The sequence below is a fragment of the Schistocerca cancellata genome, chromosome 8 (genome assembly GCF_023864275.1).
Source record: "Schistocerca cancellata isolate TAMUIC-IGC-003103 chromosome 8, iqSchCanc2.1, whole genome shotgun sequence".
Lineage (NCBI taxonomy): Eukaryota > Metazoa > Arthropoda > Insecta > Orthoptera > Acrididae > Schistocerca > Schistocerca cancellata.
Window position 1 is genome coordinate 87,462,143 of NC_064633.1, and position 72,089 is coordinate 87,534,231.

At 39.6% G+C, this 72,089-nt stretch overlaps 1 protein-coding gene and 1 non-coding gene across 3 annotated transcripts; both read right to left on the reverse strand.

The window, feature by feature from the left end:
• Positions 1 to 23,053: 23,053 nt before the first annotated feature.
• LOC126094610 (nuclear transcription factor Y subunit alpha) lies at positions 23,054 to 50,370 on the reverse strand. Of its 2 annotated transcripts, none has more exons than XM_049909086.1 (8): positions 50,223 to 50,370; positions 49,603 to 49,717; positions 49,357 to 49,515; positions 48,334 to 48,466; positions 43,863 to 44,047; positions 35,220 to 35,396; positions 31,162 to 31,253; positions 23,054 to 28,466 (listed from the first exon to the last, which is right to left on the reverse strand). In XM_049909086.1, the coding sequence occupies exons 2-8, from the start codon at positions 49,678 to 49,680 to the stop codon at positions 28,286 to 28,288; spliced, it is 1,005 nt and encodes a 334-aa protein (XP_049765043.1). In that variant the 5' UTR covers positions 49,681 to 49,717; positions 50,223 to 50,370; the 3' UTR covers positions 23,054 to 28,285. The 2 variants fall into 2 exon arrangements, with proteins under 2 accessions (XP_049765043.1, XP_049765044.1); XM_049909087.1 differs by lacking the exon at positions 50,223 to 50,370 and adding an exon at positions 49,840 to 50,200.
• Trnas-cga (transfer RNA serine (anticodon CGA)) lies at positions 36,113 to 36,186 on the reverse strand. Its single transcript has one exon. It is a non-coding gene; the product is annotated as a tRNA-Ser (tRNA).
• Positions 50,371 to 72,089: the final 21,719 nt, after the last annotated feature.

The window sequence follows — 72,089 nt, forward strand, 5'->3', positions numbered from 1 at the left end:
ATAGTGGGTGAATATGGATTGCGGGAGAGAAATGAAAGAGGAAGCCGTCTGGTAGAATTTTGCACAGAGCATAACTTTATCATAGCTAACACTTGGTTCAAGAATCACAAAAGAAGGTTGTATACATGGAAGAATCCTGGAGATACTAGAAGGTATCAGATAGATTATATAATGGTAAAACAGAGATTTAGGAACCAGGTTTTAAATTGTAAGACATTTCCAGGGACAGATGTGGACTCTGACCACAATCTATTGGTTATGAACTGTAGATTAAAAATGAAGAAACTGCAAAAAGGTGGGAATTTAAGGAGATGGGACATGGATAAACTGACTAAACCAGAGGTTGTACAGAGTTTCAGCGAGAGCATAAGGGAACAATTGACAGGAATGGGGGAAAGAAATACAGTAGAAGAAGAATGGTTAGCTTTGAGGGATGAAGTAGTGAAGGCGGCAGAGAATCAAGTAGGTAAAAAGACAAGGACTAGTAGAAATACTTGGGTAACAGAAGAAATATTGAATTTAATTGATGAAAGGAGATAATATAAAAACGCAGTAAATGAAGCAGGCAAAAAGGAATACAAACGTCTCAAAAATGATATTGACAGGAAGTGCAAAATGGCTAAGCATGGATGGCTAGAGGACAAATGTAAGGATGCAGAGGCTTATCTCACCAGGGGTAAGATAGATACTGCCTACAGGAAAATTAAAGAGACCTTTGGAGAAAAGAGAACCACTTGTATGAATATCAAGAGCTCAGATGGAAACCCAGTTCTAAGCAAAGAAGGGAAAGCAGAAAGGTGGAAGGAGTATATAGAGGGTCTATAAAAGGGCGATGTACTTGAGGACAATATTATGGAAATGGAGGAGGATGTAGATGAAGATGAAATGGGAGATACGATACTGCGTGAAGAGTTTGACAGAGCACTAAAAGACTTGAGTCGAAACAAGGCCCCGGGAGTAGACAACATTCCATTAGAACTACTGATGGCCTTGGGAGAGCCAGTCCTGACACAACTCTACCATCTGGTGAGCAAGATGTATGAGACAGGTGAAATACCCTCAGACTTCAAGAAGAATATAATAATTCCAATCCCAAAGAAATCAGATGTTGATAGATGTGAAAATTACCGAACTATCAGTTTAATAAGTGACGGCTGCAAAATACTAATGGGAATTCTTTACAGACGAATGGAAAAACTGGTAGAAGCCGAGCTCGGGGAAGGTTTGGATTCCGTAGAAATATTGGAACACGTGAGGCAATACTGGCTTATCTTAGAAGCTAGATTAAGGAAAGGCAAACCTACATTTCTAGCATTTGTAGACCTAGAGAAAGCTTTTGACAATGTTGACTGGAATACTCTCTTTCAAAGTTTGAAGGTGGCAGGGGTAAAATATAGGGAGCGAAAGGCTATTTACAATTTGTATAGAAACCAGATGGCAGTTATAAGAGTGGAGGGGCATTAAAGGGAAGCAGCAGTTGGGAAGGGAGTGAGACAGGGTTGTAGCCTGTCCCCGATGTTATTCAATCTGTATATTGAGCAAGCAGTAAAGGAAACAAAAGAAAAATTCGGAGTAGGTATTAAAATCCATGGAGAAGAAATAAAAATGTTGAGGTTTGCTGATGACATTGTAATTCTGTCAGAGACAGCAAAGGGCTTGGAAGAGCAATTGAACGGAATGGACAGTGTCTTGAAAGGAGGATATAAGATGAACATCAACAAAAGCAAAATGAGGATAATGGAATGCAGTCGAATTAAGTCAGGTGATGCTGAGGGAATCAGATTAGAAAATGAGACACTTAAAGTAGTAAAGGAGTTTTGCTATTTGGGGAGCAAAATAACTGATGATGGTCGAAGTAGAGAGGATATAAAATGTAGACTGGCAATGGCAAGGAAAGCGTTCTGAAGAAGAGAAATTTGTTAACATCGAGTATAGATTTAAATGTCAGGAAGTAATTTCTGAAAGTATTTGTTTGGAGTGTAGCCATGTATGGAAGTGAAACATGGACGATAAATAGTTTGGATAAGAAGAGAATAGAAGCTTTCGAAATGTGGTGCTACAGAAGAATGCTGAAGATTAGATGGCTAGATCACATAACTAATGAGGAAGTATTGAATAGAATTGGGGAGAAGAGAAGTTTGTGGCACAACTTGACAAGAAGAAGGGATTGGTTGGTAGAACATGTTCTGAGGCATCAAGGGATCACAAGTTTAGCATTGGAGGGCAGCGTGGAGGGTAAAAATCGTAGAGGGAGACCAAGAGATGAATACACGAAGCAGGTTGAGAAGGATGTAGGTTGCAATAGGTTCTGGGAGATGAAGCAGCTTGCACAGGATAGAGTAGCATGGAGAGCTGCATCAAACCAGTCTCAGGACTGAAGACAACAACAACAACAATATTTTACATGGTATAAACATTTTAAAAAATCTGCAACTGTCATTTGAATGCCAACCTGACATGCATTTTCTGTGATAAAAACCACATCCACACTCTTAATTGTATGAGGACATTTTTGACCTAAACTGAACATTAGTAATAGGATGTCTCAAATTTGTAACACGAGTCACAATATAAATTACATTCTTGTTCTTTAATTTGAATGGTCTTCCTTGTTTAAAAATTAATTCCAGATCTTTACCTGAATAACAAAATATATAATGATGGTCTACCAAAGGAAATATAGGTTTATGGATTGATAAAAGGTCAACATAATAAAACACAGATTTCAAAATGTAACATGAGTCACCATGGAATCTCCCAGTAAGTATGCAAGAGCCTTCATGTTATTTCTCTCGTCTACAGACACTGTTGGCTAATTCGTAATCTTCGATTTTATCAAGAATTTTAATATTTTCAGATGTAAGGCAATGTTCATTGTGGCGAATAACTTTGATATTTCTACATTCAGACAGAGTATTTTTTGTTTGAAAAGTCAGCACTTAAGACCATTTACATCCAAGTGCATTATGTAGGGACATTCTTTCTTATTTATGGTCTCAAGCTCACTCTTTCTTGGGTACCGTTTCAGTATTGCCATTTTCGTTACCAAACGCTGTTTCTCATACCCATCATTTCTTATAAGTTTGCCCTACTTTTTATAATTTTACATGTGTCAGCGAACATTTTACTAAGAATTTCATACCGGTATCCTATCCTATTTAAATGAAGACCATCTTTACCAAAAATTTACTGCTTAGGAATTTATTCGGATTTATGAAAACAACTCCTAATTTTCGTTTAAATCACGGTTTATTCTCTTCTCTCGATATATCGATCACTGACTGATCTGTAGACAATACCACTCACCACTATTCTAGATGTATTGTAGATGTTACTGGCAGATCGAATTAAATATCTTGTTTCACCTACAATTTCCTCTTTACTGCTGCTTCTAAGAGAATTTGTAATTCTTCCGAGATGCCTCTTCACCTGGTGGCGTCTTGATTTCTGGACTAACGTATATTGTGGAATTTGGCACTAACACATTTTTCAGCAGAGAATCGCCTATGATAAAGAATTCAATTTTTTCGCTCTGTTTTTCATCACTGAGACGTTTGGAATTCTTTTTACTATGTTAAACTCGTCAACTTGTATTTATTTTGTATTATTGATAGCTGCAGGAATTTTTTTCCGTAGGTGCAACTGCCTCGTTGTATCATTCCGCCCGTTTTTGTTGTTTTCGTCTGTTGTCTCTGCTGTTTCGCAAAAACATTTTTTCCTGTGTTTCAGGTCATAATTTTCTTGCTTCTGCAGTGACAATTCTGCTTTTTAAGTGCCAATGTCGCTATAAAGCGCTTTAATAATTTCTTCCTGCAAACTTAACTGTGGAAACCAGTTTTTGTTTTCGCCCTGCTAAGTGCAAACAGTCGAGGCATGGCCAGTGAATATCGTCGCTAATAAATTTTAGGCATATTCTCGCGCATCTTTCATGCAGCCACATGTTGCATTTCACACTCAGAATTCCTTTTACAATGCGTTTCTGGCACTTTTTACACGTGCACTATTTAACTTTTGCCTATTGACGAGCGTTGTGCCATTGAAGTTTCCAGTGGCCGCCATTTTGCCACCGTCTTCGTAGTATAGCACGAAGAAACCCAACAGGGGCATAATTCATAGCTACAGTTAAATTTTACTGCATTTCTTGAAGGCCAAATCTATTTTCTGAACTGGGAGAGGTCCTTTCATTATTTCAGAAGCTCATTTTAATGACTATTGGTGTCACATTGCTGCCATTTCTTCATGAAAAATAATTGAAGATGGAAGGAGATAATGACCTGTCAGTGTCAGAAACTTGTTGATATAAGTATTTATACTCCTACTGCTGGCGCAATCACACATAATGTTACGGTATCCTTTGTATCCATGTGATAAAGTTGACAGACACTGTTTTAATGCACTGTTGTTTAATTTTTTTTTTCATAAGTAGGCCTATAGGTATTTTTTTAGTTTCATTTGGGGCGAGGAAGCAGTAGTTTGTCTGCTGTGTATTGTAGACTGGCCACTGTTGCACCTGCAAGGGCTGGTTGGATGACATTTCCCCTCAAAAACTACTTACCATTTGGCACCTTCCCTCTTTTTCACTCATACACATTCACCCATGCCAGTTTTCGCACTTGGGCACCCCTAATAGCTTGGCATTTCAACAGGCCACTACAAGTTGTGATACATCCTGTATAGATATGTTACGGCTGTGGCGTCTGGAGCCCCTCTCAAAATGGTACCTCGTTGCAGTGTATGCCTAAACTGGCTCTGCTGCCTCCCGCACACACCAAAGATGTTGAATGGGTGACCTCCATATTACTGTGTAGATGGTATCCTTTTTATTAACAATAATCGTTGTTGTTAATTGTGTTTTCTTGTTTCATTGCAAGAAGTTTGTAAGAAAGTAAGATACCCATGTTGTTTAGCTCTACTGAGTTGTATGTAACATAGGTCAAGAAAATACATTAAAAAAAAAATGGAGTATGAGGGAGGTCTGAAAAATTCTTGACCCAACAGAGAAAATGATTTAAATAACGTTTATTTTTCAACATAATCTACTTTAATATTAATACATTTCATCCAGCAGTGTTCCAACACCATTACCCCCTTTTTGTATTGTTCCTCCAGAAGTGGTGCAAAGTAAGTATCTAGGGCTGCTGTAGTTTCTTGACTGGACAAAAAGTGCTGACCAGCGAAAAATTTCTCGAGTTTTGAGAATAGTTGGAAGTCTGAGGGAGCCAAATCTGGGGAATAGGGTGGATGTTCCAGTACTTCATAACACAAATCCCTTAATTTCCCCAGTACCAAGACACTTTTGTGTGTAGGTTCATTGTTCTGATAGAAGATGTTTTTTCTTTCTTTAAGTGGGGCCCATTTTCACGAGTGCTTGCATCCAGCTGCATTAGAAATATAAGTAGTACCTTCCAGTTATGCTTTTGCCCTTTCCAGGACAGTCAATCAACAAAATTCCTTTCACATCCTAAAACACCAATGTCACAACCTTTCCACCGATGCCAACATCCTTGCCTTCTTTGCAGCTGAAGAACCATTTTCTATCCACTGCATAGACTGCTGTTTTGGATTTATGTGTGTAGTGGTGAATCCATGTTTCATCTACAGTTACATATCAAAACAAAAAGTCACATCTGTTTTTTCTAAAAATGCACCGAGCACTTTTTGGGAAATACGAATGCATTTGTCATTCACAGTGAGTGCATGCACAATGTCCAATTCCTGGTGCAAGATGTGACCAATACATCCCTTTGATATACCTAAAGCATTAGCAACTTGACACACCTTTATATGCCAATCTTCCAAAATTGTACCGTGCTCCCTGTCGATAACTTCCGAAGTGTTTGCACTTGTTGTTCATCCTTCAGGTGGATCATTGTTGAGCTTTCACGGCCATGTTTAAACTCGGTTGCCCATTTCTTCATGGTGGAAACTGAAAGTGAAGAGCTGCCGTACACATTTACAAAGCCACAAATGAATTTCAATCAGTGTTGAATCTTGTTTTATTAAGAATTTAAATCACTGCACAATACTCGATTTTTTTTCATTTTCAACACCACACACACTCCAACCAACTATCTACAGTCAACTGCTGCCTGGAACAACTTCCAAACTTAAACACTCAATTCTCTAGACCTGGCTATTTTACGAAACAGTCATCTTAGGAACTGCAGGTGTTAAACTGTCAAAGGTGAAAAAGCTAATGTTACAGTCGTAGTTAGAACTGAAAACTGAAAAAGTAATAGTCCTTTCAAAAATCAGGAGGAAATTTTGTATAGTGCCACTCATTGCAGTTGTTGGTGTTATGGACTTTGTGAATCATGCAGTTATTTTGATGGAAACAATTTTACATTTGAATATCGGTTAAATGGAGTATACATAGAATCAGATAATCCCTTTATTCACTTTGCTGCAACTTAATTTTTCTAATAAAGCATTGATTTTCTGTTTTGATATAACATTAACCATCATGAGAGATACAGTAAAAATATTTTTAAGAGTTAGAATATTTTTCTTGGTGTATTTGTGTGTAATACATGTAGCAGGATCAGTACTTTCTGAAATATTGAAGCTGACATTCAACGTTGGTTTTGGTTTCAGATATATTTGTCTCATCTAGTTAAACAGGCTGTGGTACACAGAGACATAGTCTTCCAAAATTAATCACTTGATTTATTAAAGCTCATGATGAACTCCTGGTAGACCCTGTGTTATAGCACTACAAATATTTTTAAAAACTCAGCTTTGTAGCAACTTAAAAAACAACAGGTGGTAGCAGTGGAGCGCTCTCTCTCTCTCTCTCTCTCTCTCTCTCTCTCTCTCTCTCTCTCTCTCTCTCTCTCTCTCTCTCTCTCTCTCTGAAACAACCATATTATTGTACACAATGATTATGAAACTTGCCATTCCCTATACAACTATCTGGACAGTGTTAAGACGATGTTTAGTGTAAAAGTCGTATCAACTACAATTAGTGCAAGCTCTTTGTATTGGTGATAAAAGATAAACGGAAATGTGTTGACACCAATAATACTCTACTGGAGGCTGCAGAAGGGTATAACTACTAGACTGTGAAGGAAGGAAGTTGGAGACTGCTAAACATGCTTCGAATGAAAGTCTTTCCTATGATATTAAATGTGATGTTCGTCATAGAGCACAGAAAGTCAGGAAACTGACATTACTTGAAATTATGGCTATTAGGAAATACCGATCACAGAATCCTAACTTAACTCTTAACAATTAAATACAGTCCCATAATTAACCCTTGCTGAAGTCACTGCAGCCAGTTAATATTTTCTATATGATAATATGCTTGTTGTAAATATTATAACTGTTCCCCACCCACATGCCATTGACTCCTTCCTTTCCTCCATTCCACTCCCCTAAATTTCTAGTTCACCACAGAATCAGAATCACACTCCCAGCAATTTAATCCAAATGACATGGTAGTCACTTCTGTACTGTCTTGGCCTTTAGATCCTTACATTTTAATCTCTGGATATAATGTAATGTTTGCTTGTTGATGACTTTCCTGTCTATTTCATAATGCTTTTGTTTTTTGATATAACTATATTAGCTAAAAGTTTTTGTTAATGTATGGACTTTTAGTTTAGTCAAAGTTGTCTGAGTACGGCCTAAAAAGCTGAAAGCTTGTTCACAACAAACTATAAAATAAATATTATTGTGAAACATCAATATTAGTGTATTCCAGTTTTTAATGTATTTATATTCCTCCAAGTACCTATGAAATATTACTTAAAAAACAATGAATTTCATTTTCCTTTCAGAGTTTGTTCATTTCATGACAACCAGTGTTCCAATTGCTATTACTTTGTTCACAAATGTTTTTTTTTTTTTTTTTTGGGGGGGGGGGGGAGCAGTCTTTTTTATTACATATTACATTTTGTATTCTGCAATATTGCTTGCAGTGCATGTTTGACTCTTGATTGTAGCTACTCCTCTGCATTAAAGTTCTCTCTTCCTAGCAGAAGGCATATTGATCCCAGAGATTAGCCACCCTTTCTCTTCACATCTACAGTCATTGTTCGTGACCCACTGTAAAGAACAATATGAATCATAGTGCTATAAGAATAGTTTTGAACACGATAACATTTATCACTTTTGTGTCCTTGGTAAACTTCCTCCCACTGTTCATCCTGTAAATTCTGTTTAAATAGTGTAATCAAATAGTACTTTTTTCCCATCTTACCTAAACCTCATTGATGTATTTGCTTCCTTGCTGCCATTTCATCATTATAATCTATATGAGATGAAATCAGTAATAGTACTGAAATGACAGACAACCAATTTCCAGCCATTTCTGCTAAGTGTTGTCAGTACCCTTTGTATTTTCTTTATGAAATACAGCACTCAGAGAGCTGTTCAAAGCAGTACTCACTCAGGTCTATGATCTGAAACTTTATTCCATTTATTTTTTATATAGGCACTCCCCCTTTCCTTTTAAAAGGCTTGAACTTACAAATTTTTACAAACATTAACTAAATTGTGCTAACAATGGTAGCTTAGAAACTGGCTGAATAGTTTGCTAAATGGGAGCATTTAAGGAAGCAATGTTGTGCAAAAATGGTAATTTCATATTAAGTTAATGGATATTTTTGTGTTTTTCATAAGGTCCTAACTCAACAACAATGCATCAGACTAATTTATTTGAGTTTAGGTACAAAATCACCTTCAGAAAATCTGTTTGAAATTGGTCTGCAAGATTTTTTTGTGATCATGATTTTACCAATTTCATGATGGTTGGTCAAAAGAAGTAGTCTATAGCTACATCCATGCTCTGCAAAACTTTGAGAAGAGAACAGCAGGGGCTACTTAGCAGGATACAACAACTGTGAATGGAGTGTGGGCAGAATGTCTGGTTGGATGGCCCTGAGCATGCTGCTATTAGTCTAATTTTGTCTTCATGGTCCCTGCAGATGTGATATGTAGCTTCTTCACATAATATTGGTTCTCACACCCAAACATCCAAATGTCGCACTGAGATCTGTACCAAACGTATGTTGATGGGGAATAAACCAAACTCCGATTCCGTTTGTATTATGTGTTGCCATCCAGCAGAATGGGCATAAATGTTAGTTAAAAGTAGCTCCAGAACTACCAGAACCCAGGAAGGGCATGTATATGAGCAAATCATATGTATAGCTTCCTTGGGTGAGTTGGTAGAGCATTAGGCTGTGTTCACAGTGGCACTGACAACAGTTGTCACACTCCATCACCAGATGTCACCCGATATCAGCCAAATGCTTGGTCATAGTGTGTCTGATTTCCCTCGCCAGTCTTTGGCAGGATTAAGGAGGTGATGTTATATTAGGTTAGAATCTATTCTATATATAAAGTAGATTTTTACCTCTTAGGATGGATACCGTGATGCTTCTGAGCTTGGATATGAGTGCTGCACAGCGGCTTCGGCCATTAACAAGATGCCGAATGTGAATGAGGTTTACTGTCTTGTAAACGACATGGTGAATACTATACACTCTACCCTCAATTATCAGAATAACCAGAGAAGTTTTACGAATATATAAGATGACTGGAGAAATGTTATGTTACATACTCAAGATAACTCGTGGTGACCTTGAAAAGCAAGTTATAAATACTCTGTTTCACCGTATTTATTTAAAGCAGTGCAAACGTACAGCAATTAACCTTCAATGACTGTCATTTAGCACATGAGTGAAAGACAAGCATAAAATGTAGCATAAGATACTCTGATAACCTAAAGCACATAAAAGTGGAAATACATACCATACACCACATTTGTGAAACCCCTCTGTGGGCCATGGGGGATGTCCTTCCCACTAAATGAATTTCTTTACAGTGTTTAAGGAAATATGTGTTACCAATTCTATATGCTCCTGGCACCAGTGGCAGTCTGCTGCACCAGCCGTAGTTTTGTTTGTTGTGAAGTAGAGACTTCAGGACTGTGGGTAGTACATATCCCCTCCCACCAAACAACAACATTTTAGTGGTTCTTGGGAAGTATGGTTACCATCAAAGTAGTTACTGGAAGGGTCTTGGGAAATATACTTGCCACAAAATTAATCTGTCATTTGTGGTTCTTGGGGAGCATATGTACCACCAACTTAGGGATATCCCAAACTTAAGGAAATACATTTTCACACCTCTGCCTATACTTGACATCTTGTGGCAGTACACTCCACCTCGTGTATGAAAACTGCTTTTTGTTGTGGGGTCACTGCTGTTGTCGGAACACGTTGCTTCATTTCTGCAATATGCATCATAGTGACCTTTATCGGCTCATACCTTATTGTGTTATAAAGTTTCTAGGATTGTTTTCACATTGTGGTAAGTAAACATATAACAAACATTTTTAAATAAAGTAAAACAGAAAACACTTTTCATTATTTTTTACAAATAATGGAAACACATAACAGCTCATGAAAGGGAAGTGGGAAATACATTTACCATTATAGGTTTAACACTTTGGTGTCCGCACATCTCATACAAATGTATTCGATTGGTGCTGGCAGCGCTAATTCGGGTTATTGGCTTGTTGCCAGCCATTCTTGACATTATCGGGGGATTATAAATTGTTAAGTTTTACTGATCTCATCATTAATTCTCATAAGTTCTCAACCCTGTTCCCCTACATCCATGAAATTTCGAAGATATACATATGTAAATAAATACAAAATGTGTTTGTTTCATACATTTGTTTATTTGCATTGTTTTTGGTACTTACTATTACTCTTTCATATGATATGCAGCAAAACAGTCTCCAAGATGTAACACAACTCCACAAAACTTGCACATTAAGTTTGTTGTTCTTTTTATGTTTTTGGAACATACATGGCAGTTTCTTCATTTTTGTTTATTTGTTTTGGAAGTAAGTATTAATTGGTGTTGCTTTTATGTGACTGGAAAGTCTGTCAACCAGATCATTATGAGACGTACACGTAGTGGCAACCTCCAAGTTTTGCTCAGAAGCAGGTACATGGTCTTTTATCCATGAATCGGATACTTTCAATAAAAAATCATGAAATCGGAGACTCTTGTGTTCTGTATTGAAATATTGACATGTACGGAATGTATTAAATAATGCGCAATTAAAGAGGTACATGCAAACCTTTTTTTTACTATTTTATAGTTTCTCTCTATATGTAGGGTAATAACTCAAATATTGGTCTGCCCAATCCATTCCTTTCATGTATTTCTACATCTACATCTACATATATACTCCACTAGCCACCAAGCAGTGGTTGGTGCAGGGCACTATTTGCGCCAAAGTAATATTTCCTCCCCTCTGTTCCACTCGCGTATCGCACGAGGGAAAAATGACTGTCTAAACAGCTCAGTACGAGCCCAAATTTCCCTTATCTTTGAATGGTGATTGTTGCGCAATATGAAAGTTGGTGGTAATAATATATGCTCTACATCCTCGGCGAAGATCGGATTTTGGAATTTAGTGAGCAGCCCCTTACATTTAGCATGTCTATCTGCGAGTGTGTCCCACTTCAGACTTTCTATGAGATTTGTAATACTTTCACGATGACTAAATGTACCAGTCACGAATCTTGCCACTCTTCTTTGGACCTTCTCAATCTCTTGAATCAGACCCAACTGGTAAGGGGTCCATAGAGATGAACAATACTCTAAGACTGGATGAACTAAAGTATTGTAAGCAATTTCCATTGTTGAAGGACTGCATCACTTCAGGATTCTACCAATAAACCGCAATATAGAGTTCGCCTTACCCATTACTTGTGTAATCTGATCATTCCATTTGAGATCATTTCGAATAGTCACACCCAGATACTTGACGGATGTTACCGCTTCTAAAGACTGGGCATTTATTTCGTATTTGTACATTAATGGGGATTTTCGCTTTGTTATACACTTACTAATATTGAGAGATAACTGCCAGTCATTACACCACACATTTATTTTCTGCAAATCCTCATTGATGTGTTCACAACTTTCATATGATACTACTTTCCTGTAGACTACAGCATCATCAACAAACAGTCTAATGCCGCTGTCAATACCATCAAACCAGATTCTTTATGTAAATCTTAAAAAGCAGTGGATCTATTACGCTGCCCTGGGGCACACCTGATGTTATGCTTGTTTCTGTTGAAGTCTCCCCATTCAGGACGACATACTGCTCTCTATCTGTTAGGAAACTTTCTATCCAACTGCATATGTCATCGGATAGACCGTAAGTGCGCACTTTTTGGAGCAAGCGACAGTGTGGAACTGAATCAAATGCCTTTCGATAGTCGAGGAATATGGCATCAACCTGGGAACCGGTATCTAGAGCTAGTTGTATATCATGCACAAAGAGGGCCACCTGTGTCTTGCATGGCCACTGTTTTCTAAACCCATGCTGGTTTCTGCAGATGAGCTGGTCAGGGTCTAGAAAGGCCATTATGTCTGAACACAAAATGTGTTCCATGAATCTACAACAGATCGATGTCAGTGAAATTGGCTGGTAATTATGTGCAGAGAATTGCTATGACATGGGCCTTCTTCCAGTCCCGTGGAACTTTCCGCTGTTCCAATGATCTCTGATAGATTATGGATAAGCATCGTGCTATATTTATAGCATAGTCAACATAAAATCTTACGGGGATACCATCTGGGCCAGATGCCTTCCTGGCATCTAAGGAGCTTAACTGTTTTACAATCACTAAACATTATGTCAGCCATCCTTGCATTTGTTCGATAATTGAAAGGGGGAACGGTGCTGCAGTCCTCTACTGTAAAGGAGTTTTTGAAAGCTAGGTTTAGAATTTCAGCTTTCTGTTTATCATCATCCGTTACATTACCCATACTGTCAGCAAGAGAAGATATTGAATTATTTGTAGCGTTCATATATTTTACGTACAACCAAAATTTTTGGGGTTTTTTTGAATCTGCAGATAAAATATTGCTTTCAAATTCGTTAAAAGAATCTCTCATTGACCTAGGCTCATATTTCTCTAGCACTTGGTGGACAATACCTTTAAATTCCGACCAAAGATGGTCAGTATCTTTGTGTCCTGCGGTGAATGCTTGGAGCTGACTATGAAGATATTCATTAATGACACTTTTATTTGCTTTCCCAAGCAAGAAAACTCTACACTGTTTTTATCTCGAGTTGGTTTTCTATCCAATTGCTCAAGGTTGTATGTTGAGAGCACTCCTAGAATAATTTCACGTGAGTCTTTGCTTCTGCCCCCTGTGATAAACTTGTAATTTCCCCACTCAATGTATGCCAGATTAAAGTCTCCACCTATAACTAATGGATAATTTGGACATTTATTTCCTATCTACTCGAGACTTTCCCTGAAACATTCTGCGACGTTTGTTGCGGATGCTGGTGGTCTACAAAAACATCCTAATACAATGGTCACTCCTTGTCTGATTGACAGCTTTATCCAGGCTGTGTTTACGCAACTTTTAACTGCAATGAACACACCACCTCCCATAGCGTCAGTCCTATCCTTCCTAAACATTGTCCAATCCGAGTTCAAAATTTCACTGCTATTTCTGTCTGGTTTCAACCAGCTTTCGGTACCCTAATACAATATTGGCATTACCACTGGTGTCCGTTAATTTCCATGCATATGTTCCACCTCTTTGCCACCTATCAGCATCTCTGGCACCTTGTGTATTTTTGACCACATCCGCAGTGGTTCGGTCCTCGAGTTTAAAAGGACAGAGCAAGTGCTGAAGTGTTACCCGTAGTCACCTCGACTCTGAAGGTGGCTGGACGGTGTTCAGCCGAAATATTAGAAGAAGAAACTGAATTTATGTGGCTGCATGCCCGAAATTTTATGGAACAGTCTTTACGCTGTGAAAATATGAAGATACACATCAAGTACCTCTTTGGGGAGGAGATGTTTTTAAGTGTTCACTGCTTGGACAAGTTAAGACACCTGAGAGTTAGGTTACTGAGCTCTTTGAGCTTTTTATTAAGATGTCGTGACCATGGGATAGTGCCAAAGTTTGCCAGGTTAGTACATTTTGTAAAGTCAACTGCCGTGAATAAGATTTTAAGGAATGCTAGTGCTGCTATTGTTCAGGAGAGAATCCGTTTTACCTGCTGAAAATTGGACCTGGTTTCGGAATAACTTTATCACCTACATCTCAAGATATCTGTGGAGTTACCCTACAATTCATGGAACTGGGTTGATGGTATAATGTGGGCCAAGTCAGACTGGATTCATGAGGTAGCCTCATCAAGACAGACAACAAAGTTTAGCTGGCTTGAGACATCTTCGCAGCAAGAAACTGTTATTTGACGTTCCATTATTAATATGATGGATAAAGATTTGGATGACACTATGATGATGGTTTTAAGTAAAAGACCAAACTTTGCACCCACACCAAAGGTTTTACCAAAACCGGTTTTCATCAGTACCATTGAAGAAGCTGTTCGTCTTCTTTTTGCGGAATCAGCAGAAGAAGTAAGACGCAAAACTTGTCTAGCAGTTATGAAGCTCCCCCACAAAGGAGTAACATATCTGTGGCAGAGAGGGCTGCACTACGTAAGCTTCGCCAGGATTCTGAGACGGTTCTTCTTCCAGCTGATAAAGGTAATGCTAGTGTCTTAATGTCTTGTGACGACTATCATGAAAAAATGAACAGTTTACTCAGTGACAGCACATACTGGAAGATCAGTAAAGACCCCACCAACCAGGTGGTAAGGAAGACTGCTTCGCTTCTGAACGCCGCCCCCCCTCGCACCAGAAGTTGTGTGAAGATTGAAACCAAGTGGTGCCGTTCCTCCAAGGCTTTATGGACTTCCAAAGATCCACAAGAATGGTGTTCCTCTACGTCTGATAGTGAGTAACATAGGCTCTCCAACCTATGAGTGTGCCAAACACTTAGCATCATTATTAAGGCCTCTGGGGGGAAAATGCGCTCATCACATACGTAACTCTGTGGACTTCATTGGCAAACTGAGATCACTTATACTGAAAAATTCTGTTATGTTCCCCTTTCGGAATCATTGTCCCTCATTGGAAAGACTTTCGATAAAAAGATTTCAGCCTTTGTTATGACTGCGACATATTTTTTATTCAATAATGAATTTTTATGAACAGACTGATGGTGTCGCCATGGGTAGTCCTTTATTGCCTTGGTGGCCAATTTTTTTATGGAGAACTTCTATGAGGAAGTGCTGGAATACACTAGCTTGGAAACCACAGTGTTTTGGAGGTATGTTGATGACACATTTGTAGTGTGGTCCCATGGTGAAGACAAGTTACAAGAATTTTTAAATCATCTGAATTCTATCCACAGACAAATTCAGTTCACGATGGAAATTGAAAAAGATGGATGCCTTCCATTTTTGGATGTGTTGGTATGGCGCAAAGCTGATGGCAGTTTGGGACATGCAGTGTATCCACCATCCTTCGCAGACGATGAGTGCACTCAGAACTCTAGTACACAGAGCACACGTCATTGCTGATGTGAGCAGTCTGGAGGACGAGCTTCTAAACCTGAGAAGAGTTTTGAAGCCGACGGGTACTCTCCACAGCAGATATGTAAGGCACTACAAATGAAATCAACAGTGGGCACAGGAAAAGTGGAAGAAGACACAGAAAGTTTTACATCAATGGCTTTCCTACTATACGTGGGAAGCCTTTCATCAAAAATAGGTTGGATCCTCAGGAAACACAAAGTGAAAGTGATTTTTCGCCCTCCACCAAGGCTGCAGCACTCCTGGGTTCCATTAAAAGATGATCTGGTTCTTCGGAAGCCTGGGGTATATAAGATCCCCTGTGAGTGCTGCCATTCATACAACGGACAGACGACACGTATAGTCCAAGAGAGATGCACAGAGCACCGCAGGTGCACCTGTCTCTTACAACCTAATAAATCTGCGGTGGCAGAGCACTGTGTTGACACAGGGCACTCTATGGTGTACAATAATTTTATCCTCGACTTTATCTTTGTGGGGCTCAGTAATGAAAGAAGCAATTGAAATTCAGTTGGCGATGAATTTAATTAATAGAGATAGCAGCTTCAGCCTGGACAAATCATGGAATCCGGCAATTTCTGTAATTAAATCACAAAAGACATTGTGATGGTACAGCTCTCTGTGACACATCGATATCACCGTGTGGATCAACTGCGCAGCCATATATTTAATTTCCATGCATATGTTACACCTCTTTGCCGCCTATCAACATCTCTGGCACCTTGTGTATCTTTGGCCACATCTGCAGTGGTTCGGTCCTCAAATTTAAAAGGACGGAGCAAGTGCTGGAGCGTATGTCACCTCGGCTCACTCTGAAGATGGCTGGACGGTATTCAGCTGAAATATTAGAAGAAGAAACTGAATTTATGCAGCTGCATGCCCGAAATTTCATGGAACTGCTCAAATATTAACTTAATGTCAAAAAGCAGCCGAAGCCAACCCAAACATTTGCACATCACACGATGTCTACAATGAAAAACAGATTTCCCTCTAGATGTCCTGCACAGTGTTTGTTGTATGAATAGAAATGGCAGTGGAAGAGTGGAAAGTTAATGTCTGTGAAGGAGAAGTACAAGCACATTACAACGCATGTGACGGAGACCTTCAAACACCACCATCAGGAAGGTCAATATGTTAACAATGTAGGCATCAAATTGTGGGCGAAAACAGACGTGAGGAAGTTAAATTTTCCAAGATTTGACACCAGTGACAGTTTGGTCTTGCACTATAACTGTAAAAACAATATTGTAAGCCATAAAGTCATTCTTTTGTTGCAGTGAAAATGTACCACAACAGAAACGACATCCACAAAACGGTAGAGGACTAGCAACAAGCAACTTCTGCACTCATGACAGCCTACCCAGATGCAAATATCTACAAACCAACGAAGGTGGATTCAACAAGGAGAGTCTGTGGGCTACACTCTTACAACTTGAGGTTCTAAGGATATTCTAGGAGTTGTACAGTCCGTTCATGCAAGAATCCATATGTACACAGTTATTCCATTACTTTCATAGAAAGGCAAACTTGCTCCAAAGCTGCCTCATTCTTTGAGTAGTCATACACGTCAGTCCATGTTTCCAGCACCAAATTTAGTAGTCTACTCTCACTACTCCGGCAAAATGACCAAAGAAATGTTTAGGACATTTCTACAAGAAGTGGCAGTGGAACAGATCAGTGGAGAGAAACTTCTGCTAATAATGGATTCTTACAGGCCCCACAAAGACGCTAGTATTCTTCGTGTTGTGCACGTACAAAATAATGTACCAGAAGACAAAAATCACCATTCACATTATTCCAGCAAACACAACCTCCATTTGTACAAACTAAATCGGAGTTTTGGTTGATACTCTATCGGAATGCAACGTTTGGTACAGATCTGAATGTCTGACATCTGGAAGTTTGGGTATCTCCAAGAATGCCGGGGAATAAATTCCAGCTATCTCCAAGAATGCGGCACAGCTATCTCCAAGAAGGCGGCAATTCTGGTCTTCCAAGATTTCCACAATGCTCTCCCCTGAGTTACTTTCACGGTTGAAAAAAATGTGCTCTACAGGATTAGGACCTGGAAGTCTATGGAGAGGAACACAGCACTACATGCTCTCACAGAACTATCATTTCTGCACTCCAGTTTGTACAGTTGCACAACAATTTGACAAACTTACACAATTGCCTTGATGCAGTCTTATGCTGTTCAAAGTTGAATCTACTGGCCAATTTGAAGGTTATGGCCACTGGCCTGTGTAACCAACCCAAGAATATGTAGCTTTCAATCCACAGTGTGTTAAAACTTCGGTTACGGCGCATGGCATTACACAAATAGAAATGATGAAACAACGGCAATGAATCCATTAGCATGCACAAATGTTAGGTCCTGTTATAGTTGGCATACAAAGTAAATAAGCTTTTTTTAAAGTTTATTCCCTGTTTCTCCACTTCAGGGGGTATTACTGGGAGATTTTAACTGATATCTTCCAATACTTTATCAGTCAGACCTTTTTTTCGTAACTCAAAACTAATTTTCAGTTTCAACCCAATATTATGAGAGTATGAAGAAATTATTTTTGTGAATATTTCCTAACTTTATTTTGTAAATCAGTGGATACCCTTGATTAATCATATAATGAAGATCATAATATCAAAAGGTGGCATCCATATTCATATTATGGACACAAAAAGGCCGTTTTGGTACCAAAGTAACAAATACCACAAGAAGATGATGATCATTCTTGACATACTATCCATACTTCTTATCAAATTTGGTTCTTACAGCATGACCCCATTTTCAAACTAACCAAATCAGTTATACGAACACTGTCAAGTTTTGATCCTTGCTCCCTCTTGGAAAAATTCCTGTGGATGCCCACAAGTATAGATAATATAAAAGGTTCCTAAGTTCTCCTAACACAAGCCTTTGAAGCCGTAGAAACACATCCTGCTGAGTACACTTGCAACAGGCAACTGACAAGCAGTTTTTTTTATGTTAATTTGACACTACAGTAATAGTATGTGTGTTCAGAGATCAAAAAGACACGTCTTCAGAGTGGAGATTCACAGCAAACGTGCTCTGCGAGCAGTAAGTACTGTACCACCACCACCACCACCACCACCACCACCACCACCTCGCAGAATTGGTGGGGATGCACATGGAGACTTGTAAAAATGAGGAAATCGATCCCGAGGGAAATGCCTGGAGAAATCCAGACTGTCTTCATATTATCTGTCACACTGCAAATCAATTACTTCCAGCTGCAAATCAGCGCAACCTGGGAACTGGGAGATTTTTCATTCTCTCATTTATTTGTGTTACAAATTCTGATTTGCTACTCAATACGATTCGTGCTCTATCTCTAGACGCAAACTAATCAATTTCATGAAAAACCTATATTATACACATTTTCTTCACCACTGCTAAGAACCTCACATGCAGCTTTGTGGCTGTGATATCTACACATTTAGAGTGCTCAATGATAGGCAATAAGCTCCTAACAAAGATTTTGCAAGCTGACAATGTCATCTCCCAGAACGTGTGTAAAAAGCATGATTTTCTGATAAAAAGGCATAATGCATTCAGTTTCAAATACAAAGACCACAAAAGGGAATAAGGGCTTTGCTGAAGTAGTGAAAGTTTGTAACTCATCTGAACTGCACACTCATTTGATTGTAATTATGAACTTCTGCAATTATTCAGCCTCTTACGATACACTAAACTTCTGCAAATCCTTTCTGTTTAAAAAGGTAAGATTGTTCGCACTATGAATTGAAATGCAAAGACTTGTTGGTGTTAATGCCAACTCACCATTGCTACTAAAAAGCAAAACTGTCAAAACTGACCCTCCACATTTCACAGTTGGCAGTTCTCCAGTGTTGTCACAAGTACATGATGTGTGCACAGTGCCTTCACTCCTCCCATACTGCTACTGGCCTCCTTGTCAACAGAAACCAGAGTCTGTGCAAGTGCTCAAAATGAGCGAGTTTTAAAACTTGCCCTATAGCAATTGTTGTTGTTGTTGTCTTCAGTCCTGAGACTGGTTTGATGCAGCTCTCCATGCTACTCTATCCTGTGAAAGCTGCTTCATCTCCCAGAACCTACTGCAGCCTACATCCTTCTGAATCTGCTTAGTGTATTCATATCTTGGTCTCCCTCTACGATTTTTACCCTCCACCCTGCCCTCCAGTACTAAATTGGTGATCCCTTGATGCCTCAGAACATGTCCTACCAACCGATCCCTTCTTATAGTCAAGTTGTGCCACAAACTCCTCTTCTCCCCAATTTTATTCAGTACCTCTCATTAGCTATGTGATCTACCCATCTAATCTTCAGCATTCTTCTGTAGCACCACATTTCGAAAGCTTCTATTCTCTTCTTGTCTAAACTATTTATCGTCCATGTTTCACTTCCATACATGGCTACTCTCCATACAAATACTTTCAGAAACGACTTCCTGACATTTAAATCTATACTCGATGTTAACAAATTTCTCTTCTTCAGAAACGCTTTCCTTGCCGTTGCCAGTCTACATTTTATATCCTCTCTACTTCGACCATCATCAGTTATTTTGCTCCCCAAATAGCAAAACTACTTTAAGTGTCTCATTTCCTAATCTAATTCCCTCAGCATCACTCGACTTAATTCGACTACATTCCATTATCCTTGTTTTGCTTTTGTTGATGTTCATCTTATACCCTCCTTTCAAAACACCGTCCATTTTGTTCAACTGCTCTTTCAAGTCCTTTGCTGTCTCTGACAGAATTACAATGTCATCGGCGAACCTCCAAGTTTTTATTTCTTCTCCGTGGATTTTAATACCTACTCTGAACTTTTCTTTTGTTTCCTTTATTGCTTGCTCAATATACAGATCGAATAACATCGGGGATAGGCTACAACTGTGTCTCACTCCCTTCCCAACCACTGCTTCCCTTTCATACCCCTCGACTGTTATAACTGCCATCTGGTTTCTGTACAAATTGTAAATAGCCTTTCGCTCCCTGTATTTTACCCCTGCCACCTTTAGAATTTGAAAGAGAGTATTCCAATCAACATTGTCAAAAGCTTTCTCTAAGTTTACGAATGCTAGAAACATAGGTTTGCTTTCCTTAATCTTTCTTCTAAGATAAGTCGTATGGTCAGTATTGCCTCACGTGTTCCAACATTTCTACGGAATACAAACTGATCTTCCCTGAGGTCGGCTTCTACTAGTTTTTCCATTTGGCTGTAAAGAATTCGCGTTAAGTTTTTTGCAGCTGTGATTTATTAAACTGATAGCTCGGTAATTTTCACATCTGTCAACACCTGCTTTCTTTGGGATTGGAATTATTATATTCTTCTTGAAGTCTGAGGGAATTCTGCCTGTCTCATACATCTGGCTCACCAGATGGTAGAGTTTTGTCAAGACTGGCTCTCCCAAGGGTGTCAGTAGTTCTAATGGAATGTTGTCTACTCCCGGGGCCTTGTTTCGACTTACGTCTTTCAGTGCTCTGTTGAACTCTTCATGCAGTATTGTATCTCCCATTTCATCAACATCCTCTTCCGGTTACATAATATTGTCCTCAAGAACATCGCCTCTGTATAGACCCTCTATATACTCCTTGCACCTTTCTGCTTTCCCTTCTTTGCATAGAACTGGGTTTCCATCTGAGCTCTTGATATTCATACAAGTGGTTCTCTTTTCTCCAAAGGTCTCTAATTTTCTTGTAGGCAGTATTTATCTTACCCCTCGTGAGATAAGCCTCTACATCCTTACATTTGTCCTCTAGCCATCCCTGCTTAGCCATTTTGCACTTCCTGTCGACCTTATTTTTGAGACGTTTGTATTCCTTTTTGCCTGGTTCATTTACTGCATTTTTGTATTTTCTCCTTTCATCAATTAAAGTATACAATTCATTTTCTCAGATGGCGCAGTTTTTATAACTGTCTAGTTTTCCCTTTAACCTCTATGGTTGTGTGTTTTGACAGTGGAAAATGTTACTATATTGTATGGTCTGAACAGGAAAGACACACACATGGAAAAAGCTGAAAAGAAAAATAACATAGGCTAAAATTAAGCAAATTAGTAAATGGATTGGCGAGATTTGGAGTTGTGTGAAGTAAGAAGCCAGCTAGTTGAAACAATCACTGTAATATTTTACGAACGAATGCTGGTATACAAAGTTCAATGGAATTAAATTTCCACATTTTGTACACTATCCTTCGGGTTGTTGGAATAGTTCTTGAGAAAACTGTAATTAACAAACCTGAAATCCAAGAATGGACTGTCTTTAGAAGTCACATCATGCAAAGATTTCTTGAGTGAACCACATTACAAATATGATGATGCTCTAAAATCCAGCAAGTGCAAGATCTGCACTCAGATCAAAATAAAATTGACTGTTGGGCTTGCACAGTTGAGTAAGGAAGAGGATAGTGGTATCAGTCCCCATTACCAGTGCATGATGTACAGTTGTGACTGCAAAAGCTATCCAAAATATTTGTATTCACATGCTCCCATAAACAACAAGCAGTCAATCACTTTGGTATGATTTAGTATAATATGCAACACGGCATCCAGTAGTAAAAACAACCCTTGATCAGAAATGTATACATTACCTGAGTGACATGTGTACTAAAGAATTAAAGTAGTGAACTGGTGTGTTAAATTTAACAATAAAAACAATCAATTTTTGACAATAAAATTTAATTGGATAGCTAAAAAATCTACTACATAAAATAAGGTTATAATTGGTCAAGCTTTTGAGGCCAGCGGCTGCTCCTTCACGCAGAAGGGTTGAAGGGGGAGGGAAAAGACTGCACACATCTAGGAAAAGGAATAGCTTTCAGAAAAGTAACCAGAACCTGTCCTCCAAGTCTCCCATAACCCATGTTTCTGGATGACTTTTCCGAAATCTACTCCTTTTCCTAGACCTCTCCAGTCTTTTTCCTTCACCCCTCTTACCCTTCACCTGAAGAAGGAACCACTGGCTCTGAAAGCTTGCCCAATTATAACCTCCTTTTGAGTGTGTTCTGCCACCTTTTGGTGAGTAGCGTTTTATCTATCCAATTACATTAGAAATGTTAAATTTGATACTTGTAAAGCCAAATACTAGCACAATGTTTGAATCTTCCAGGCCTCTAAACACGTCTGCAAAACAGAACACAGTAAATCTCAAACAAAACATTCATCTTCATTACAGTAACATGTATACCAAAGTATCTGTACTAGACCTCCCCTTTGCTGTGTTCTCTTGCAGTGCAACCCTATTTTTCTTTTCTTGTACAGTATATGAGCAAAAACATATTTTGCACTAAACTTGGAATGAGTTAGCTTCTAACATAGTATCACTGCCTTGAGGTGTACCACTTTCTGATGTAGAAATGTTACATTTGTATAGTTTGTTTTTTTCAACTGAGTAAGAAATTTACCACTCTAAATTTTGTTCCCTAGCAAAGCACTAAATATCAAAGGGAAGCAGAGTGACATCACAATATGCTTTTTAGTTCCAACTTTCATGTCAATTAGGAACAAAAGCAAGAAAATTCATGCCTCCCATACACTTCACAAGCCATAGTTTACTTTGAAGAGAAATGGTTGTTGAGGGGTTGTGGTGGGCTAAGTAAACAGTGTAAAAAGACAATTTTAACTTACAATTAATCAGTTCTGTATTTCACAGTGCTAAATACACAAAACACATCCAATGTCAGTAGCACAAACAGCTGCAACTTTCATATCGGTGGTAAAGGGAACAAATTTGTGAAAATCATATACCAAATACAGTGCCGAACTGTCAGCTTAGAGTAATTGTCCATGAAAAGGATAGGTTATAATTAACATAATGTATAATAAAAGTCATCACACCCATTTGGATACTTAAAAATATCAGTGACAAATTCATGACAGTGCATAAAGGATCGCATTCCCTCTCAACAGACAAGTTTTAAGTCTATTTCAATGTATGGAACAAATATATCGTATACCAAAAATTTCAAAATAGTTTAAACAAAGCAATGTTATTACAAATTTGGTTTAAGGAAATGCAATTTCAGCAGCAACATCAACAAAGTTGTTTAATGTCATTATTTTGCAAAACAAAATATTGATGTTCTGTTATTTGTATGTAAATTAGTTTTGCTAATGAACAGTATCTTCGTTATACTCCGAATACATTGCCGTGCAGGTATTTGGAATGTTACTAGTTTGCTCATTTCCAACAAAACTTACAAAAAATATACGTAATTCTTGAAGGCAATGTACAAGATAGGTAACAGGGAAGACGTATAGAACAAATTTCACAGAATTTAAAATACTTATGTCTCACGTCAGAATTTTCTTAGTCCACAATGTGACAGTAAGATATTCCGTAGACTCGACACAGAGAGAGTTTCATAATGCTTCATAAATATTCAACATAATATATTATCAATCATGACTGGTAGATAAGATAATTTACCAAAACAATTATGCTAAATCACTGGGATGTGGTGTTTTCTGCAAAGTAACCACAATTCTTCAACTTGCCACCTTCTCAGCAAAAGCTCACAACTATTTAGAGTCCTGGACGCAGAGTTAGTTTCACATAGTGAAAGAAAGACTCGTGAATAACTGGCTTGAGGAGGGAGGGAGAGAGGAAAACTTTACAAAAATGAATAAGCAATTGTCACTTACATAAAAATTCAAGTGCACCTAGTACATAATGGGTAAGATTATAGAATGAGGAAAGCATAGGTAATTGGAGTCAAATACAGAAAATCTCACAGGAGACAAATACAAAAGGAGACAACAAGGGTGGCTTTCTTTTCAGGGTGGCAGTATGATCAACTTGTGCTTCTTGAAAACTTGTTAGCAATTTCATCTCACCAAACATAATTAACTGGACATTGTAACTGATTTCCCAAGTATTCCGTTCAGACAATATACAACTATCTTCTCAACAAATCAGCCTGATATGCTAATATCTTTCTTATTCAAAGATTTAATTTCCTCTTCACCAAGAATGAAAAACTAGTGTCCACATTTCAACACTCAGATTCGGAACAGTATTCAGTAATTTCCTTAACTTGCATATTATTCCAGGGAATCCACACAACTTCTGTGTTTTCGATTCATTCCACATGTGTCCTATTACCTTCCATAAGGTGTTTCAATTTACTACACTGCGAAGAAAGCTAGAGGTAGTGTGAGTTTTAATCATTACCATCAAAGAAAGTGACCAAGAAAATTGTTACAAAGTGCTATCGATAAACAGACATGTAAGACCAACAATGTATCTCAAGCTTTCAAACAAAATTTATTCATAGAAAATGTCATACTCTTATTACATCTGATTTTATTTTTATTCGTGTTCACCTGTCCTTACAGTCACATCATTTACTTCTCAGTTAAATTCTGTTTCTATCTTCACAGCCTTACATCAATTTTATTTCATTAACCAATGTTGATATGGGCTTTGCTTCTGACCCCCACTTGCACTCTCCATTCTGCCTATAGGCAACTACTAGCTCAGAAATTTATGTTCTAGCCACACTGCTACATTATCTTTGATCAAGCCCAACTGCTCTCTATGACTGCCACCCACACACAAAATGTTTAGTGTGGTCACATTCCCAGAAATGCTCATTATATAAATTAAATTAAAAAGGAAGCTTTTAACTTTCTGCACTGATCATTATTTACAACCTCTTCTGTAAGGCACAAAGCTATCGTGCCTTCCTGAAGTAGGAAGAATGTCTTAATATTTTACCTTTTTTTTCAAATTATAAATAAATCATATTGCTGTGGATGAATTTTGTTACAACTGATTACTGCTGACACTTCAAAGTTGATGTAAAGGAACATTTAAAGTATGTACATTTAAAAACTCATGTATAAAACTATTAAGTACACCGTCATTTTTTCTCACAGTCACAGACTGTGGTATATGCTAATTACATCAAGTAACAAATATACATTTGTACTTTCAAAATTGAAACATCTCTGTTGGAAGGCAGTGGTAAAAATGAAAGTCCAACACTTAGCAGGCAGAGACAAATGACACTCCTTTTGAGATGCTATTACTTTCACAGGCTGAGTTCTTTTGAGTGGTGAACAACTTCAGCAATTTGGCTGGGCAATGATGATTCAACATTCTGTAACACTCACTTTTTGCAGCACTTCTCAAAACTACTCTACATTTAATGGTCAATACGGATACCAATTTTTATGTTTATTGCGACTTCTCGGAACGAAATATCTGGAAAATACTTTTATCCACATATATCAAACTTTAATCTTGAGGAAAACAATTACCAGCACAGATGGGTTATTCAGTAAATGAAATCACTGAAATAAACCACTGGAAATTAAATCACTAACAACTTCATAGAACAATTTGCAATGTAATTTTTTTTCTTTATAGATAAGCAACTGACTTGTGAAAGCTGAAATCCCAGGACAATGATATTTATAAATATGATTCCACTGTTGCAAATAGTAGAAAAATAAACAGTTAAAATTTAAATATTGTTCACATAAATTACTGGATAAAATCATTTTCATTTTGCTCACTGCTTTTGAAATTTCTTTCTATGCTGTTTTCATACTATTCCTTTAACATTTTGATCTTAACAAAAGTAACAGACTACTTGTAACAGCAATTATAAAAACTTTTTACTATAATTACAGGAATAAAGATTTTGTACACATTACAAAACATATTTTTCATAAAACCTTATGTACACCAAAAAGTACAACAAGAAAAAACAGGTATTCTACATTACTCAACAATGTTCCATAGTGCCACAATTAATACATTATGTACTCTCAAACTCCAAATAACTGCTACTACATGACAAGGACATAGTCACAAGTCTAACAGCTTCTTATAGAAGATAATTTCACAATGTAAATTCATGATTAAATATTAGTTTCACAGATAGCTCGAATGACACCACTGCCAACCTTCAACAAGCAAACAATTACTCAATTCATTCCAATGCCAATGATTCACAGCTGACATGTGGCAGGTTGGAACATTAAAGACAAGAGATTGTTGCCTAAAAATAATTCCTCATTTAAAAAGAAATTGAGCTTCTCAGCTTTCATACTGTGATCACAATATACCATCACTCTTCCCTTCAAATACAGTGCAGTACAAGCAGAGCACCTATCAGTCTCTTCAAATCTGTGCAATCCCTTAACTCCTTACATTCTTGGTCATCTCTCTCATTTATAGTAGTTTCACTCTTCTGATAAGCCCTGGGTATCAGAAACTGGATTACATAACTGATAAGCAGAAAATTTGAAATACTTGCCAAGTTGAACATCTCTCCAGGTATGTGCAGTTAACAACAGTCATTTAAATGGTGGTGATTATTCATGTGATCAGAAGAAGCAAATCTTCTAATTCTCGTTTTGAATGTCTGCCCTCACTCTATATGTGGCCAATCAGTGTTTCTTTTCATTCCATATACGAAATGCACATAAGATGGACAAGAGATCTGTCCCAATTATGTATCAGTTAAAACAGTTTTAGTTTGGCTAAGCAGACCATGTAACTGCTGGAAGCAATAACTTTTGATCAACAGTGACTGCTAATTAATTACAAGTTTTATTTGTGCAAATAATTGCATAGACCTTTTAATTACAATGGGCATGCACGAGTACATTTAAACGAAGAACCTGAAACAGTATCCTTAGTTGGTTCACAGATAATTGGTTCTATTGCAGTGTTTAGCAACAACTGACAGTGGAAAGGGTGTGCTAATATTGAATTTTGAGTCACAGGGATACAACATGTGACAAAATGCTGGCATGGCAAGAGTGTTTCACAATGTGACTGCCATTGTTTTAACTTATTGTCTTTAGTTTCGCGAAAGAAAAGCTACCTGACCAGTAGCACATAACCCATCATTGATTTCACATTTTCAAAAAAGGCAAGAATTATCTCGGAAGTAGACATTCCAGAATATAATAAAATGGAAAAAATACAATGATGAACACTTGTCAACACTTTTAGACAATAATTGTGTGTTTTCGCCCAGTGAGGACTTATCTGATTACAACAACAAAAAAGTTTAATTTTTTATGTGGTCTATTTCCAGAGACTCCATGTGCACACTTCCCAATCACACATATTTAAATTAATCAATGAAATACTATAAAAATGATTCTACAAGCTAAATTACACATGTTACAAATACAAATATTTACATTTACTCTAGCATACAGCAATGAACTGCCGAATGCTAAACATTTAGTCCACTCCTCCAAAATTATGCGAATACAATTCACTCTCTCGAAATTGTTCTACATATTTTGGAGGATTCATTTAACACACATGACATAACAAATTTTTAACAGTCTCGAAAATCAAGAATAAAAACTACACAAAATATGTATAAATACTGTTAAACTGCCCAAGCAGTAGAGAGAATCACTGTCATTTGTAGTCTTCTCAAATAAAGAGGAGACTAAGAGTGTCTAAAAACTGTCCTGCAAAGATAAACCTATTGCTGATGACATAATAAACCCAGTGAGTCACTGCCATTATTTACAAAGAGGTTCCTTTGATAGATATGATTAATATTAATCATTCTCCATGGAGACAGGCTGCAGTATTTACTGCTCCCTCTTGAACAATCATATTATAAAAAAACCAAGTTGTCACTGAATTTACCAGACTGTCATAAATAGCTGCATCTCGCCTGTGAGACACCACACAACTCAAACACTGTTTAAGAATACCACTGCCTTTACATCTCAGTTGTGATCACTGAGCTAACAAAAAGTTCACAAATCTTCATTTCATTGTTGCACAAAATTTTACACACAGGAAGACACGCATTACAACGAGTGCATTTGCCTTCACACATCTTGTGCAACACTAGTAGCCCTATGACAAGTCAAACATATTCCATTCACCACCTGCCTTCTGACAGTCTGATGGCCTCACCTCAATGACAAGTGTCGATCCCAGATTATCTGCATCCACTTGTGAACTAGTTGATGTTACAGGAACACTGTTTATGTTTGTTCTTGCTTCCACTTGAAGGTTGTTGTTCTGTTGAAGTTCCCTACAAAATATTAATGTATGTTAAATAGCTTGAAACGTTTATCTACAGAGATGATTATGTAAAAACATATGACAAGCACTATCTGAGGAGAGGCTAAAAACATTGGGAAAAATGAGCAAACACACGTGAAATGTTACAATAAAAAAAAGGATCCATTATGTGACACCAGATAAACTTTCATTAGGTTACAAACATAACAAAACAGTAAATTTTTCAGTATTTGTTCTCGGGATGACTACATCCATTAACTTATGACAAATGAAATAATTTCACTGCCAAACACAATGAAAAATCAAAGTGAAATACGGCGATAACAGATGTTTCCCCTTACATAGGATGAAGCCCTTGACAGCACCGCAAAATAAATACACTGGTGGAAAAAAAAAATCCCTACACCAAGAAGGAGTAGTGTGAGATAGATAAAAGTTAGTAGGTGCGATCCTAAATCTTGAAGATGACGTGTATTTCCCAAATCTTAAAGATGACGTGTATTTAAATTTAGCACCACTTGCAGTGCCACTATGAAGATGTAAATCAGATCTGCTTTAAATACATACTGTAATGGTCATAAGTGTTAGTTAATCCTGAGATTGGACATAGAGATGATGTTAGTTAAGAATGACTTCAATATGACAAAGATGCCATAATCAACAGTTCACTGTGAACGAGGAAATATAATGGGGCTACGAGAAGCTGGATGTTCCTTCCACAATATTGCAGAAAGACTTGGCAGGAATGTAGCCACTGAACATCACTGCTGGCAGTGTTGGTCACAGGAAGATACGGTCGCAATAAGACTGGGCTCTGGACGGCAATGTGACGCTACCGAGGGGGAAGACAGCAATGTGCGGCAAATGGCTGTGGTGAATCACATTGCATTTGGAGCAACAATTTGAGTGGCAGTTGACATCACAGTAGCACAAAAACTGTTACAAATTAATTAATTCAAGGACAACTCTGAGCCAGAGACTTGGCAGCACACATTCCACTGACGATAAACCACCATTTGGGTCTTCAGTGGCGTCAAATAAGAGTTCATTGGAGGGTGGAGTGAAGCGACATCGCTGTGGCAGGAAAAAGACCCTGCAAGAAAGGGACCAACGATGACTGAAGGGAATTCTTTAACGTGACAAACGCAACCCTTCCGCAAACTGCTGCATATTTCAATGCTGGGCAATCAGCAAGTGTCAGCGTGCGAACCATTCAACGAATCATCATAGATATGGGCTTTCGGAGCCAAAGGCTCACTCATATACTCTTGATGACTGCACAACACACAGCTTTACGCCTCTCCTAGGCCCGTCAACACTGACATCGGACTGTTGATGATAGGAACATGTTGCCTGGTGGGACGATTGTATCAAGAGCATGGACGTGTACAGGTAAAGAGACAACCTCATGAATCCATGGACCCTGCATGGCAGCAGGGGACTGTTCAAGCTGGTGGAGGCTCTGTAATGGTGTGGGGCATGTGCAGTTGGGGTGATATGGGACCCCCAATACGTCTAGATACAATTCTGACAGGCGAAACATAAATAAGCATCTTGTCTCATCACCTGTATCCATTCATGTCCATTGTGTATTCCGACAAACCTGGGTAATTCCAGCAGGATAATTCGACACTCACACGTCCAGAATTACAACATGGTGACTCCAGGGAACACTCTTCTGAGTTGCAACATGCTCTTCAGAAGAGATCTCCACCCCCCCCCCCCCCCCCCCCCTCTGTACTCTTATGGAATTATGACAGACTTGTAAGATTAATGGTGTCAGTTTCCTCCAGTACTACTTCAGACATTAGTAGAGTCTGTGTGTGTGTGTGTGTGTGTGTGTGTGTGTGTGTGTGTGTGTGTGTGTGTGTGTGTGTGTGCGTGCGAGAGAGAGAGAGAGATGAGATCAAAGATCAAATTGCAGAAGATTGTTGTTAGAATAGCTGGAACTTTTTCTTCCTTCTGGAATTTATGACAATTACAAAATCAGATCTAATAAGAGAGGGCATCAGAAAAACAACTGTACAGATTTGTGCCTCAGTTCCCATGCCACTGCACAACATAGTTCAGATCGCATGTGAATCTGTTGACACCCTGATAACTTATTTGAGTTCACATGTCAGGAGAAGGCAAGGGCACCTCCAACATCATGTCTAGTAAGCATCACATCCAATAGCAAAGTTTGAATTTTTGAAACCTTTTTAATTAAGACTCAGTATTAACAGGGTAACATTTATACAACTAAAATGTAAAGAGCCCATAATTTTGGGATGGAACTCTGAAGATGATGACTGCCAGTCTCCAATGAACATTACACATTTAGATAAACAATTAGAAAATTGTCTGTGTAAACCAATATTGATGTTAATATGATTTATCAGTTAAGTCACTTTCTCATACCAAATTTTTTAAACTGATGTGCAATATGTATGACCTCGACATCCTCTGTAGGTAATGCATTTGGTGAAAATGGATCCAAATAGACACACACTACATCCATGTATTATAATAAGAAGCTTTTTGCTGATAGCAATTTAGAACAGAAATTAAAGTGATAAAATATAGACTAACATAGCATTGCTTCTTATTTTTGATGACTATGAAAGTGTCCTACAAATAATAATAAGAAGAAGAACTATTATTATTATTATTATTATTATTATTATTATTATTATTATATGTATGAAATGCCATGTACAACTTACAGTTTCTTCTTCACTGAGCCTGAATGAAACCTGCCCCCTTCTCCTCTGATGCGGTTCATTGCGTGACGATGCCTCGATTCATGTAGGTATTTCTGTAAGAGAAATTACAACAGAGTTTTAGTAAGGATTATTTTGTCACATAACAAAGAAATTATTGCTTGGCAGCAGTGAATTGTTAATGTTAGTAGAGCAACTCCAACACGTTTGAAGATAAGCAGAAGTATTTTGCAGGCAAGTTGGTAACTATCAGGTTGTAAATATTACAACCATAATGGCAATTCCTGGGTGGAATAATATGGATACTGAGGAGCAGGATACTGAGGAGCATAGATAATTTTTAACAGAAAACAGGCATTTGCTCTAAGTTTTGAACTCTTGCTCTTTTTCTAATAAAAGTCCCCCCCCCCTTCCCCACCCCCCACTTAGAAACACACATTTACACTCCTGCAATCACAAGCTGATGAGATTTTAAATATGAACACGCATTTATTGGTGCAGAAGGAAGTGCAATTGAGAACAGTGTGAGACAAGGTGGTGTCTTACCCTCCATGTAGTTAGATATGTATAGAGCAGGCATGAAAGGAAACTAAGGGAGAAAACAAAAACTTTTAGGTTTACCAAGGACTTTGCACTTCTGTCAAATTGTAAAGGACACGTTAAATAAGCCGAGTGAAATTTAGAGCTTCTTGGAAACTGGTTATAAGATGAACACGAATAAAAGTCACACAATGATAATGAACAGTAGTGTAAGTCAGGTGGTACTGTGGCTTTAGATTAAGAAATGAGATAATGCAGTCAATGAGTTTTGCTATTTGAGAAACAAAATGAATGCCTACGTCCATGATAGAGATACAAATTTTAGACTGGAAATAGCAAGAAAATCTCATCTGAAAAAGAGAAATATGTTGACATTTATCATCATTTGAAGTGTTACACCAGGCCACTGATGACTGACCATCATAATTATCATTTGAAAGTGAAACACATTTTTTGTACTTTATGTATGATATATGGACATAAGATGCACCAAAATACTCTGACTGCATCGACTGTTTTCAGCCGGGCGATTGTTTTCCAACAACCAACTGAATCTATTCTTTTCATTTGACTGTTCCCATCACTAGTTTTGGCATTGATTTTCTAATAAAAATGTATGCACATTCTTCACATTTAACCCTTTATCTGCTCTGGACATGTTTACGAGTGCGCCTTTGTACCTGTCCCTGTGTGCTCTTAACGTGTTTACGTGCTCCACCAGCCCTTCTACCTGGTACTCTCAACGTGTCTACGCGTTGAGAGTACCAGGTAGAAGGGCTGGTGGAGCACGTAAACATGTTAAGAACACACAGGAACAGGTACACAGGTGCAGTTCAAGTTGTAGAATATTTGTAAGTTTTTAAAGAAAACGTAGCTTTACTGTTGATGAGCAAATCCTCCATAAGATGATGATGTTTGATGCGTCCAGAATCACAAGGCTGTAATATTGATGCTAAGAGTGAAAAAGTAATTTAAATTGCAATTCACAGTGACTCTGGAAAACAGTTAATTTCCATGTAATACCATATAGTGTTTGTCATCGGTGTAGACTGTATGTAGTAGAATACATTATTGATCTGCCATTATTATGTGGGATAGATTCTTATTGGCATGACCAAGTATCAAATATGTAACAGAATTTAGTATAGTTACATGAAATGATGTTTCTTTCAAATATTTATAAGTAAATCTAACCTAACAACGAGTCTGCAGAGTAACAGGCCTTCAGTCTACAATTCTCTTATTTGAAAGGAACTAATTTAATTTGAGTGCTGGTACTAACAAAGTGAAATAAAATTGTTTATACTTTATATTATTGTGTGTCGTTGATTTGGTGTGCTATACTTCAGTGATGTTTCAATTTTTGTTTTTCGATAAGTAGTGTAAGTTTTATTTTTCTATTCTGATTAATTAATCTAAAAATAAATTTGTCTACATAAACATCAGTGTACTGCAGTGTCTATGTCTTAGGTCATTTCAAAGACACAGAAAAACTACTTTTCATCATATTACAAATGTTCTGTCTAAATTATTGAGCAAAGTTATTCAAGTATTCTAATTTCAGTAATTGCAAGGAATGTCTGCATCTGCAGGCATGATACACAATTACATAATAAAGTTGTATAGGCAGTTTTAAATTATGTACGCCACTCCTGTAATCCACTGATATTGCAGTGAAATTTATATAACTGGACTGGCAATGATTTGTATGTGTTCTTATTTTGATTTGGCATACAGGCTGATAGCCTTTCTTCCAAAATACATGGGTATGTGATCATACAATCAAGTGATTTAACCGATCAGAGTTTGGGGACATTATATACTCTTACTTGATAAATGTAGCTTATATAACAGCGAACCATTCGTAAAATAATTAGATATTTAACAGGCCCATGGGTAGGTGAGCATTAATTTTAGTCTTTCACAGAGTCTACAATGAAGGCAAAGCACTTTTACTGTTTGTAGCAGACCATAATTGCAATTGTCATATAACTAGGGACCAGAAAAATTCGCAATTTGTGATAATGCAAAATGGATGTAAATTATCCCTAAAAATACAAAACCACGAAATTACCTAACAGACACTATTTCATAGCAAATTGTGTTCAGAGGAAATACGTTTTCAGCGATAGTTTGAAACAGTTTTGCTTCTGGCATATTAATATAAAAAACTTAACCTATTTTCAGTTACTAGTATTGTACGTTATCTGGCAAAGTCAATTTGGAAAGATAATGTGCATCAAACCTGTGTGCAAAATAAAAAGCACATGAACGCGACGATGTACCAATGCACTCTATGCTCTGGTGCCATGCCAGTTGTGGGCAGTTGAGTGGTCTATTTAAGGCAGAAACTGAGTAATGCAATGTGGTACCCAGCCTTGGGACACAGCATTTTATAAGAAAGAAACGCATATGTTGTTTGTTAGCTGAAGTTCGAAAGTTGCATAATGTGGACACTTTTAATGTGGATGTTCTGAATGGTAGTTATGTCTAATACTGCTAGAGGTCGGGCCTGAACTATCTTAACAATATGCTGCTAACCTCAACAAGCAATTGCGCAGTAGCCGTTCCCAAATGCCTTGTGCATTGCTCGTTTTCTTATTTGAAATGAGTAAAGCAATTAATCCTGGTTCATTAAGGGTTTCTATTACAACCCTTACAACACCAGAAGATACTGGCAAACCCTGTGACAATCTGTCAGTTACACTTTCACAAAATATAGGTTTAGGTTTCTGCCCTAAGAGAAGGAGACGGGGCTTGTTTCCCTGCACCACTCCTCTCCGCTCAGGTGGTCAAAATTCTAGTTTGTCTACGCTCGAGGCCAGCTGCAACTCTGTAGTGTCTGCACTCTGTGTTATAGTGGTGGAAAACAAAATGTGTCTCCCCTAGCGTTCAAATTTTATTACTTTTGGTTCTAATTCTACACTAATCACGTTGTCACGGCTATGAATGCCCACGAAATGTAGAAATTAATATACTACAGATTTAGTAAATCATTGAATTGAGTGGGAAAAGATAAAGAATGAGTAGAAAACACCTTAAATTGGAGAGTCATTCAGCTCACCAGTGGAAAAATGGTGCTGCTTTTCAACAGAACCATCATTTGTTGGAAACTTAAACAAAGAAGACAAAGGCCATTTTGGACAAAAAATCTGTTGAAGTTTCTGCAAAAGAAAACAGTCCAGTTGAAAAGTTCCCTATCAGCAATTTTCTTAAAAGTCAATTTCTAAGAGATAAGGCTTTGTTTGCATTCACTCATGAAGTGTGACAACCTTTTAAATTTTTGCACTCACACACACACACACACACACACACACACACACACACACACACACACACACAAAGAATAAGAATAAGAAGCAGTAAATTTCAACAAAATTAGATGCAAATTTTGCAAAATGAATGAGAAATTTGTCACAAATAAATGCACATTTTACCAAAAATATCTGCTACATTTTCTGTTCCCTCACGACACATTAACAGCAACAACAATGAGAATAACCAATATCAATTCTACTTACAGGTCGTTCTTTTGGTATTCTTCCTTCCGCTTCTAATTTTGCTCGGGCTTGACGGCGTTTCAGTATACGTCTATACTGCTTTGCATTTACATACAAAGGTTCTTCTTCAAGAAATTCTGCACCACCTGGAAGGGGTACTCGTTGAAACTGGTGCACGCCACTTGCACCTGGCACCATCTGTTTGGAGACAGAACAGAAACAGAAATAATATTTAATGATTTATAAATTTACAAATTAATTTGTGTCTATAGAATCCCCAGTTTTATTTGCATTTAAAAAATTCAAAAATATTGTCTTAACATAATTTCGAAATTATTGGTCACAGGTAATAAACAGAAAGCTAGGGCTAAGTAGATATAAAATGTGGTTGCTTTCATCTTTGGAGAAGATTACGCACTTCAATATCTAAATAAATCACAAAATTCAAATCATTGAACAGTTTTATTTCAGTTGGACAGATGACCAGTTTCTCATAATCCTGCTTCCTTATTGTATGAGATGCTTGCTAGTTATGGCATGCACACAACTGATATCAACATGAGCTGGTGGCTCCCAGTACAATGGAAACTTATGAAAGGCCTGCAACATTTCCTGTTCTATGACTAACGCTTGCTGATGGCCTGCCTGTGCAGTGGGACAACTGCTGACAATCCTATCATACCTATGTTTCTTCTGTATACCGAGTTCTTATCCTTTGTACTTTCAGGCATTTTTGCAGAACTGCTACTACTTTTAACATTAATGTTTGTTTTTATGTGTCATTAAACACCCTTGGATTCATAAGTCAACTACTGTATTATATTTTCTTAAATCATTTTAATAAAATTGTCACACATAATTTGCAAATGCATGAACAATTTGGCTATGAAACTTCCTGGCAGATTAAAACTGTGTGCCGGGACCGAGATTCGAACTCGGGACCTTTGCCTTTCGCGGGCAAGTGCTCTACCAACTGAGCTACCCAAGCATGACTCACACCCCGTCCTCACAGCTTTACCTCTGCCAGTACCTCGTCACCTACTTTCCAAACTTTACAGAAGCTCTCCTGCGAACCTAGCAGGTCCCGAGTTCGAGTCTCGGTCCAGCACACAGTTTTAATCTGCCAGAAAGTTTCGTATCCGCACACACTCCGCTGCAGAGTGAAAATCTCATTCTGGAATTTGGCTATGCTTCTTAACAGTTTATTAATGTATGTAAATATTTACTTCTTAAATATATAACTGACCCTCCACTAGCACCAAGATTTGCAACTTTTTCACATTATTTAATTATCACATATTACTAAATTATGATATCTTAGTGTTAATTACTGTGCTAACTAAAACGCTTTAACACAAAAATGATGAAAAGGAATCATAAGATAATCCTTGTCCTTGACCGCAAATTTTAGTTATCTGAGTGTCCAGTGGCTGGTGCTAGTCGCCTGTTTCCATGGAATTTAGGATTCAGTCTTCATCATAGATAGAGTGTTTGTGCTTTCATTTGGAATCAGACCTAGCAATTGTTTATTTGCAACAGTTTTGTTAACTTCAGTTCAGTCTCTGCATATAAGTTTTGTTCAATTTTATATGCTTATAATTTCTTACACATATTCTCAATATTTATTCTTATTTTCAGCTTGAAATTGTTGTTTTATGGATAGATTTATTTCCAGGGAAAGTGATATTGTAAGGGACCCTGAAGAAATCCTATAAACACTACCAGCAATTTCAGAAAATGAGTTGATATGGGAATCTAATGACTACTCTGATATAGAAGAGGAAATTATTGAAAGTGAATATTAACAGTTGCAGGTGGGAGATAACGGTCAGGGAACTCCTGTACAAGATGTTACAGCAAGTACCTGGAAAAGACAATGAAACATTTTGAATTAGCCAATTCCTAACTTCCAGAAAACAAGTGTCAAACTTTATCAGCATTGCACATAGGCCAAACGGGACTGCCTAGAATGCAAGTGCACATTAAATGCATTTTATCTGTTTATCACTGAAAACATGATAGAAGACATAGTAGCTCATACCAACAGATGGATTTGAAAAAGTAGCTATTTTCGAGCTTGACGATGTACAAATGCGACAGTAAAAGAAATTCATGCTCTATTTGGGGCATGTTTTTAACTGGCACAAAAAAGGAAATCATGCAAACTGCAGGCATCTGACAGTACTGGTATGACTATCTTACTACCACTTTTCAGTTACAAACGTTTGCATTTTCTTCTCAGAGCATCTATTTCACAATATAGAACCATACTACTCACTATCATGTCAGCGACTTGGTTGCTGATTGATGAAATACTGCATGCTTTTTTGGCTTTTTGTAGGTTTGTACAGTACATTCCAAATAAGTTTGCGATGTGTGGTCTTAAAATATACACCATTAGTGATGCAAAAACATGTTATACCTTAAACTTTGAAGTATGCTGTGGCAATCAGTTAGCTGGGACACACCTAAAATCAAATAAACCTCAAGATGTTATCAAAATCCTATTGAGAGCACAAATAGGAATATTACGACTGACAACTATTACACCAACTATGGACTAGATCAGAATCTACTGGAGAAATAGTTGACCACCACTCGGTTTGAATATCATCTTTAGCCACAAAAATCCAAATAAAAATAGATGACAGATGTTTCCAAAAAGCTACTGACCAGTCCTATGTAGCTCATCTGAAACAAATATTGAAACTAAGGAAACTTACATAAGATACACAAATATTTTTAGAAAGGTTCAGAAAAGGGGAGCTAGTCTATGATGAATCAAAACCTGGAATATGTCACATATGCAGACAATTCAGAAATGTCAGGACAAAGACATTGTGCAACAGATGTGGAAACAACATCTGCCAAGAAACATTCTCTTCAGAACTGTGCGTTTCTCCTGTGACGATGATCAGTAGATGAAAATTTCTTCTGATTGAAGATGTTATTTACGTAAATTATTTTAATTAACCTTTTTAGCATTTTTATTTCAAATAAATAATTAATGCAATGACAAGCTGTTTAGTTTCAGTTTTTACCCTCTCACTTGTCTAAAAATGATAATTATGTGAAGACTGAATTGTGGTGTAAATACCATCACACAATTGCTCACACCCACACCCACCAAAGGGTTAAGATTATTTGTGTGTGTGTGTGTGTGTGTGTGTGTGTGTGTGTGTGTGTGTGTGTGTGTAGCGGGAAAGGGGGGGGGGGGGGGGGGGATGGGGGAGAGTGATGTACTGTCACACAGTATCTACAGTAATCTGAACTTCTCAAACACCCATGCTGTGTTTTCAACGATGACTATTCCTGCACCCAAATGATGTTAAACTTGAGTTTCTGAGAAGTCTCAGTTTTAGAAGTGACTACCCCCAGGATAGCAACACCAATTCATTATTGAGATTTAACTGTTTTCTGTAGAATGAAATCTTAGGCGAAGTATTTTTTCCCCTCTGAGTAGTAAAGGCATTCAGTCTTAAGTGTATTTTATATTGTCCCTCTTACACAAAAACTATGAATTTGGTGCGAATGGAGTGGTCTTAAGTTATGGTGATTCTCGTGTACTACTGTGATGGTGTTACCCTAATGCATTACGTTTCTCCATGGCAGACCGTCAATGCACAGTATTACTGTTTGTTTTTGGAACATCACCTGTGACCAGCTTTGCGAAAGAAGCGGTGACACTTTCTGCACAACCCACCCATCATTTTGCACAACAATGCGCAGGCGCATACAGTACAAGCTGTGGCTGCTATGTTCGGTCGACGGGACTGCAAAGTCCTGTACCATCCACCATACTCCCCTGACTTAAGTCCTTGTGACTTTGATTTGATTCTGAAGATGAAGGAACCACTTCACTTCATGGCTTTTGCTTCAGAACTGTTCCAGAGATTCGACAGGCAGTAGACCTCTCCATTCGCACCATCAGCAGAACAGGCTCTGCTAATGGTATACTATCCCTTCCACATAGTTGGTAATGGGTTCTACACAATGCTGGTGACTACTTTGAAGAACAGTAACAGGTGCAAACATTTAACTCTTTTATATCAGTTATGAATAAATAGTTGCTACTGTTTAAGTTCCAGCCCTCATATATTATTACATATACTCACTAATTTTCTTCCAGTCACATATTTTATCATTAATTACAATTAAGAGCTCCGTTCATTAAACGCAGCATTATTGCTGGACAAAAATGTATTTTGACAATGTAGCCAGGAATAACACAGCACATTATTTGCTGCCATCTTGATGAGTAGTTACTTTGAAAATTGCAAATGACTGAAAGAAGAATACTCAGGATTGCCTATAAAGAAAACAAAATGATTCTAACACTTTGCAAAGTAGGAGCTCAAATACAAAAGGTGCAATATCATTACAAGGAATGTCTGGAATGTTTTTATCATTTTCGCCTCCCAATAGGTATAAGGAAACACCGATAATTACATAGCACATTAATACATTCATCAAAAGTATCATATTTTGTCATTTATTCAAATGTGAAACATCTTTAATATTTTTCCACTGCTGCACTACTGTAAAGGGAAGCCTTCAAGAAGGTACACTGATTCAGCACTGAATATTATGTTAAGATATACAGACCATAAAGGAAATTTGAAGAGTATAATTGCAAGCCAGTCTCTCTTCCAAAATGTCAAATATTCCAAAAGCACAATTTTGTATTCTTTAGACCAAAGAAACATCTGCGTTGCAAATGTAAGGCATTTAATTTGCTGACTGAGAACAAGAAGCTGTTTAAGTAACATCATGACAAACATTTGCAAAGAAATTGCTAGCACAACAAAGCAAATGATGTGGCTATATATTTTGATCTGCATTCTAATGGAATGCGTAGCCAAATATGATACCTCAGGAAACTGTCAATATATAATTTGACCATATACAATACCATACATGTACCATATAACGTGTGATTCCTGAAGAGGGGCAGCAGCCTTTTCAGTAGTTGCAGGGGCAACAGTCTGAATGACTGACTGATCTGACCACGTCACACTAACCAAAATGGCCTTGCTGTTCTGGTACTGCGAACAGCTGAAAGCAAGGGGAAACTACAGCCGTAATTTTTCCCGAGGGCATGCAGCTTTACTGTATGATTAAATGATGATGGCGTCCTCTTGGGTAAAATATTCCGGAGGTAAAATAGTACACTCGCGCACACACACACATATTCATCTGCACATATACAGACACAAGCAGACATATGTCTGTATATGTGCGGATGGATACATATGTGTGTGTGTGTGTGTGTGTGTGTGTGTGTGTGTGTGTGTGTGTGTGTGTCAACATACCAACGCTTTCGTTTGGTAAGTTACATCATCTTTGTTTTCAGATATAAACTTACAGTCAACTGGTCATAAACTTATGGTCAGCTGATCACTTATTTTTTAAAAAATAGACCACATGGAAATGGAATGCGACTCTTATTCATTCCAAGATAGAGAAGAAACGTCAATACGTGCCAGTAGTCCACCTAAAGGATGGGCACTAATCATTGAAAGTTGCAGGAGGAATGCTTGTCCTTCATCATCCACATTATGATGTAAACCTATTTTCTAAGCTTCAAAATTGACCAGAAAGACATCCCTAAAATCACAACATACAGTGCTTGTCTACTCCACTATGAAAGAAACAAACTTTTTCAGTGTCCAATAAGACAGAATTTGAAGGAGTCTTTAGTGAAATAACCTTAAAATTTATCTATTCCCAAGGTATACATGGAAAAGCTTCTGATAGCAGCTGGTAAACTTGTTTATTCCAAAACAATAAAATTAGAACTGGCACCAGATACATGTGATTTACTTTCATACATGTATGCAAAAATACAGTACTTCTTGGTAATACTAGAACAACAAATGTGCAGCTATGATTATGCACGTATGATTATGAACCTCATATCCTAACAATATAGTACATGGAAATAAAATTCCTTAATTACTACCGTTGATTTTGAAGACTCTGGGAAACATTTAATTACCTATATCTTAAAACTAGTATGATACGAATTCATTGTTTTGGTATAAAAGGGACAATAGATTACACTAAAGGTGCCTCCCATTGGCAGAGCAAACAGTCATGTGCACTTGTAGAAATGTCTTAAAAATTAAATGTGTAACCTGTAAGAGGAAACAATTCGCTAAATATTTGTACAATGAAGTAAACAGCCTTAAGTTCTGATTGACCAAAACTTGCTGGTGCTGTGGGGGCTATACCATTCATTTATCTGCTCTGAGAACCCCTCACTCAGGCACCTGATAAGTTAAAGAAATTAAGACTGAACTTCACACAATTAGTTTCTGTAGACATGTGGAGCAACCACCCATGCCTACATACACTGTCAGGCCTCTCTCTCTCTCTCTCTCTCTCTCTCTCTCTCTCTCTCTCTCTCTCTCTCTCTTTTTAAAATATACCATTGATGTACTGTTGTGTGTGTCAAGTTGGTCCACCAGCACAGCACCACAGGCTGAATGACAATGCATAAGGAAATTTTCGATGTTTTGACTGACAAATTCTTGGCAGTGATTCTTCAGTCGAATGAAGCCCACTCTCCAAAGGTGTATGTTAACTGATTAGTACTTCCTGACATTCAAAGTAAGGGGGTTGGACTGCGAACTGAACCCAGACCAGGTCCATGCTGTGACCAAAGACAAAAAGTGGCATTTAATGAGGCAAGAAAATCATAGTTAGTTTTAAGTCTTCCACTTACTACAAATACGTAACCATAAATGATTAACAGTTTTAACAATTTACTCAGTAGTGGTCATACCTGCGCAACAGGGTTAATACTATTTTCCACACCACCACATGATAAATTCTTGTTCTCATATTTATACTGATTTAAAGCTTGTATTCTGTGCTCTCTTTCACTCATTATGGTAGACCCCAAAAAAACTACACAAACAAGTGTGCAATACTTAAGATACCTGAGCATCACACCCAATGAGAGTCGATGAAGGGAATTCTCAAAACAGACATCTTGGAAGAAAAGAGAAATTGCGTAATAAAACAGCTTCCTTAAGCAAGCACCCACAATAAATCTGCACAGCCCGAGAACTGAATCATGGACAGCAACGAAGTAGTTCACACAGCCACCTCGCAACCCACCCCTTTATAGCCACAATTAGTATGTCAATATTCAGCCAGAACAGTTACACTGTATGTATCTTCTTGCCCACAGCTCTCCCTTATCAAATGTGTTTAAATTTATCCAATCCCTTTTGAGCATATAACCCAGTGCAAAATCATCCCAAAAACCTTCATATACTTCACGAAACCTGACACCAGCCTTCGTCATTTCCTCACATTCTTTGCCCACAATACACAGTCTAGAATTCCCCTTACTCTCATCACTTCTCCCGCTCAAGTTATATCTGGCGTTACTTCATTTGTTTATTTTACTGCCTCAATATAACTTCTTCGTTTAGACACACATTTGGGCTTTTTGCTTCTTGTGTAATACATCTAACGTTTAATCAAGCAAACTGAAGTCGACATCAGAGCCAGCGGCAGTCACAGTGGTGCTTATCCCTATTGCTCATAGGTTGGCAACGCATCAGTTTTGTGTAGGAATACGATGATTCTCCAACATAATCAATGAGAGGAGAGAACAGAAGCAATGTATTTCTAGTGCCAAAATTGAAGCCATTGTTTTGTCTGCTATTTTTTGGTGTATAAGTGAGTTTTTAGAAAAATACTTTGTGATTACAGCAGCAGTTGCTATAAAGTGGACTGATATAAGTGGTTAGTTCTGCACTGCGATGTCATCTGTTGGTGCATTTCTCATGGATGAATTGCAGAGGCATGAAAATATATCAAATGTGATGGTGAAATGAGAATCAAAGGTTTGTGTGGATGGAATCCTCTGAAGTGCAACAAAAGCTGCCACTTTAAGTGGATCAATGTTTTTCGATTCAATCATGGGAGAAAGTAGGTGGGTCAATGTTCATTCATAATAGAGTTGGACATTCCTTTTATTAATGAACATTGATCCACATACCTTCTTCCATGATTTAATTAAAAAATAATGATCCACTAACTGTGCTTTTGCAGATCGACTGCACACAAACGCGGAAGAACAGAGAAATATTTTAGTGCCTTTTCAAATATATCAGAAGTGGCAACACCAACTTTGGTTTGTAGTTGCTAGCACAGTTTAAATAGATGCAACTCTACCAAGGGGCAATTCAATTTATAATCTTCATTTACAGCAATGCTTCACCCTTTCTTCCAAGTGCAATACTTTGAACATACCTGCCTGCTGCTCTCCCCTTGGCTGCGTAACGAAACGGCTGAAACTCTTTCTTCTGTTTCCATCATACCTCATGGCAACATTCCTGTACAAAACACTTAAGCACACCACTAGCCCCATTCTAGAGTTTTATCAATCATACATGTTCCCTATATCATGAATTCTCCTTGGCATTGTTCCCTTAAGCTTAGCCATCTAAAAATCTCAATGAAATTTGTTCGCCTACTCTTAAGCTTTTCTATGCTCTAATCTGCTTATGAGATTGGTGCTTATGCCCATTTCCATTTCTGCCAGCACCTCTCCAGATACATAACTTTCTGTAAGTAAGAGAGTTTAATACCAAAAGTTTCTACCCACTCCAAAGTTAACATACACGAAAATGAAGTGATACTGACCATTACAATATTACTCCCATTGACACCCACAGCCTGGGGAACAGCTGTGGCAGCAGGGCTGGCACTTGTGGTGTTGATCTGCTGTTGCGTTGCTGCTGTGACAACCGGGGCTGGAGCTGCTGCTGTTACAGCAGCAGGGCCTGTGCCTGCTGCCAGCTGCACCAGATTTCCATTCAAGTTGATCACTGTTGGCATATTTACAATATTTCATTCCTAACAGAAATGAAAGCAAACTGTGACTCACACTTCCCCTGTTTACCTTGATATGAAATGAAACATACATTCAAGACCAGCCAATAATTACATAACTGAAATGGTAATATCAACTGTTCGTAAGTTTTAGCACATGAATAGCAAAGAATTCTGTGGACAATAGTGGCAAAAATTCACCACGATTCTAGACATAAGGAACTAACAGTCTACAGTAATTTAAGGCCTGGTGTACACAGGAGTGAACACGTGTGAATGAGAACTCTCTGGTTTAAGCAGTAGATGAATGCATGCAATCTTGGCTTCAGTTGTGTTCAGTTCACATCTGCTAGTGTTTCGTTGGCTGTTGGCTTTTTAGCGAATCATCAAAGGAAGTTCATATCCTCTCTGCTTCAGCACTAATAGTACAGAAAGATTTTGTCTGTCATCTTTTTTACTTCTGCTGTTGGACACCGAGCTGCGTGAACAATGGAGATTTCTGAAGAGAATGTAGTTATGCTGGCTGAAGAATATAAATATTAAAGGTGCTTGTGGGATCCAAGAGATCCACGGCGTAAATGTCAAAGGGAAAGAAATAGGATTGGTAGAAAATTGCGAAAGCACCCAAAGATCTAACTGCGACCATGAGAAAGATAAACTCATTACATGATCACATCGGGTGAGAACTGAGCAAGTAATCAAAAGCTCTGTGTTTCTTTTCATTAAAAAAATAAAGACAATGACAGTTTTATTGAAAGTAAACAAGTGTGAATATGACTGGCAGAGGCACTGAGTTGTCAAAAGGCACACATAAATGATAATGTTTTAATTCTCCTGTACCTGTGTCTCTTGAGGACTCGACATCTTTGATATCTGGTGAGTTATCTATTTTATACCAAAACTATTTACAACAATTTTTAATACATATTCAAGTGTATATATTTAAGACGATTAAAATTAAAAATATATGAAAGACTATCACTTTCACTGATTATAATCATGATAGCTCTAATTACATGCCTGATGTTATCACTGTTATGTTACAAACTTTTGACAATAAATAAAAATAATTTACCTGGGACAATGCTATCTTCCTTCTAACAAGCTACATAAGCAGATTTGGGATTACGGAAGCATCTCTAATATGGTGCCAATGATGTCACTATATACACACGGCAATAAACACGACAATTTGTATAAATAAGACAATAACGTCTCCCTCCTAAAATACAATCAAACCAACGGGACGACTGCAGGAACTGGGGGGGGGGGGGGGGGGGTTGTTTCAGGAAGGGGCAAGCTAAATGTAACAGTAAAAAGAACACACACACACACACACACACACACACACACACACACACACACACACACACACACAAAGTGCCATCAAACACAACAAAATGACATCTACAAACACAACCAACTCAAACTCCGCGCCTTAATGACATCACACGCCATAACACCTTTACACCATAGGTCAAAGCAGACGGCTGGAATCTGACGCTTCTGTTGACCCACAGATTTTATCAACTAGCCCATGTGACAGGTAATACGTAATTTCATTAATCATTATTGTTCCTTATGCCAGGAATTTTTCTCAGGCAAAAAAAGGTGGCAGGGCTGATCGGCCCACTACCCTTCGCCTCCTATAATACGGCAAAGAAATACCCGTAGCTTTGTCAACTGCCCCGTCGTAGACTTGTGCCACCGATCTTCTACATACTTAAATAAAATCCTTGAAATGCCTCACATGTCACTGCAGAAACTACCCAACATGTAGCAACTATTTAAATGCTAAATAATCATTAATGTGACTACCTCTAGATGCTAATAACCAGAGTGCAAACATCACCCTTTCTTCAGGTTATATTTGTCATTGATAATTAGTGTACTTCCGAAATTTTAAATTTCCTTCCCAACTGTAATGAGAAGCTAGCGAAAAGTGTCAACCAATATGTGCAATGTTTTGGAATAATGCTGAGTAAAGGTGGTGCTGCAATTCATAGTTAAGCGCACTACATCTATGTACATACTCTGCAAGAACCTTACAGTGCATGACGGGGGGAGGAGCGGCGGCACTAGTAGCATTTCCTTTTCTGTTCCACTAACAGACCTACTGAAGGAAAAACAACCACCTATAAACATCGATACAAGCTCTGCATTCTCTCACCTTATCTTCATGGTTCTTACACTAATTGTGGCAGTAGAATCTATTTGCAGTCAGCATCAAATGCCAGTTCTGTAATTTTCCACAATAGTGACTTACAGAAAGAGCATCAGAAGCATTTCCGTAATACTTGTGTGCTGATCAAATGTGTGGAAAGAGAACACTTTTTAGACATTTATCGACGAAAACTTGTGTGACACCCACTCTAATGCAGTCAACCTGCAAGTATTCACCTGCACAATGCTGCTCTCTATAGTGATTCACAAATAAAGAATCACTCTATAACAAAATCTAACAGACCTTTCAGCAAAGAGTTAAACAAAAAATTTAATCGGGAGCAGGTTTTCTACAAACAGCAGACTCAGACTATAAAATGGACGACACATTTCACTACACAGAATTGTGTGTTTGCCTGAAAAGAAATGGAGGCTTTGAACATGCCCTTGTGAGGAACAGACTGGTTAAAATAAAGTTGGTGACATTCCTTCTATGAACTTAGTGATTACCCAGTCTTGCAGTTTAATTGTGCAGTGCATAGATTCTGAGGAAAGTTTGGTATGAGTCATTGGCTTTGACCAGTGACTAATGCCGTAAACAATATGGCAAATAATATGACGTTATTGGCATTTTTTTTTTTTTTCTAACGGGATAAGCTACAGATGAGTGTCACCTCAACCATGATTTTAGTATCACATTTGTTGTCTTCTCCAACTCTCAACCAAACTGTCACTTTCCAACTTAACCTTGACCTTGGGCAAAGCTACACATCAATCTGTCACCACAACCAGTCCCCTCCCCCTCCCCCCTTGCTGCCATTGCTATCAGAAAGGTGATGTGCGACCAGATATTAAAATTACATCACTGGCCAAAGCTGACTCTTACTGAGCATTCCTCCTGATCCCAGAGTATTACATATACACAAAACATGAAACAAGACAGCTAACAGGTGGGCACCTATACACGAAAGTACTAGTATTAGACGAATTGCAACAGAAAGATCAACAATACTTATATCTTGTGGGTAAGTTACATTACTTCTGTACATCTTCAGAATTCAGCCTTTCCAAATGGAACCATTAAGGCATATGTCTTGAGCGTGTTTGTGAAGCACAACAACCTACATATCAAAGGCTGAATGGAGAAGTAAACTCAGTCTATCCCAATGCAAGAAACAGCTCTTATGAGAACAAAATCTTGCTTGTTTCAATCTGCTTAGAGAAAGAGTGTAAGAAAGGAAGATTATGGTTTAACATCCTATAAATATCAAAGCTGTCAGATGTAATACGGATGGAAAGTGATCCATTCCTTTTCAAAGGTATTATCCCAAAATTTACCTTAAGCAGTTCATGGAAACCATAAACAAACATAACATTAAGTAGGCTATTCCATAATAATCCTTTTTTTTTCTTCATAAGAGCTTGTTACATGACTACAGCTGATAATATTTTAGGAAATAACTCTTCCAAAACTTTTGCATAACTATTAATTGAGTCACAACTAGTTTCAAGGCTACAGCCTCTTTACTACGTACTCATGCTCATTGACGTAAGACATTACTTATCATTTGCCATGAACAGGAGGAATCAGTTCACATCTAACATGTTGTCTCACTGGTCAATAGACATAAAAAAATCCAATGCAAGCACACACTACCTCTTTCGGAATTCACTGAGGGAGCACAGGTGTTAAATTTTTGTAAGACCTCTGCTATCAGAAAGGAGTACACGGAACTGACGAAGCAAGCTTCTCCCTGCACATGGACCACCACAGGCAGATGTGCAGTACACAGAGTGAACTGCCTTCTACACACATTGTTGATACCTCATGTGGTTGTACCAAATAACTACAAAAGTAGAAGTGACACGCAGAAGTAATTAAGACCTCAATTTCTATTGCCCCAAAGTTTATCAACTTCTATAAATTCATACCCATGACTCCAAGTGATGACAATATGTTCAATAAACCATACTACTGGATGGTATGTAGTATTTAATAGCCATTGCAATACCTAATTTATTTTCAACAGACTCACACAGTAATAAAGTGATAAAATTGCCATAGTATACTACTGACAGGTTGAAGTGTCGTTTCAATTGACATTTAAGTTAAACTCACCAGTTGGCTGAGTTGTTTGCTGAACGCCACCATCAATCTGCACTGGTTGATAAATAAAAGTTTGTCCATCTGAAGTCTGAATGATCTGTGCCTGTTGTGGCTGCTGTATGACAATTTGTTGTCCTGCACCACCCTACACATTTCAAACACACACGCATAAAAACAATATCTGAAAAAATGAAATAAGTAAAGGCGTAAAAGTATTTCAGGTGCTTGGGAAAGTTACGATATATGAAGTACACAATTTGTACATCAAAGTATAACTTTCTTCATGTCAACAGCATTTATTAAGACAACACTTAAAAAGTGGTACTTAACAAAAATTAAATTATACAACTGGAGGAAACATCACACAGTTCCACTAGTAAAAAAGGATAAACCTATTTGTAGAGCAGATCAGTGTCTTGTTCAACAATTTAAAGAACTATAATTATCTCACTATTCCTCAGCTTTAAAATTGACTATAGATTGTGTGTTACTGCGCAAAATGCTAACTTTTAATCAACAGGAGATATAAGCTATTTGGCATAGAGACACACTGTAAGAAAAACTTAGCAAATGGATAGAATTATTATCAACAGAAAGTGGATGTCCCTTAACAATACCCTTTTAAAACAGCAGCTATGAATAGAAATTAGGCCTACTATAAAAATATACACATGAGGGCCATATCATGTGGCAAAAAATAAGGAAATCCAATGAGTTGGATCATCTAAACTAAATTACAAAACTCCTCTGCATAATTTATAAGCTTATATAGGTGCATGGAGTAGTCTCAATCATAAAGTTTTCTAATTAATTCCATTTATTTGTTTACATACCATGTTCACTACTATATCAGACTGAAAACTAGCAACTATACACTAAAATCTTCAAGAAATGTTCCACTTTTATGTCTTAATGATTTTTGACAGCTACCCCAAAAGCAAAATGTATCCATTACAACATCTTACTGGTAACATAGACTAATAAAAGTTCTTCTGAATGTGAGACATATTTGTGAACTAAAAATGGGAATACTACCTGTAAGCTGGAAACTGGTAAAACTTGAATTGGCTGCAATGTCTGTCCACCCTGTGTTGCCACTTGAATGGTTTGTGGGCTCTGTGGAACAGCATGAACCATAATCTGTTGCCCATTAGAACCTTGTATTACTTGTCCTGCTTGGTTAACCTGTACAACCTTTAAAAAGATAAGACGATTTGTAAGCTATATGACAGACATCTACACATACACCAAAACAAAGAATCTTCAAGACAAAACTAATACCTGAACTTGTTGTCCCGCTGCACCTGCAGGCACGGCCTGCATAACAGTAACTTGGCCATCTCCTAGCTGTTGTTCCATTGCAAGCTTTCAGCTGCAATATTAACGACGTCGCTATCTGCAACAAAATGCAGTAAAAAAAGTGAGGTTATGTCATCTCTCATAAAAGTTCTTTTAAATAGCTTATATAATTAAAATAATCATCACTGGTGACAACTAAGCAGTTATAGATTAAATTACCTCAAACATTCGGAAAGTTCGTAGTAGCGTTTTACTTTTCCAGGACTCGGGCATAAAGGCGAGAAGCGCCTTACGCTATGAATTTCACCACAGACGTAATTCCGACTTTGGTATAATGATCGCGCCATCATATTGCACACAGCAAAATTTAAAAAAATACCAAAATTGCACTCAACACAAAAATATTCCATAATGTAGAACATGAATTGAAACGCGCATCCTGAGCAAAATTACACATAACAAATATGGCCTCCCATCTTGTTTCATGCAAACGGGGCCATGTATGACCAAATTCCACGCAAAAATCCACAGAAAAATCAAATTTCGGCGACACCTCTACGTACACAGCTTCACCAGAGAACTCAGATAATTTGTGAACTTACATTGGATATTTTCGACAGCACTTTCCCAATGATTGGTCGGCAAATTGTACACCAATAGACGGCGAATCACCAGCCAGTCCCGGCCACACAACAGCGAGCTAAGCTGTGTATTGGTGCTGTCGACCACCCAACTACCACTCCCTGCCCAGCTACCGACGCGCCAACGCGGTCGATGCCCTGCTCACAGGATGCGACAAAATTGAATACCTTTTGGAATGAAATTTCTGATTTATTTGCCGTAATAAAGCTTATGACGCACCAAAACTTAAGAAAAAGTTGTTGCGTAATGAAAAATGGCGACGATCGATATTTGATAAGAAAGCACACGTAAACGTACACTACATTGTTCGTTTTAGACCACTTGTGTATTTCTAAAGGCAAAGTGTAGTTTGTCCTCTCATCTTGCATAGTGTAAAGCAAAAGACGTGTGAAACCAATAAATGAAAAATAAAATAAATGAAAAGAATGAATGAAAGATTGATCAATGTTCCGCTCATGTCGTATATTATCACTGTCATCTATAGTATTTTCATGCCTATTAGGAGATAAACATTGAGCATCTACCTGTAATTTATTCTTTGATGGCGAAGATCAGATCCACTATCACATTTACAACTAAAGAAGGTGTTCTCAGCGGTAGTCCTATTGACTGATCATACAAGTAGGGTATTGAAAATTGTTAGCCAGCGTACATAGATTTAAGCTGTTGTGATTGGTTGCTTCGTTATCAATATTTTTTTCTGAGTAATTGATATATTGCTTGTGTTCGTAGTAAAAGAACTGCGTCTAGCTTCACGTTTTTTTTTTTTTTTTTTCAAACATACGTCGTGCTAATTGTGATGAAACGACGACCTAGGCATCTTTCTAGTACTTCAGGAAATTAGTCATATACCTGAACCTTTATAACAATCAAAATATTCTTTTCTTGAATTAAACTCGAGGGACATGGACAAAATTTGATAGCATTTCGCACCTGACCTGGTCATTAAAACCTTTCTAACAACGAATAAAGACTTCGAAATGAGCAGCTGCGGCCGTAGCACAGATTAGGTGAATGTGTGTATTAAAACTTGAAGTCCCCAGAAAACCAATGTGTGTACTTCTGTTATACGATATGAAGGTGCGTTGTACTTTGTGTTTTGTGTGGGGTGTAAAACGCAACTGAAGTGACTTAAGAAGAGCATGAACATGTAATCTTGTTATGAAACATGTTAAGTGGCAGTGACTGAAAAGGAATTCCATGAATGGCAGTCCTAATGGTAGACTCCTCGATGGCTTCCGCGAAGGACGACAGAAAGGACCGATGTTCACATCTACCGCACGTCATCTATTTGCTGCCATTGAGCATGAATGTCTTATATTAAACTCCAGGATGTCTCAGACAACTGCCATCGCCGGCGCCTACAACATTCTTGAACAATGACTGTGTAGTTTCGTAACGTTTCAACCACAATTTTTGTAACTCTTGTGGCTTTCCTGAACAGAACTGGCTTCCTATTACTTTGCTCGGTGACGCCGGGCGGTAAAATCGAGAGAGTTGCATCGTTTTAGACCAAGAAATGAAAGAGGCATCAATAATAGCAATGCTCTAGATCTGCAAAGGTGCCATACTAAACCCAGCTGAAGAGCCAAACGATAAGAATCCTCTGTGTGTATTTTCCGTCGTGCAAGTCCAATTCCAAGCAATACTTGTCTTTCGAAGCTCATTTTAGCAACTGTTTTCGCTAAGACTCTCGCTGTGGAGTTTGACAGCACCGAAGTATCATTTCAGGAAAAAAAAGGATCAAATGGCTCTGAGCACTATGGGATTTAACTTCTGAGGTCATCAGTCCCCTAGAACTAACTAATTAAACCTAACTAACCTAAGGACATCACACACATCCATGCCCGAGGCAGGATTCGAACCTGCGACCGTAGCGGTCGCACGGTTTCAGACTGTAGCGCCTAGAAATAAAACCTTAAGAAATTGAATACTGGGTGTTATATAAACAACATATCAATTTGCTTTTGAATTTGAAAGATACAGAGAAACACTGATAATTTTCATTTAACTGAGTTCCTACGTCAATTTACTATGGTTGCCGTTGGAAAGAGAACGAAACGCACAACCATTTCAGTTGTTCTTTTCGAGCCATCAGAATGCGAGGTGAACTGACGTCATAAAACTCGCAACTCAGCTCTAACAATGTTTGTTATCTCAAAGAGTCATACTTCCTTACCTCAAGTAAGATCATCAGTAAATAGGAATATACTGCTCCGTCGACCACAGCTAAAATCTTTCGCTAAAACTTAATATCTAACGTAAGGGCAACATGTGGGAAATTACCCTCTCTGTTAATTCTTCTAACGAACTGTTATCATGCAATAAGCAGAGTAAAATTATCATCGACAAGTGATGTCTGGAGAACTACTTTTGTCTATGCATACTGGTTACTATTAGTTGTCTCTAGAATGAAATTTTCACTCTACAGCCGAGTGTGCGCTGATATGAAACTTCCTGGCAGATTAAAACTGTGTGCCGGACCGAGACTCGAACTCGGGACCTTTGCCTTTCGCGGGCAAGTGCTCTACCGACTGAGCTACCCAAGCACGACTCACGCCCCGACCTCACAGCTTTAATTCCGCCAGTACCTCGTCTCCTACCTTCCAAACTTTACATAAGCTCTCCTGCGAACCTTGTAGAACTATCACTCCTGAAAGAAAGGATATTGCGGAGACATGGCTTCGCCACAGCCGGGGGGTTGTTTCTAGAATGAAATTTTCACTCTACAGCGCAGTGTGTGCTGATATGAAACTTCCTGGCAGATTAATACTGTGTGCTGGACCGAGACTCGAACTCGGGACCTTTGCCTTTCGCGGGCAAGTGCTCTACCGGTTGAGCTACCCAAGCACGACTCACGCCCCGTCCTCACAGCTTTAATTCCGCCAGTATCTCGTCTCCTACCTTCCAAACTTTACAGAAGCTCTCCTGCGAACCTTGCAGAACTAACATTCCCGAAAGAAAGGATATTGCGGAGGCATGGCTTAGCCACAGCCGGTGTGTCGGCCGGCCTAGCTGTAGTTTTTAGGCGGTTTTCCACATCCCACTAGGTAAATACCGGGCTGGTCCCCACATTCCGCCTCAGTTACACGCGTCGCAGACATTTGAAACATGTCCGCACTATTTCACGATTTACACTAGACGCAGACAATTGGGGTACACTGATTCCGTCCTGGGGGGGGGGGGTATGGGGTGGCGGCAGGAAGGGCATCTGGCCATCCCTAAAACTAACAGTGCCACATACGTTGTAACAACGCCGACCCTGCGACTGCTGCGGGACTATGGCATAAGTGAAGGAAAGAAAGGTGGGTTGTAGCAGGGGTAATTATTCGATTCCGATTTCAATGCGGAGACTACAATTTATGTTTGATTAACTGCGAGGGCGAGATTCAGTGGGATTTTCGGAAGATGTTCCGAACCCCAAAGGAGGCTTTTGTCGGCATCCTTAAGAGGATGGTTGGACTTAATCATAAATTTGATTGCTAAGTGGTACTTGAGACGACTTTCAGTGTTCGTTGGGCACTTTGCTGGTATTCTGCGCTAATTTTTGGTCAGCAACATTAGAGCACCAAGTTAGAAGTACAACAGATCCGACTGTAAAGTTGTTCTGAGGGATGCATTTTAGAGTTTTAGGAAAAAAATGAATTGAAAGCATTTCCGTTATATAACTTATTTTATTGGCTTTCAAAGTATTCGCCTTTAAAACTTACGACTTTTATTTGCGTTAGAACCAAAGCTGATAACATTTTATTTTCAATTCTAATGTCGATACCTCAAAAACATGGGTTTGAAAGTATCCAAAAGGTTTGTGGGTTGATGAAAATCGGTGTTTTTATTTAAAATAAGGGGATAGAAAGCACTCGTTCGGCGGTAGATAAGTCAGAAGAATATGAGAAATGAGACATTAATTCCATGTAAGCTCCATCAAATGATAAATTGGCATTCTAATGATGAAGAATGATGCGATGTTTTCGACTGTTTTTCCTTGATCGAAATAAACTGTTGTGTATCATTTAGTACCAAGTATTCTTCAATTCTGAAAAACAAGGGTCACTACGTTTTCAGTGTACCGGTAATCAAAGAAACAAGCGTTCGTTTTCTTGGTCGTTTTCGACCTCGGATCATCTTGGAATGGGATTTTTATCCGTCTCGATATATCGAGACTACCATCGTTATGGACCTTCATGTCCCGACATCCCGATAACACCCCAATTTTGTCCCGATTTTGCAAAATACTGTTGCAAGCTTGTCTCAAATACTGTTAGCGCAACAAGCAAATGCAGCCTAGTTTGTTTTATTTATGTCAACAAGTTTATGTTGAAAAGGTCATCTCACAGATGGCGTTGCATGCTGTGTATCCTGTATCGACGATGAAAGCACGCGCTACATATAGAGCCGTCATTCGAGAAAATATCCGACTTCTCCAGAAAGTGTATACTGCGGCTAGACTCGGCGTGAAGTGCATAGTAACGTGTACTTCGGTTACTAAAGTGTTATTGTCGACTGTTTATCGTTTAATAAACGTATCATACCTTGTGAAAATACCTAAGGATGTCACTTTTCGCATGATTTCACAAAAGAGTGTTATTTTGTCAAGAAAGGTCGTACGGATCAGGAAGCGTAGTGTGAGACTTGTAGGTGCCCCATCTCAGTAACTCACGGAAGTAAGGCAGATGAGGTGCATCACATTTCCACGAAGAATCATACGAATACACTATGTGATCAAAAGTATCCGGACAGCCCCAAAAATATGTATTTCATGTTAGGTGCATTGTGCTGCCACCTACTGCCAGGTACTCCATATCAGAGACCTCAGTATTCATTAGACAACGTGAGAGAGCAGAATGGGGCGCTCCGCGGAACGCACGGACTTCGAACGTGGTCAGGTGATTGGGTGTCACTTGTGTCATACGTATGTACGCGAGCTTTCCACACTCCTAAACATTCCTAGGTCCACTATTTCCGATGTGATAGTGAAGTGTGAAGGGACACTTATAGCACAAAAGCGTACATGCCGACCTCGTCTGTTTACTGACAGAGAGTGCCGACAGTTGAAGAGCGTCGTAAAGTGTAATAGGCAGACGACTATCATCACACAGGAATTCCAAACGGAATCAGGATCCAGTGCAAGTACTATGACAGATAGGCGGGAAGTGAGAAAACTCATCACGCCGGTAAATACCAAACGACGCCTCGCTTGGTGTAAGGAGCGTAAATATTGGAAGACTGAACAGTGGAAAAACGTTGTGTGGAGTGACGAACCACGGAACACAACGTGTCGATCCGATGGCAGGGTGTGGGTATGGCGAAAGCCCGCTGAACGTCATCTGCCAGCGTGTGTAGTGTCAACAGTATAATTCGGAGGCGGTGATACTATGGTGTGGTCGTGTTTTTCATGTAGGGGGCTTGCATCCCTTGTTATTTTGCATGGCACTATCACAGCACAGGCCTACATTGATGCTTTAAGCCTCTTCTCGCTTACCACTGTTAAAGAGCAATTGGGGGATGGCGATTGCATCTTTTAACATGATCGAGCATCTGTTCATAATGAACGGCCTGTGGCGGAGTGGTTACACGACAATAACATCTCTGTAATGGACTGGCCTGCACAAAGTCCTGACCTGAATTCTACAGAACACACCTACCCACGTCGATACCTCTCCCCAGTCCAGCACTCCGTTGAAGAATGGGCTTCCATTCCCCAAGAAACCATCCAGCACCTGATTGAACGTATGCCTGCGAGAGTGGAAGCTGTCATCAAGGCTAAGGGTGGGCCCACACCATATTGAATTCCAGCATTACCGATCGAGGGCGCCACGAGCTTGTAAGTCATTTTCAGCCAGGTGTCCGGATAATTTTGATCACATAGTGTAGATTCGCGATAGCACCGACATCAAAGCCTATTTCTACATTACGTTAAGGACAAAGAAGCTGAAAGAGTTCTGCTTATACGTTGATGTCAATTATCAGAATCTATCTCACTCAAAAACAAGATGGCTGTCGTTAATGCCGGTAACTGAGACAATTCTTAAGCTCTGTATTCCATTAAAACAATTTTTTGATGCCGAAGGCAGACCTCCTAAAATAATTTCAGATTTTTTCAGTAGTCTGATTAGTGAGATTTTCTTCATGTTTCTGCAGTCAAACTTGGCTCTGTTTGAAGAACGTGAAGAATAAAGTCTCGAAATTGAAATATGGAATATATTAATCGACAATAAAAGATGTCTGAATGAAAGGAAGATGAATTTGAGCAAACTAAAGGATAGGAACCCTAACCAAGAAATAATTAATTGGATTTCGAAATTTGAGGAAAAGTCAATGGCTTTCTATACCATAGCATTTGACTACTTACAGAAGTGGACTATTTCTTTTAATAAATATCAGGTATTTGTTGAATGACACTATCTGAAACTCCAGATTGGGTGATGTTTGAAAACATTATTACATACTTGGATAAAAACGGTGTGCAGGTTTCAGACGACAGTTGTTATCAGGAATATGAGTATCTGAAGAGAGTCTTAGAACCTGAGAGTGACTCGAGAAATGTAAGTCTAAATACTCCGTGGAAGACGGGTGGATCTAATTTCTTAAGGAAACTGAAAATCCTGAACGCAAATGCCAACTGCTAAACTTATGCGGATATTTTTTTTCTAATCGCGCACGCAACGCCACTGTGGAAAGAGTATTTTCGTTGATGTCAGCCCAGTGAACTGATGAAAGAAATTGACTGCTGTCAGGAACTGTGGAATCAATCTTACGGTGCCAGTTTAACTGCAAGCTGACTTTCATGGACTTTTATAACACATAAAAGGGAACAAAACTTACAGAAAAAGTTGAAATCTTCTGAAAAACATGGTGTACCGACTACTTCTGACGCAACAAGTTCCATGTACTTGCATTCAAAATGAAAAGTAATTATATTAAATACATTTTTTACTTCATTTCTACACTCACATCTCAGCGCGTCCCGACGAGGTCCCAATTAGATGGGGCAACCCTATCGTGGAACCCCCAAACAGTTAACTATTGCTGTTTCCGGTCCGTGCATAATGTATCAAAAGACTTATCTTCTGCTACGATCTTGTACATGGATTCTCCATATCCTTGGTCTACTATCTTTGAGAATTTCCTTACAGAAGCCTGTTTTCGAGCTTCGTTAAAGTGTGTTGTGTCAGTCGGGAACAGGTTGTCTACACCGCTAAATATTCACGCTAACCCGAAACTCTCTCTTCGATATGCCTAGGCCTTTTTCACGTTCTACCATTTCCGTCGTAGCACAAACAGCTCTGTGCCATGGGCAATGGTTACTGTTGGTCGTCCACAACACCTATGCACCTTGTCCGATTTCATTACCGTAAAAATATTTGTTTTCTAAATTAAATAATGAAAAATCCAGGATGGAATGTAAAAATGTTGTGAAACGGAAAGTTGCTACTCACCATATAGCTGAGTCGCAGATAGGTACAACAAAAAGACTGTCACAAATATACACTCCTGGAAATGGAAAAAAGAACACATTGACACCGGTGTGTCAGACCCACCATACTTGCTCCGGACACTGCGAGAGGGCTGTACAAGCAATGATCACACGCACGGCACAGCGGACACACCAGGAACCGTGGTGTTGGCCGTCGAATGGCGCTAGCTGCGCAGCATTTGTGCACCGCCGCCGTCAGTGTCAACCAGTTTGCCGTGGCATACGGAGCTCCATCGCAGTCTTTAACACTGGTAGCACGCCGCGACAGCGTGGACGTGAACCGTATGTGCAGTTGACGGACTTTGAGCGAGGGCGTATAGTGGGCATGCGGTAGGCCGGGTGGACGTACCGCCGAATTGCTCAACACGTGGGGCGTGAGGTCTCCACAGTACATCGATGTTGTCGCCAGTGGTCGGCGGAAGGTGCACGTGCCCGTCGACCTGGGACCGGACCGCAGCGACGCACGGATGCACGCCAAGACCGTAGGATCCTACGCAGTGCCGTAGGGGACCGCACCGCCACTTCCCAGCAAATTAGGGACACTGTTGCTCCTGGGGTATCGGCGAGGACCATTCGCAACCGTCTCCATGAAGCTGGGCTACGGTCCCGCACACCGTTAGGCCGTCTTCCGCTCACGCCCCAACATCGTGCAGCCCGCCTCCAGTGGTGTCGCGACAGGCGTGAATGGAGGGACGAATGGAGACGTGTCGTCTTCAGCGATGAGAGTCGCTTCTGCCTTGGTGCCAATGATGGTCGTATGCGTGTTTGGCGCCGTGCAGGTGAGCGCCACAATCAGGACTGCATACGACCGAGGCACACAGGGCCAACACCCGGCATCATGGTGTGGGGAGCGATCTCCTACACTGGCCGTACACCACTGGTGATCGTCGAGGGGACACTGAATAGTGCACGGTACATCCAAACCGTCATCGAACCCATCGTTCTACCATTCCTAGACCGGCAAGGGAACTTGCTGTTCCAATAGGACAATGCACGTCCGCATGTATCCCGTGCCACCCAACGTGCTCTAGAAGGTGTAAGTCAACTACCCTGGCCAGCAAGATCTCCGGATCTGTCCCCTATTGAGCATGTTTGGGACTGGATGAAGCGTCGTCTCACGCGGTCTGCACGTCCAGCACGAACGCTGGTCCAACTGAGGCGCCAGGTGGAAATGGCATGGCAAGCCGTTCCACAGGACTACATCCAGCATCTCAACGATCGTCTCCATGGGAGAATAGCAGCCTGCATTGCTGCGAAAAGTGGATATACACTGTACTAGTGCCGACATTGTGCATGCTCTGTTGCCTGTGTCTATGTGCCTGTGGTTCTGTCAGTGTGATCATGTGATGTATCTGACCCCAGAAATGTGTCAATAAAGTTTCCCCTTCCTGGGACAATGAATTCACGGTGTTCTTATTTCAATTTCCAGGAGTGTAGCTTTCGATCAGCAAGGCCTTCGTCAAAATTAGATGTCAAACACACACATACACAATCACTCAAACGCAACTCACACACACATGACTGTAGTCTCAGGGAACTGAGGCCCCAGTTGCCTGAGACTGCAATCATGTGTGTGTGAGTTGCGTTTGCGTGAGTTTGTACGTGTGTGTTTGTCGTCTAATTTGACGAAGGCGTTAATGGCCGAAAGCTATATTTATGACAGTCGTTTTGTTGTGCCTATCTGCGACTCAGCATCTCTGCTGTATGGTGGGTAGCAACTTTCCTTTACACAATTTCGTTTTCTAAATTGCTGTGTGCTAAATCTGTCATTGGAGTTACTTTTTTATACCTGCATTAAATTTCGTATGGAGAGAAATTTCTACTTTTCATATCGCACTATTTTTCACGATGCAACATTTCTCAGCTTCGTAACGGACACCTTAGTTTATCGTTGTTCACGGTGGTCAGTGTGAAATTTCGCCATTAGTGGAGCACCTGTACTACAACCCGTTCGTATACAGGGTGAGGTATCAAGACAGGCTACCTAAATAACTCAACCACTTCTGGTGATAGAAGAAATATTTCAAACAAAAGCTGCTTAACTTGAAGGCCGATAGAGGAGATATGGTGGTCAGCTACGTTATTTTAAATGGATTGGCATGTTAATCTGAGGGGAGGGATGGGAAGGGGAGCAGCAGAAGGAATGAGGGCGTAGCGAAGCGGCGTACGTTCTCAGTTGCGTCCAGCCAGCGACGAAGCATGACATCTCAGTAAACAAACAATTTCATGCTATTGAGACAAAAATGAGATTTTTCCCGTGGTTTTTTTTCAAATTTCCCTGATATGTTTGAAATTCCCTGGTCAAATATAGAGTTCGTGTCAGGAAGCCTTTTCTGAAAGTGTTTGTATGAAGTGTAGCCTTGTAAGGAAGCGAAACATGGACGATAAATAGTTTAGACAAGAAGAGAATAGAAGTTTTCGAAATGTGGTGCTACAGAAGAATGCTTAAGATTGGATGGGTAGCTCACGTAACTAATGAGGAGGTACTGAATAGAACTGAGGAGAAGAGGAATTTGTGGCACAACCTGACTGAAAGAAGGGATCAGTTGGTAGGACACGTTCTGAGGCATCAAGGGATCACCAATTTAGTACTGGAGGGAAGCGTGGAGCGTAAAAGTCGTAGAGGGAGACCAAGATGTGAATACACTAAGCAGATTCCGAAGATTGCGGTAGTTACTCGGAGAGGAAGAACCTTGCACAAGATAGAGTAGCATGTAGAGCTGCATCAAACCAGTCTTTGGACTGAACCCACAAAAACAACAACAATAATACATTTGAGGAAGCGTACAATGCAATAAGTTCTGTTAGGTTTGGTTCTGCATAAGGGTCTGTTAATCATGGAGTAAGAGAGACAAAGAATATGTACACTACGTGGTTGCTGTAGTGTACAGATTACATCGAATGTAAGCATTATTCCGCACACTGCAGGTTTCGTGTGCTTATCTGTTGCAAGAAGACCATTGAATGTACACAAAACATTCCACTCACTGAAGGCTTCGTGTGTTTATCTGTTGCAAGTTCACTGAATGTAAACAAAGCATTCCACACACTGCATTGGTGCATGTGCAGTGTGGTGCGGTCTTCTAAATAAACGAATTATTTGGTCCCTGTTTTATTGGTGGGAATTTAAATAGTGCAAGTTATTTTGGTTTCTTAATGGAGGTGCTGCCACTATTACTAGAAAACATCTCACTGGACTTACAAGCGATGTAGTACCAATACGACGGGTGACCTGCATATTCTGCACGGAGAATTACGAAGTTCTGAACAAAAGATTAGAAGATCGTTGGAAAACACATCTGCACTGTTACTTCTGGGGTGAACTGAATCGACAAGATTACAATGAAATTCCAACCACAAGCGAAGCCGTGAAATACTGTACTACACGAGCTTGTTCTGCTATGAGGTCGGATGAAATTCAGTGTGCAGTATTGTCCAAAAACAATCGTTTTACAGCTTGTATGACTGTTGATAGCCACCATTTTGAATACGTGTTGTAATAACGTTATATGATGTCATTAAATTACTTACTGTGTACTTTCTTGCTAGTCTCAATGTATGCGTTTGTAAATGCAAAATTCCATGACATATATGAATGCGAGGTGTTTGCTCTTACGAGAATGCAAAATACCATGTCTGCATGAGTGCATGGTGTCTGTATCTTCAGTGCGGTTGCACAAATACTTCCGACCTCCTGTGGGAATCTCAGCGTAGCGAACAGAGAGTAAAATTAGAATTATACAGGGTGAAGCGAAATTCGCGCACTCGGGCTTCGCAGCGCGACTCCTCACATGACAACGATAAAAAAATGTCTTTCACAGAATTTCGTCCGGCGAGTACTTCTGGCAGAAAAAGGACGTTAAAGAGTGGCAATCTGGCAACACTGTAACCACATGCATTATAAGTATCTCCGATGGGACGGATTAGTTCTACTGTACAGTTGGTGCAGGGGGCAGAGTTTTGGGTTAGCATGCAGTAGGTCGATGGTTCGAGCCTGGGTTGAAGCATATTGTTTTTTTTTTTTTTTTTGGTAAATGTAGTCCAGGTGGTACAGTATCTGGCATCTTCATCGTCAACAGCGATTGCAGCGGATTCTCTAGAAAACGTTTGCAGTTACATACCACAATCATAGAAATGGAAGATTGGTCAGCTTTGAAAGAAGCCCTTCCCACATCGGGGGCGTGAATTTATTCGCACCACTTCATGTACTAGATGCGAAACCTGTTTTCTTTGTACCCTCCTCCAATGGTCCCATAGATTAGTACCAACTATTATCCTTGCCTCGTTCAGGTCCATTGCATTTCGTTTGGGCCTTACGTTACCAGTAGGACTAGCAACAAGCTTTACGAATAATGTCCAAACTCGGTTACTATTTGTATGTGTTATCACCATGGTCTCACTAATTATGCCTTTAAACAATGAGTCTGGTAACCGCATGCTGTTTAGTGCATAATTCAAAGCATTATTATTATTATTATTATTATGTCGATGGGGTTGTGGAAACATCGTGTCAGTTACCGTCAGGAAATAGTGTAATTCGAAACTGAACACTTTAATTAGCGGTGTCGGGATAAATCATGCAGAACGATATCTATGAGTGGGGTAATGTGCGTTAGGTGAACAACATCCAGGACTGACGGCGTGTTTATACTGTATGTGCTGTCCACCAGACAGGGACTAGTTGTGTGCAGAGTACCACATTGATGACAGACTCCATTGTACATGCGTGCACATATCGAATTTTCTCATTGCAGACCTCTAAACCAGTGTGGCAGACATATGGCATACACAAATGATGAGTATGTGGGTATGCTTCTGGTCCTTGGTGCATCTGATAACTGGGCTGGTTTTGCCACTCGTGAATATGCTGCTAGATATCCTCACCGACGACATCCAGATAAGAATGTGTTTCGTCATCTGCATCTGCGCCTTCGGGAGTCAGGTTCTCTTCTTGCACCATCACGTGACAGAGGCGGTCCACAGACTCGCCGTACTCCTGCTACTGCGGAAGCTATTCTGGAGGTCATACACCAAGAACCTCAGCGAAGTACACGTAGCGTAGCAAGACCTGCTTGTGTCGCAACGCACGGTCGTTAACGTGCTGCAGGAGCATGAGCTGCATGCCTCCCATGCTTTCACGCAACACTTGCATCCTGCAGATTGCCATCAGCGGATGCAATTCTGTGAATAGTTCCAACGACAACATGAAGCCAATGATGACTTCGTGAGCACCGTAATACGGTCGGATGAAGCAGCATTCACTCGTGTGGGTGTCTTCAATACCCACAATGCCCACCATTGGTGTGAGGTTAACCTGTGACCATGGATATTAAGTTTGCTTTGGTATCAACGTATCAATATTGGGTGACAAGTGTTTCGGCCCCAGCACGTTGCCTGACCGGTTGATTGCACAAAGGTATCATGCATTCCTCTCAAACTATCTGCCTGATGCGCTGGAAGATGTTCCACTACATGTTCGGCGGAGGATATGGTTCCTACATCTACATCTACATACATACTCCGAAATCCACCGTACGGTGCGTGGCGGAGGGTACCTCGTATCACAACTAGCATCTTCTCTCCCTGTTCCACCCCCAAACAGAACGAGGGAAAAAAAGACTGCCTACATGCCTCTGTACGAGCCCTAATCTCTCTTATCTTATCTTTGTGGTCTTTCCACGAAATGTAAATTGGCGGCTGTAAAATTGTACTGCAGTCAGCCTCAAATGCTGGTTCTCTAAATTTCCTCAGTAGCGATTCACGAAAAGAACGCCTCCTTTCCTCCAGAGACTCCCACCCGAGTTCCTGAAGCATTTCCGTAACACTCGCGTGATCATCAAACCTACCAGTAACAAATCCAGCAGCCCGCCTCGGAATGCTTCTATGTCCTCCCCCTTCCGATTTGATAGGGATCCCAAACGTTCGAGCAGTACTCAAGAATAGGTCGTATTAATGTTTTATAAGCGGTCTCCTTTACAGATGAACCACATCTTCCCAAAATTCTACCAATGGACCGAAGATGACTATCCGCCTTCCCCACAACTGCCATTACATGCTTGTCCCATTTCATATCGCTCTGCAATGTTACGCCCAAATATTTAATCGATGTGATTGTGTCAAGCACTACGCTACTAATGGTGTATTCAAACATTACAGGATTCTTTTTCCTATTCATCTGCATTAATTTACATTTATCTATATTTAGAGTTAGCTGTCATTCTTTACACCAGTCACAAATCCTGTCCAAGTCATCTTGTATCCTCCTACAGTCACTCAACGACGACACCTTCTCGTACACCACAGCATCATCAGCAAACAGCCGCACATTGCTATCCACCGTATCCAAAAGATCATTTATGTAGATAGAAAACAACAGCGGACCTACCACACTTCCCTGGGGCACTCCAGATGATACCCTCATCTTCGATGAACACTCACCATCGAGGACAACGTACTGGGTTCTATTACTTAGGAAGTGTTCGAGCCACTCACATACTTGGGAACCAATCCCATATGCTCGTACCTTAGTTAGGAGTCTGCAGTGGGGCACCGAGTCAAACGCTTTCCGGAAGTCAAGGAATATGGCATCCGTCTGATACCCTTCATCCGTGGTGCTCCCCCACAACCTGGAATTAATGTGCAACAGCATTTGGACAGAACATTTCCAGGGAAATGACACGGACGTGGAGGTTCAGTTGTACGGCCACTGTCTTCACCTGACCTAAATCCCCTGGATTTCTTCCTGTGGGTACACCCGAAGGAGAGCGTGTACTCTACTCCGCCGACGAATGTGGAAGAACTGGTAGCGCGTGTTCATGCTGCTCTTGTTACTGTGGACGCAGTTTTGCTGCAAAGGGTCCACAGCTGTATGATCCAGCGAGTTGCGCAATGTTTGGACGTGCAGGGAGGCCTCTTCCAGCATTTGTTGTTCTGAGAACAACATATTCTGGGGTGAAGATCATGCGGTCATTAACATGGACATTGTTATTGTCGCTGGTTGCTAATATGTGATATCTGAGCGCTCATATTACATGTAGTATAAATGGCAAGTAGATGTTGTGTTATTGTAGTTGGTATCATATTTAGCATCTCAAAATTGATATTGTTTTTGTAGTTATTCTGTCCTATGACAGGTCATTTGTTTCAGCTATTTCTTATTTGCCTAACCACGTATTTGTTATGTTCATGCCGACCGCGGTGGTCTAGCGGTTCTAGGCGCTCAGTCCGGAGTCGCGCGACTGCTACGGTCACAGGTTCGAATCCTGCCTCGGGCATGGATGTGTGTGATGTCCTTAGGTTAGTTAGGTTTAAGTAGTTCTAAGTTCTAGGGGACTGATGACCTAAGATGTTAAGTCCCATAGTGCTCAGAGCCATTTGAACCATTTTTTTTGTTATGTTCATCATAACAAAATGTTGTAAATTTACGATACATGTGACCTAAGAAACAGTGCATATTACAATATGAAATGTCAGAATGAAGTAAGTAAATTAAAAAAATGCGCCGCCACCCAGGATCGAACCCTCGATCTCCTGCATGCTAACTCAAAACTCCATACACTGCACAAACCGTGCAGCACGACTAATATGTGCTGACAGTGGTAGTAACCACACATGTAGTTATAGTGTTGCCAGATTGCCATTCTTTAACGTCCTTCTTCTGGCGGATGTAGTAGGTGGACGAAATTTTGTGAGACATTTTTTTATCGCTGGCATCTGAGGAGTCGCGCTGCGAAGCCCGAGTGCGCGAATTTCGCTTCACCCTGTATATTAATACCTTCAACTGCTGACGGCGTTGATATACAGGGTGGTCCACTGATAGTGACCGGGCCAAATATCTCACGAAATAAGCGTCAAACGAAAAAACTACAAAGAACGAAACTTGTCTAGCTTGAAGGGGGAAACCAGATGGCGCTATAGTTGGCCCGCTAGATGGCGCTGCCATAGGTCAAACGGATATCAACTGCGTCTTGTTAAATAGGAACCCCATTTTTCATTACATATTCGTGTAGTACGTAAATAAATATGAATGTTTTAGTTGGACCACTTTTTTCGCTTTGTGACAGATGGCGCTGTAATAGTCACAAACATATGGCTCACAATTTTAGCAGAACAGTTGGTAACAAAAATGTTCAAATGTGTGTGAAATCTTATGGGACTTAACTGCTAAGGTCATCAGTCCCTAAGCTTACAAACTACTTAACCTAATTTATCCTAAGGACAAACACAAACACCCATGCTCGAGGAAGGACTCGAACCTCCGCCGGGACCAGGCGCACAGTCCATGACTGCAGCGCCTTAGACAGTTGGTAACAGGTACCTTTTTAAATTAAAATACAGAACGTAGGTAGGTTTGAACATGTTATTTCGGTTGTTCCAATGTGATACATGTACCTTTGTGAACTTATCATTTCTGAGAACACCTGCTGCTACAGCGTGGTTAACTGTAAATACCACATTAATGCAATAAATGCTCAAAATGATGTCCGCCAACCTCAATGTATTTGGCAATATGTGTAAAGACATTCCTCTCAACAGCGAGTAGTTCGCCTTCCGTAATGTTCGCACATGCATTGACAATGCGCTGACGCATCTTGTCAGGCGTTGTCGATGGATCACGATAGCAGATATCCTTCAACTTTCCCCACAGAAAGAAATCCGGGGACGTCAGATCCGGTGAGCATGCGGGCCATGGTATTGTGCTTCGACGACCAATCCACCTGTCATGAAATACGCTATTCAATACCGCTTCAACCGCACGCGAGCTTCAAAAAAATGGTTCAAATGGCTCTGAGCACTATGGGACTTAACATCTATGGTCATCAGTCCCCTAGAACTTAGAACTACTTCAACCTAACTAACCTAAGGACATCACACAACACCCAGCCATCACGAGGCAGAGAAAATCCCTGACCCGCCGGGAATCGAACCCGGGAACCCGGGCGTGGGAAGCGAGAACGCTACCGCACGACCACGAGATGCGGGCACGCGAGCTTCCAACATCCATCATGTCGGAAGTACATTGCCATTCTGTCATGCAGTGAAACATCTTGTAGTAACATCGGTAGAACATTACGTAGGAAATCAGCATACATTGCACCATTTAGATTGCCATCGATAAAATGGGGGCCAATAATGCCGCACCATACATTAACCCGCGAAGGTCGCTGATGTTCCTCTTGTCGCAGCCATCGTGGATTTTCCGTTGCCCAATAGTGCATATTATGCCGGTTTACGTTACCGCTGTTGGTGAATGACGCTTCGTCGCTGAACATCGCGCCATAATTTCTCTTGTGCCCAATGGCAGAACTGTACACGACGTTCAAAGTCGTCGCCGTGGAATTCTTGGTGCATAGAAATATGGTACGGGTACAATCGATGTTGATGTAGCATTCTCAACACCGACGTTTTTGAGATAACCGATTCTCGCGCAATCTGTCTGCTACTGATGTGCGGATTAGCCGCGACAGCAGCTAAAACACCTACTTGGGCATCATCATTTGTTGCAGGTCGTGGTTGACGTTTCAGATGTGGCTGAACACTTCCTGTTTCCTTAAATAACGTAACTATCCGGCGAACGGCTCGGACACTTGGATGATGTTGTCCAGGATACCGAGCAGCATACATGGCACCCGCCCGTTGGACATTTTGATCACAATAGCCATACCTCAACACGATATCGACCTTTTCCGCAATTGGTACAAGGTCCATTTTAACACGAAGCAAATCCCGTCCGCACTGGTGGAATGTTACGTGATACCACGTACTTATACGTCTGTGACTATTACAGCGCCACCTATCACAAAGCGAAAAAAGTGGTCCAACTAAAACATTCATATTTCTTTACGGACTACACGAATATGTAACAAAAATGGGGGTTCCTATTTTAAAAAAACGCAGTTGATATCCGTTTGACCTATGGCAGCGCCACCTAGCGGGCCAACCATAGCGTCATCTGGTTTCCCCCTTCAAGCTAGACGAGTTTCGTTCTTTGTAGTTGCTTCGTCTGATGCTTATTTCGTGAGATAATTGGCCCGGTCACTATCAATGGACCACCCTGTATATCAATGGGGACAGGTGAAAACGTTTGCCCCGACCGGGACTCGAACACGGGATCTCCTGCTTACATGGCAGACGCTCTATCCATCTTTTTTATGTTTTCCTTTTCCTTTTTTTATATTTTTTAAATTTTTTACTTATTTTAATTTTTTGTTTATTTAATTTTGGAGGGATCAGGTAACGGGCTGGCGGAGGCAGGGCGGGCAGGGGTCGCAACCGAAGGCCTGGCCGCCATATCTCTACCCTTCCTTTCTGAGCCACCGAGGGCACAGAGGAGAGCGCGACTGCAGGGACTATCTCGCGCACGCCTCCCGCGAGACCCACATTCTCATCCTGTATGTCCACACACTACATTCGTAGTGTCCCACCCCAACACACTCATTACTCGTGGACGACATTCTTACCAACTCCCGTCAGAGATTGAGTAATATGTGTGCACCTGCACATGGCCGGTATTGTCAGAACTATATACTTATATGGATATGGTGTCTATTCTTTCGGACATGCCCATATAAGTATAGAGAGTAAAACGAACACGGACCGCAGGATGGGTGGCGCTCGGTGGGAGAGTGGATCGGTGGTGAGGCGTGCCGAGATGTCCGCGCAGGTGCGAGAACGCTGTATCCCGGATGGCGCAGTGGTTAACGCACCAACCAAATAAGCAGGAGGTCACGGTTTCGAATCCCGGTCAGGTCCACATTATCGCTCGTCGCCGCTGATGCCGCGTAATTTCTCGCTGCAGCTGAAAACATTGATCCCCTTCAGTTTATATATACCCTGATCTGCTGTAAGATAGTTATTGTACAACCTAATGAATTGCACGCGTTTTCAAGCGTATTATTCAAAAGTAAATAATATAACATGCCAATCCATTTGTAATAACTAAATTGGCTATCATATCTCCTCTAACCTTCCACCTAAGACAAAATGCTGATCACCACGTAGGTTTGAAAGATTTTCTTCTATCACTGTAAGTAGCTGAGTTATTCGGATGGGACGTCTTAGATATCTCACGTGCAGCCTAAGCTATACCCCAGTCGTATCTGCACGATGGATTAACAACCAAGGCCAGATGCAACGGCAGCCTAGTGTGGTTTTTAGGCTGTTTCCCCTGCTTGTTCAGGCAAATTGTGTTGTGCTCCCCACTTTCAGCCTCAGTAAATACGATAGACAAATAAATAAAATACGATCACCAGGAAAACTTCATAAAACCTACATCTACTCGGGTACTCTGCAAATCACACTCAAGTGGCTGGTAGAGGGTTCATCGATCCACCTTCACCACAATTCTTTCCGTGCGAGCTCTGATTTTCATTCTTTTATTATTATCATTGTTTCTCCCTATGTATATATTTTCGCATTCGGAGGAGAAAGTTGATGATAGAAATTTCGTGAGAAGATTCCGCCGCAACGAAAAACGTCTTTGTTTTAATGAGAAACAAGGTCCACTCCAAAACCTGTATCATGTCAGTGACACTCTCTCCCCTATTTCTATATAGTACAAAACGTGATGCTCCTCTTTGAACTTTTTCGATGTACTCTGTTAATCCTATCTGGTAAGGATCTCACACCGCGCAGCTGTACTCCAAGAGAGGACGGACAAGCGTAATGCAGATAGTTCCTTTAGTAGCTCTGTTGCATTTTCTAAGTGCTCTGCCAATGAATTACAGTCTTTGGTTCGATTTGACTGATTTATCGTGTAACCGAAGTTTCGATTCCTTTTCGCACTCATGTGGTGACCTCACATTTTCCATTATTTAGGGTCAATTGCCAGTTTTCGCACCATACATACATCTTTTCTAAACCGTTTTGGTCTTCGGATTGCTTTACTAGACCATAAACGACATCATCATTTGCAAACAACCTAAGATGGCTGCTCGAATTGTCTCCTAAATCGTTTATATAGATAAGGTACAGCATAGGGCCTATAGTACTACCTTGGGAAATGTCAGAAATCACTTGTGTTTTACTCGATGACTTTCCGTCAATTACTGCGATCTGTGACCTCTCTGACAGGGAATCAAGGTGACTACAATCCGCTTGTGAGATACAGTGTCAAAAGCCTTCTGGAAATCAAGAGATACGGAATCAATCTCTAGTCCCTCTTCAATAGCACTCAACCCTTCGTGTGAGTAAAAAAGCCAGTTGTGTTTCACAAGAATGATGTTCTCTAAAATAGTGTTGACTGTGTCAATAGACCATTCTCGTCGAGATAATTCATTATGTTCGAACGCAATATCATGTTCCAAAATCTGGCTGCATATCGACGTTAATTATATGGGCCTGTAATTTACTGCATTACTCCCAGTGCCTTTCTTGAATTGGTGTGACTTGTGCAACTTTCCAGTCTTTGGGTACGGATCTTTGTCGAGTGAGCGATTGTACATGACTGTTAAGCGTGGAGCTATTGCATCAGCATACTCTAAAAGGAACCTAACTGGTATACAATCTGGACCGGAAGACTTGCTTTTATTAAGTGATTTGAGTTGCTACTCCGAGGATATCTACTTGTAAGCTGCACATGTTGGCAGCTTTTCTTGATTCGAATTCCGCAATATTTCAAAGAAAACTTGAGTTTGATTTCAAACACTTAGCCGACTCATACGATAATAGCTGGTGGTGACTTTAATTTACCCTCCATGTGCTGGCGATAATACATGTTTAATTCCGGAGGTACGCATAAAATATCATCGGAAATTGTGCTAAACGCATTCTCTGAATATTATTTCGAGCAGTTAGTTCATGAGCCCACGCGAATAGTAAACGGTTGTGACCTCTTAGCAACAAATAATCCTGAATTAATAACGAGCATCAAAACCGATTCAGGGATTAGTGAACACAAAGTTGCCGTAGCGAGATCGAATATTGTAATCCCCAAATCCTCGAAAAATATGCGAAAGATATACCTATTCAAAAAAGAAGATAAAAATTCACTTGACGCCTTCCTAAGAGACAATCTCCACTCATTCCAAATTAATAATATAAGTGTAGACCAGATGTGACTTAAATTCAGAGAAATAGTATGGGCAGCAATTGAGAGATTTATACCAAATAAATTAACAAGCGACGGTGCTGATTCTCCTTGGTACAGAAAACGGGTTACAACACTGTTGCAGAAACAACGAAACAAACATGCCAAATTTAAACAGATGCAAAATCCCCGAGATTGGCGATCTTTTACAGAAGCTCGAAATTTAACGCGGACTTCAATGCGAGATGCCTATAACAATTTCCACAATGAAACTTTGTCTCGATACCTGGCAGAAAATCCAAAGAGATTCTGGTAGTATGTACGTTAGCGGCAAGAAACAATCAATGCCTTCTCTGCGCGATAGCAGTGAAGATACCATCGAAGAAGACAGTGTTGCCAAAGCAGAGTTACTTAACACAGCTTTCCGAAATGCCTTCACAAAAGAAGACGAAGTAAATATTCCAGAATTCGAATAGAGAACAACTGTCAACATGAGTAACGTAGAAGTAAATAACCTCGGAGTAGTGAAGCAACTTAAACCACTTAATAAAAGCAAGTCTTCTGGTCCAGACGGTATCAGGTTCCTCTCGGAGTATGCCGATGCATTAGCTCGATACTTAACAATCATATACAACCATTTGCTCGACGTAAGATCCGTACCCAAGACTGGAAAGTTGCACAGGCCACACCTATTTCAAGAAAGGTACTAGGAGTAATCCACTAAATTAAAGCCCATATCGTTAACGTCGATATGCAGCAGGATTTTAGAAGATATATTGTGTTCGAACTTTATGAATTACGTCGAAGAAAACGGTCTATTGACACACTGTCAACATGGGTTTAGATAACATCGTTCCTATGAAACACAACTAGCTTTTTATTCACGTGAAGTGTTGAGTGCTATTGACAAGGGATTTCAGATCGATTCCGTATTCCTGGATTTCCGGAAGATTTTTGACACTGTAGCACACAAGCGGCTTGTAGTGAAATTGCGTGCTTATGGAATATCGTCTCAGTTATGTGACTGGATTTGTAATAATCCTGTCAGAGAGGTCACAGTTCGTAGTAAAACAGAAGTGATTTCTGCCGTTCCCCAGGGTAGTATCACAGGCCCTTTGCTGTTCCTTATCTATATAAACGATTTTGGAGACAATCTGAGCAGCTGTCTACGGTTGTTAGCAGATGACGCTGTCGTTTATCGACTAATAACAAATTGCAAAACGATTTAGAAAAGATATCTGAATGGTGCGAAAAGTGGCAGTTGACCCTAAATAACGAAAAGTGTGAGGTCATCCACATGAGTGCTAAAAGGAACTCGTTAAA

What these genes read in the sequence shown, in the direction of transcription:
- LOC126094610 (XM_049909086.1), bottom strand. Translation starts at nt 49,680, where the DNA reads ATGGAACAACAGCTAGGAGATGGCCAAGTTACTGTTATGCAGGCCGTG. An exon ending in ATGGGAGTAATATTGTAATG is followed by an intron (nt 35,397 to 43,862) that starts GTCAGTATCACT and finishes GTCTCCAAACAG; the next exon opens with ATGGTGCCAGGTGCAAGTGG. An exon ending in GGCTCAGTGAAGAAGAAACT is followed by an intron (nt 28,467 to 31,161) that starts GTAAGTTGTACA and finishes AATATTTTGTAG; the next exon opens with GGAACTTCAACAGAACAACA.